We start from the raw sequence: 72,089 nt of genomic DNA, 5'->3' as shown, positions 1-72,089 counted from the left end.
TAGAGGCAAATGCAAATTAAATATAGTGCTTTTAGTAGAACCTAGAAGCAAATTTGAAGACCAGATGATTCATGAGATATTGATGAATCTCAAATTTGCTGGTTGGACTAAGGCCCTGACCTTGTTTTTTTGAGAAGGAGACTGAAAAGGTAGTTAAGTCTTTTATTGTGATAAAAAATTTTAAAACTCTGTGTGCTACTTTGTATAACCTTCAGCAAAAATAACAAAAATTAATGAAATATTTTCAAAATTTGTCATTTTAATACTCTCACAAGAAAAATGTACAGGTCTTATAGTTATTATAATATATGTTTAAGTACAGGTATTGGTAAAAGTAATCAAAACAGTGCCTTTTTGTTACTATATTTATGAAGATTTTTTTTATAAATAAATTTTTATTTTAATGGGGTGACATCAATAAATCAGGGTATATATATTCAAAGAAAACATTTCCAGGTTATCTTGTCATTTAGTTCTGTTGCATACCCATCACCCAAAGAGAGATCGTCCTCCGTCACCCTCTATCCAGTTTTCTTTGTACCCCTCCCCCTCCCCTTCCTCCCCTCCCCCCTTCCTTCCCCCACCCCCCATAACCACCACACTCCTGTCCATGTCTCTTAGTCTCGCTTTTATGTCCCACCAGTGTATGGGCTCCTGCAGTTCTTGTTTTTTTCTGATTCGCTTATTTCACTCCACGTAATGTTATCAAGGTTCCACCATTCTGCTGTAAGTGATCTGATGACATCGTTTCTTCTAGCTGAATAGTATACCATGGTGTATATGTGCCCCATCTTCTTTATCTAGTCTTCTATTTTTTTTACAGTGATTAAAAGTCTTTAAGCAAACTCTTGGCCAATACAGCAAGAATCCATAAAAGAGTAGTGTCCTTAACATGTTCACCAAGTCCAAGTTGGCCCAATCACCATGCCAAATCCCTGAAAAATGCAACCCAACCACAGTTCATAAGATTTAAATAGAGAATAAATTAACAAAACTTTTTATCTTTATACTTTTATTATTTCATTCAATACAGATTTTCAGAACAGAGGTTTTTTTAGCTATATGTTTTCCGTACTACTTACTATGCTTTTTAGATTTTTGTCAAATAGATTTGATTGCAATAGGATATCTTAGACAAATATTGAGAGGAGTTTATATAGTTTCAATTTGTGAAGATTATTGAGCAGAAACCTCATGGAAACTGGAGTTGGGAGGGCTTGTAGAGGGAGTTCTCATGCTTTACTGCTGGTCAGCAATTATTCCAAATAAGAAGACATATATTTTCTATCTCCAATAAAAAAATATTTTTCTACTCTATTACTTTCTACTCTATTACAAGAAGAAGGAATATCTCCTTGCCTGGCAATCACTCAACCAATTAAAGAGTATTACAAATAAGCCAATGAATGGCCACTAAAGTTTTTCTCCAATGGACTCTGTTTACAACAACCCCTCTGAACTCTCCCTTTCCTATAAAAAACAATGTTTCTCTCCTCTGTGCTCTGGACTTCCATAGTTTCTCATTAGACTGCATGTCCCAGATTGCAGTTCTTTGTTCCCAAATAAACCCATTTTACTGGAGAAATATCTGGGTCTCTATATTTGTTAAGGTCAACCAGTTGCACAGATTTTCTCTAGATGCTTGAATTAATCCTTATAGATAATGGGAATCAGAAATTCAGAAGTATTTTACTAGGTTCTTAGGTTTTAGGGACTGCCTACTTAAAATTAAAAGATCAGTCCTCTAAGAGATACAAGTAAAGTTCATGGAGGATGGCGATCGATAAGAGGATAGATCAATGCAAGCAATGAGTCTGAGAACAGCTTGGATAATGTTAGGAACTGAATGAAAGGAAGATGAAAAGCACCAGAAGAAATAGAACCTGTGCCAAAATTGTGATGACTTCTAATATAAAACAAGTTGAGAATTTCTAATATTTAGGCTTCTGAGGAGGAGAAGACGTTTGTCCAGGGAAGTGCAGAAGAGGACTGGCCCAGTGTCCCATGATGCATTTCAAACTTGAATTTGTCAAAGATAAGCAACAGTGTCAAAGAGAATTTAAAGTGCTGAAAGGGATGGTAGCATTGATATTACAAGAAATAGACATTACTTGAATGAACAATCAGCGTATTTATAGTAGAATCCTATCAACTAACAGGGGAGACAGACAACACAATTGATTTTTATATCCTTTCTATTTAAGAAAGCATTGTAAATGGTCCAGTAAACTAGGGCTTAGTTCCAATAGAATATTAGAACATAAATCATGTTGAATCGAGGCAGAATCCCTGTTTTGCATTTTGAAAATAAAGGAATGTCCTGATCCACTCAAGCTGCTATAACAAAATTCCATAGACTGCATAAAACAACAGAAATTTATTTTTCACAGTTCTGAAGGCTAAGTCCAAGATCAAAATGTTAGTAAATCCAGTGACTGGTGAGGTTCCACTTACTTATGTATAGATGTCACCTTTTTTCTGTGTCCTCACATGGTGGAAGGGACAAGGGAGTTCTCCTGGGCTTATTTCATGAGGACAAAGCCAAGTTACCTCCCAAAGTCTATATCTCCTAACACTATCTATCACCTTTAGGTGTTGGGATTACAACATAAAAATTCAGAAGGGACACAAACATTCAGATTACGGCAAGAAAGTTGTGGGTGGTTATACCAGAAACACAAAAGCCTAGGTCTGCAGTAGAAAGGCAAGTTCCACTTCCATTATAAATTACTTTTGTTTTTCAGTCCAGTAAGAGGAATTTCTGAGCTACATGGTAACCAAAGAACCAACTGTGCAATAGAGCATCTCATAATAGCCAGGATGCAGCTGTGATGATGTGCTGTGAAACACAGTTCACCAAAGCCAAAAGAATGTCATCTCACACAGAAACCATATTCAATAAATCAGTGAGTCTAATAGTAAAGTGATCCATCTGGAAAGCAAGTGCTGGAGACTGAAAACAAAGCAAAATCCAAATGAGTACCAGCCAAAAAGTCAATATAGTTAAAGGTGGCAGAACTGGATACTGCATGTACCTCTTTCCCAATCTTATGAGCATCCAATTTCTATTCAGTTATTATGACGGTCAGAGGTCAGGGTTATAGGACAAAGTTGTCACGTTTTGATTATTTGGGATTTTTCATTAGGCTTGCCTGTCATAAGCATCAGTGAATCAAGCTGAGAAGGGGTGAACTATGTTCTTCGGAAATTGAGAAGAAACTAATAAGGCTTGCTTTCACTCCACTTAGCACAGACTTCTTAACCCTCTGCACAAACATGCTGAAAAAATAAAGCAAAAGAAAACACTGTGGTTTGAAACTCATTTTATTGCAATTCTTTTAGTATCTTTTGTTTTATATACTTTAGAAGATTTAATCACTTAAATGAGAGAAGTATGCACAGCATTAACTTCCTATGAGTGTTGAAAATCTTAAATAAGTATTATGTAGAAAAATATCAGTTTCACACACACATTGCTCTTGGAGTTCTTTCACAGTACAGTTAAGTAACCAATCAGTTTCATCTAGGTCATAGCTGAGTGTGTTGTATTAATCAAGGAGAGGTTCAAATAAAAGTAAGATTGGATTTGGGGAATTGTTTCATTTATTTCAAGTAATTAAAGATAAATAAGAATGATGTCAGCTGGATAGTACATAGGTTTTAGAAGTAGAAAGCAGAGAACACTTGACCACAGTTTTATCAGATAGGCACTATCAAAAGGGACATACAGTGTCCTTTAGTCTATCTGGCTACATATTTATGAATAAGATACTCCTGAGGACACTTAGTATAATTGTATTTGGGGTTACACACAGATTTTAAAGGAAAATTTAAATCAAATATCTAGCTTAGTACTATAATATGGTTCATAGTAAAATATTCTCTCCAAGTTAAGGCTTGATTAGAGCCATAATTTTAAATTTCACAACTGGTAAAACTGAGTGGAGTTAATTATTTTTAAAACCTCAGGAATTGAAACTGTTATCATCATCATGCAAATTGAAGTGTTTGAAGGAACCTAAAACCTGTCTTATGAGGAATACAAGGTGAAGAGCATCGTTTTGTTAAGTTGAAGCTTAAATTTCTAAGGGAACAACTGATACTATATGTTTAATTGTACACTTTCCTAATTCAAATACTCTTAGTGAGTAAGTTTCTCACTACATATAATTATGTATGCTAAATACACTTTGGGAAATATGTTAATTTTCTGAACCATAACACACTTGTTTATCTTCTTTAGCTGTGTGTAATTCAAGCCAATGGACAGTCTCAGTTTGCATAAGATTTATCACTCAATCTATATGTTCTTCAAGAATTTATCAAATTGTGTAATTTGAATCTTGGAATTATACAGGTGCTTTGACTTTAGCTATCACATCATTGTCAAAATCCACCCTCAGAATAGTTTGCCTAAAGGAATCCAAAGATTATAAATTATTTTCTTTGAAATTTGAATGTTTTATTTTCACTTTTGGTCTTGTGGAGCAGCAGATTTTAATATAGGTCAATGGGCCTAAGAGAATTGAGGAAGTATTAACATTTGCATTCAATATTTTATGAATACATGAAACTATGTATTATCTAGAGAAAAGGTTCATAATTTTTATCATATTTTCAAAGAGCTCTGTGAACCAAAAATTGACAAAATACCTTATTTATTTGCAGTATGCAAATGACCAAATTTTAACTCAAGGACTGTCTTTGACTGAAATTTAAATAACAGTATTAAAAGTATGAAATAAAGAAATACTTCACCCTCCCTGAAGTGGCATGCTTTGGAGTCTGATCATGACTCAAACTACAAATCTTGCTTTTTGATGGAAAACTCCTATTGACATGTCATAACAAATATCTGAATAAATACATACATTAAAAAAAAGACTGCTTGCAGAGGGTTTCATTCATTTAAAATTCCCAGCAGCCCAAATTTGAGTATACTCTCCAAACATATGTTATTCTTAGTGATAAACAGGATAATCAGGTGCCCATGACAGCCTTGATTTGTGGTCCCTCAATTGAGCTGCCCTTGGCATGGAAGTTCATCTTCTCAGAATATTCCTAAACTTATAGCCACTACTTGACTTCCATGTGGCAGCTATGGAGAGCTGTCATCCAGTTGTGTTGAGATGAAGGTTACAGCCATTTCTCTTGTGCCTTTCATTGCAATCTACACCATTCTGTCAGTCAGACAGGCAGCAGCCGATGAACGAACCCTATCCTGAAGGCCACTTAATAGGTCCACCCGGGACTGCCTAAGAGGATATGATTATGCCCTTTCTTTCCAGCATACACTTATTTATTCATTCCTTTAAGCCTCAGTGTGTGGACCTGAAGCTATTTCCAAGTATCCTTTCACATCTGCATAGTAATTAGGACCAGCTGAGATGCTGCTGGTCTGCTCCTCTGATTTTAATTGGAGGTAAACAGGCATATGTCTTCCTGTGAGAACTTTGCTTTCAGGACATTCCTTGCTGTTTCAAATTGACAGGAAAGTGAGGCTGCACCTTTTGAATTTGTTTTATTCCAGAGAGTGAAGTCTTTTTTTATTTCTTTTGAGAGTTTACTTTTAGAATATTTCACTGTTTGTATTTTTCAAACCATATCTTACAAATGACCATTTAAGGCTTAACTGCTCCAATCAAAAGACATAAGGTGGCTGAATGGATAAGAAAGCAAGATCCATATTTATGCTGTTTACAAGAGACCCACCTCAGAATGAAAGATATATACAAACTGAAAGTAAAGTAAAGGAATGGAAAATCATATTTCATGGAAATGAAGGGGAAAGAAAAGCTGGGATAAGCAGTACTTATATCTGAGAAAAAGGACTTTAAAACAGAGGCTATATTAAAAGATAAAAAAACTCTACCTAATGATAAAGGGAACAAAACAAACAAACAAAACAAGAGGATATGATCCCTGCAAACATTTACACACCCAAGGAAGGAGCACCTAAATATGTAAAGCAGATCTTGATGGACATAAAGGGGGAGATCCACAGCAATACAGTCATAGTAAGGGATTCGAACACCCCACTGACATCAATAGATAGATCATCCAGACAGAAAATCAAAAAGGAAATAGTACCCTTAAGTGACACATTAGATCAGCTGGATTTAATTGATATCTTTAGAGCATTTCACCACAAAGCAGCAGAGTATACATTCTTATCAAGTACACATGGGACATTCTCTAAGATAGACTACATGTTAAGACACAAAACAAGTCTCAATAAATTTAAGAAGATTGAAATCCTATCAAGTATCTTCTCTGACCATGATGGTATGAAACTAGAAATCTGTTACAAAAAACAAACAAACAAACAAACTGAAAAACACACAAAGACATGGAGGCTAAACAACATGTTACCAAATAATGAATGTGTTAACAATGAGATCAAGGGACAAATAAAAAGATACCTTGAAACAAATGAAAATGAGAAAACAGCAAATGTATAGGACATAGCGAAAGCACTCCTAAAAGGGAAATTCATTGCTCAAGAAGTGAGAAAAAATATCAAATAAGCAATTGAACTTTACACTTAAGAGAAGTTGGGAAAGAAAAACAAACAAAGCCCAAGTGAGTACAAGGAAGGAAATAATAAAAATCAGAGAAGAAATAAATGAAATAGAGACTAAAAAACAGTACAAATATCAATGCAACCAAAAGCTGGTTCTTTGAAAAGATAAACAAGATTGACAAACCTTTAACCGGACTCATCAAGAAAGAAAAAAGAAGACCCAAATAAATAAAATCAGAAATTAAGAAGGAGAAGCAACAAAAGACTCCAAAGAAGCACAAAGCATTATAAGAAAATATTATGAACAACTATGTGCTAACAAATTGGATAATCTGGATGAAATCGATAAATTCTTAGAAACATACAATCTTTTAAAACTGAATCAGGAAGAATCAGAGCATCTGAATAGAAAGATTGAAGCAGTAGAAACAACAACAACAAAATTCCCAGCAAACAAAGGTCTTGGGCTAGATGACTTCACAGGTGAATTTTACCATACATTCAAAGAATGATTAGTACTTATTCTTCTCAAACTATTCAAAAGAATTCAAGAGAAAATTCTCATCCTTATTTTACGAGGCCAGCATTATCCTAATTCCAAAACCAGATAAAGACATTACAAAACAATAAAATTATAGGCCAGTATCTCTGATAAACATAAATGCTAAAATCCTCAATACAATATTAGCAAACTAGATCCAGCAATACGTTAAAAAGGTCATTGTTGGGCAAATGAGTTTGCAAAATTTGTATTTTTTGAGTTTGCTCACTTTTATTGTTAAAAAATGGCAGTGGGCAGTGCCAGGTATATAAGTCTGTGAAATTGCAAATTACCTTCCTGCTAGAAAGGGCTATTGTTTTGCTAATGTGTGCTGGAGCAGAGGTTTTCATGCCAGGACGTTTTAAAGAGAGAGAACAGAAGAAAAAGGAGAGGAGGCAGAACAAAGCCATGTTTACAGAGTGAGAGAGGAGAGAATGCAGAATGCTAAAGAAGAAGGTAGTTTCTGCAGAGAGAGAGAAGGTGTGCAGATGGGGTGTCATAGTTGAGGGGCCTTTGGAGTCCTACTGAGGCTTGTGGGGGCCTTTGATTCTAGGAGAAACCAGAGATGATTCTCCTGGTTGTGGAACCAGAGAATACTCAGGGCTTTGGGAGCTCTGAATGAGAGGAAAGTGTTTTCCCTGTGTGTTTGCTCATTGCTTGTGCGATATTTTAATAAAGGAATGGCCCACCATTTTTTAGCTCCACTGTTTCTTTACCATCTGCCTGAATCCAACGGGAACCTGCATGTGCATGGCCGGGATGGTGGTGGCCTCTGACCATACGGTCATATATCATGATCACATGGGAGTTTTTCTGGAGATGAAAGGTTGGTACATCTGGAAATCAAAAACCTTGATACACTACATAAACAAAATAAAGGATAAACATTAATAGATGCAGAAAAAGCATTTGATAAAATCCAGCACCCTTGCCCTGGCCGATTAGCTCAGCGGTAGAGCATCGGCCTGGTGTGCGGGGGATCCGGGTTCGATTCCTGGCCAGGGCACATAGGAGAAGTGCCCATTTGCTTCTCCACCCCAACCCCTCCTTCCTCTCTGTCTCTCTCTTCCCCTCCCGCAGCCGAGGCTCCATTGGAGCAAAGATGGCCCGGGTGCTGGGGATGGCTCCTTGGCCTCTGCCCCAGGCGCTAGAGTGGCTCTGGTTGCAGCAGAGCAACACCCCGGAGGGGCAGAGCATCGCCCCCTGGTGGGCAGAGCATCGCCCCTGGTGGGCGTGCCGGGTGGATCCCAGTCGGGTGTATGGGGGAGTCTGTCTGACTGTCTCTCCCCGTTTCCAGCTTCAGAAAAAAAAAAAAAAACAACCAGCACCCTTTCTGATAAAAACTCTCAGCAAAGTGGGAATAGAAGGAGTATACCTCAATATAAAAAAAGTACATCTATGACAAATTCACAGCCAACATCATACTCAATGGGCAAAAGTTACGAAGATTTCCTTTAAGATCAAGAACAAGATGGGGATGTCTTCTATGACTGCTCTTATTCAATATACTTCTGGAAGTCCTAGCCACAGCAATCAGACAATAAGAAGAAGTAAAAGGCATCCAAATTGGAAAGGAATAAGTAAAGCTATCATTATTTGCAGATGACATGATACTATATTTATGTAACGCTGAAGATTCCACCAAAAAACTACTAGAACTGATAAATCAATTCAGTAAAGTAGTAGGGTACAAAATAAACATCCAGAAAGTGGTTATATTTTTTATGTGGAATTGGGTACCTGAAACCTGTATAATTATGTTAACCAGTATCACCCCAATAAAATTCAATTTATAAAAATAAAAAATAAATGACCATTTAACTTTTTCTTTAAAGGAAAAATACAGAAATCTTCATGGGATTTAATAAATTTTTGTTATTTCGAAGTTATTTTGGTTTAGCATTAAAAAGCAGGAAGAGTGATAATTTCTTCTTTCTCAAAAAGAGTGTTTTACCAATAGGACTGACACTGAGTGAACTGGGAGTAAACTATACTTTTGCCTCATAAAGAAGAGAGAAAGGGGATAATGATCTCTTCAGTAAAGAGGTTGGGTCCTTGGAGATATGAGCTCTTTCTGATATGTTTATGGCTCTGTCTACATAAGATCTTGACAGCTCACTGCAGAAACATTATTAATCAATATTTTAATTAGTTTGCATATATCATCTCAAAATATAAAGTTAACTTTCCCCTTATATTTCCAGTCCATTGCTCTTTTGTCTTCAGAAACTGCTTTATAAATAATAATTAACAACACCAATCCATATGACATGTAGTCTATTTTATAAATAAGAAACATCTAATTTTGGATTCTATTTACATATGGAAAAATATGTGCATGTATTAAGGAGGCAATTCAAAATGGTCAAAAGAAATTTGAACTGGAATTTAGGATTACCTCAGTTTTTCTTAGCAAGGATTCTACCTAATATTTTGGCTGTGTGGCAATCTATGTGGTATACTCATTCTGATATATTTTGATCAGGTTTTTTTTTTCTTTTGGTGGGAGAGAGTAAAGTGTGGAGGTGAGACACATAAACACAAACATTTTCTGATCTGTGATCTATAAATGTTTATAGTACACTTTTGTATGATCAATAAAATGACAAATATGAGTTTTTCTGAAAGTGGAACAAATGTTCAAAAACATTTTCCATGTATGGTAATGAACCAAAAATGGCTAAAGAAAAGGAAAAAGTGTGGACTGTCCAATCTATAAATGTTTGTTCTTCTGTTTCTCTGATTTGCCTGTTGAGTCAGTAACAGTTACATTCTTCTCCATTTGTTAAAATTCTAATGAAGAACAAAGAAGAGAGATTAGATTTGAAATAAAGCACTGACAAAATAAAAAAAGGAAAGAGAAAATAAAAACCCCCAAATTAACAAAATATTGAGTCTTACTAGAAATAGGACACAAAGTAACTTGGAAAAGAGAGTGCACAGAAAGGAAGGGAAGCCACATGTGGTTCCCATAGGATGCTCTCCCATTTTGTACCTATCCCCTGTCCCTGAAAAAGTCAATACTTTGCCTTCAAATGTATTTGAATATTTTCTCTCTTTCTTGAGCAGTAAGTGTGCAATGAAGCAAATTATCTCCAACAGTTGCACAAATAATTTTCTGAAGTGATTAGCCACATTGAAGCTATTTTTCACCAGGTTAGATTGAAGACAATTTTTGGTAAATGGCTGAAATTCAGAAAAAATAAATAAGTAATGAGGGAAGATACTTTTAAATACTGAATCAGCATTTGGGCCTGAGAAACATTCAATGTGCATACCAGCAGCAGTGTGGAGGGCTAGGTAGTTGAAGCCCATGAAAATGAAGCGAGAAGAATGGAGGAAGTTAGATTTTGGCACCATTAATCCTCAGTCTTGAATTTGGTTTTCTTATTAATTAAATAAAAATTATGAAATTTAAGTTTGTCTGTATTTTTCAATGGCAGCAATGGAAATTCATTTTTTGGCTCAACATTGGTGGGTTAATCTAGTTACATTTTCTGTTGACATAACTTCACAGATTTTTAGTGTGCGGTGTGATTAAATGTATTATATATCAAATACAATCCTTTCTATGTAATCTCTTAATAATAATAAAATAAACCTCACATACTATTGTTCTTTATTAGCTGTGTTTTCTTCCTGTTATGTTACATCACACATTTATTTATAAGTCATTATAGAATAAAACAGTTTAAGCTAACTCACAATATAAAAATAACAAGTAATACTGACTATTATGATTTTATCATGTGTGTGTGTGTGATTATAGGAGTGTGCTTCCCTTGAGGAACTGTTGTGGGATGGTGCAGTTCATGAGGTCCTAATGCAAATCCAGGAACACCAATGCAATGATTTATGGCTTTAGATAATTCTTGGGCACACACATCAATGTGAAACATCCTGTAAATTCTATTGCATGCTGTAAAAAAAACATATGTTGTCAATTTCCTTGTGAGTTATTACCATTAAAGACATTTTTGTACCTAACTATAAATGTGAGTTTCTATAGTTGTTACACGTTCTCTTATTTATGATTTCACTGTCTGCTGACTGGGGAACTGCAGATGTAGTGGCTGATGGGGTAGCACCATTTGCCTTAAAGCTGCAAAATCAGAGGTTAAACTACTTTCCAGTGGAAATATAAGAAACTGCCAACCAACAATTTTGTCAGTGGACATTTCTGAGTAACAATTAAACCAGGTTCCCTTTTCTATTTCTCTTGTTTATATTTGCATAATTCAAATCAATAAAAATTCATCTAGACACAGAATGTTAACTTTTAACGAGTGAGAATGAGTCTTGGGAGGAAAGCTTGTCATTTCTCCACAATCATGTTAAAAATCAGTACATGATTTTTAAACACATAAGTGTTCCCTTTCCTGATTTAGCCTTTGAACTCTGGTAGAAAAGCTCTACTTGAAAGCCTTTCAAACCCTTTCGATGCCTTTTCATTAAGATAACAGAATCTTTTCTCCACTGTGTGTTGTTGGCCCCTTTATCAAAAATTATTTGACCATGTATATGTGGTTTTATTTCTGGACTTTCTATTCTGTTCCATTGGTCTGAGTGTCTATCTTACTGCCAATACCATGCTGTTTTGATTGTCATGGCTCTATAATATAGTTTGAAGTCAGGTATTGTAATGCCCCCAGCTTCATTCTTTTTCTTTAGGATTGCTTTGGCTATTCGGGGTTTTTTATAGTTCCATATAAATCTGATGATTTTTTGTTCCATTTCTTTAAAAAATGTCATTAGAGTTTTGATGGGAATTGCATTAAATTTGTATATTGCTTTGGGTAATATGGCCATCTTGATTATATTTATTCTTCCAATCTAAGAACAAGGAATATTCTTCCATCTCATTCTATCTTTTTCGATTTCCCTTAACATGGCTTTGTAGTTTTCATTATATAGGTCCTTTACATTCTTTGTTATGTTTATTCCTAGGTATTTTATTTTTTTTGTTGCAATCATGAAGGGGATAATTTTTTTGAGTTCGTTCTCAAATATTTCATTGTTGGCATATAGAAAGGCTATGGACTTTTTAATGTTAATTTTGTATCCTGTGACCTTACTGTACTGGTTTATTTTTTCTAGTAGTCTTTTTTTTTCTTTCTTTTTTTTTTTTACAGAGACAGAGAGAGAGTCAGAGAGAGGGATAGACAGGGACAGACAGACAGGAATGGAGAGATAAGAAGCATCAATCATTAGTTTTTTTGTTGCGCATTGCGACACCTTAGTTGTTCATTGATTGCTTTCTCATATGTGCCTTGACCGTGGGCCTTCAGCAGACCAAGTAGCCCCTTGCTCGAGCCAGCAACCTTGGGTCCAAGCTGGTGAGCTTTTGCTTAAACCAGATGAGTTCACGCTCAAGCTGGCGACCTCGGGGTCCTGAACCTGGGTCCTCCGCATCCCAGTCCAATGCTCTACCCACTGCGCCACCGCCTGGTCAGGCTCTAGTAGTCTTTTTGTAGATTCTTTGGGGTTTTTGATGTATAGGATCAAATCATCTGCAAAAAGTGATACCTTTACTTCTTTTCTGATATGGATGCGTTTTATTTCTTTGTCTTGTCTGATTGCTCTGGCTAGAACCTCTAGTACCACATTAAATAAGAATGGAGAGAGTGGATAACACACAATGGAGAAAAGAAAGCATCTTCAACAAATGGTGCTGGGAAAACTGGAAAGCCACATCCAATAGAATGAAACTCGACTACAGTTTTCCCCCTTGTACTAAAATTAATTCAAAATGGATCAAAGACCTAAATATAAGACCTGAAACAATAAAGTACATAGAAGAAGACATAGGTTCTAAACTCATGGACCTTGGTTTTAAAGAGCATTTTATAAATTTGACTCCAAAGGCAAGGGAAGTGAAGGCAAAAATAAATGAATGGGACTACATCAGACTAAGAAGTTTTGCTCAGCAAGACAAACTGATAACAAAATAAACAGACAGCCAACTAAATGGGAAATGATATTTTCAAACAATAGCTCAGATAAGGGCCTAATATCCAAAATATACAAAGAACTCATAAAACTCAACAACAAATGAACAAACAATCCAATACAAAATGGGAAGAGGACATGAACAGACACTTCTCCCTGGAAGAAATACAAATGGCCAACAGATATATAAAAAGATGTTTATCTTCATTAGTTATTAGAGAAATGCAAATCAAAACTGCAATGAGATACCACCTCATACCTGTTAGATTAGCTATTATTAACAAGACAGGTAATAGCAAATGTTGGAGAGGCTGTGGAGAAAAAGCACATTTCACTCATTCACTGTTGGTGGGACTGTAAAGCAGTACAACCATTATGAAAGAAAGTATGGTGGTTCCTCAAAAAACTGAAAATAGAACTACTTTATGATCCAGCAATCCCTCTACTGGTTATATACCCCCAAAACTCAGAAACATTGATACGTAAAGACACATGCAGCCCCATGTTCATTGCAGCATTGTTCACAGTGGCCAAGACATGGAAACAACCAAAAAGCCCTTCAGTAGATGACTGGATAAAGAAGATGTGGCACATATACACTATGGAATACTACTCAACCATAAGAAATGATGACATCAGATCATTTACAACAAAATAGTTGGATCTTGATAACAGTATATAGAGTAACAGTATATGGAGTAAAATAAGTAAAGCAGTAAAATAAGTAAAAAAAAACAAGAACTGCATGATTCCATACTTAGGTGGGACATAAAAACAAGACTAAGAGACATTGATAAGAGTGTGGTGGTTACGGGGTGGGGGTGGAGGGAGAGGGAAAGGGGGAGGGGGAGAGGCACAAAGAAAACTAGATAGAAGGTGACAGAGGACAATCTGACTTTGGGTGATGGATATGCAGCATAATTGATTGACAAGATAACCTGGATATGTTTTCTTTGAACATATGTACCCTGATTTATTGATGTCACCCTAGTAAAATTAATGGAAAAAAAAGATAACAGAATCTAATACAAAAAAACAGTCACATTTACAGATGCTTGGCTATTAGTGATTTTTTAAAAGATGTATCTGGTTATAGTTGCACTGAATAGTACCTTACAAAATTAAAAAAAGAAAAAGGCAAAAACCTTTCATGGCATCTAACCTGAAAATTCTCCAGAAAACTGGGTTCCGTTATTTAGTACTCACACTTACCTTGAAAAATACCTTCAGCATATTTCCCCCTTTTTAAACCTATTATTAACTTTTTGAGTTTCTGGCAATCAAATATCACTAATATGAAAATTATAACAAGCATCATGGATATTAAATTCAAGTGAGTCAAAGAAGGTCTTTTCTAGTTTTCTTTCCATTCTCTATGTAAGATCATCCTTTTCCCTGAAGAGAAGTTCAACATTGCTAGATTTATCAAGGATTTGAAAGCTTTCTTGTATTGCTACACCTTTCATAATATGCCTTACTGTGGAGATTATCATCTTTTGCTTTCTCCAATTTAACACTTAGAGCTACTCCTTCAAATATCTTGTTAATCTCTTTATTTTAAGCATGATAAAATGGTGATTAGTATAAAATTAATGATACCATCTTCCTAGTCATTTTTGTCACTTATAACAAAAACACTTCTATATTGTTTTTAAAATAACTTTTGTATTTATGACTAAAGCTTGCCATCTAGTGGGGCTACTGAAGCAAATAGTTTTAAAAGACCTATTTAGTTCCACTGGTTTGCCTGGATTTATGGGTCAATTTCAATAGCATGTTAATAAATGAATCAATGATCAAAGTTAGTCACATTGGCTACACTGATGTGCTTGTGAAGAAATAGCCTGAGTAAAGAAATTCAAAATTATAAAATACATTTGAAAGCACTGAATTTAATGTCATATGAAAACAGTGTATTTCAAATGTGGAAGTAATTTTATCCTGTCTTTTTTTATTGATTTTAATTTATTGTGTTTACATACATTCTAGTGTCTATGCACTAGAATGCATCCCCCCTCCCCCATGTTCCTTTCAACATCTCCCTTGCCCCCTCCCCCCAATGCCTTCCCCCCTTCCTTCCAATATTTGCTTTTCTGCTCTCTATAACGCTGTGTTATGTGTATATAATTTCACCAATCTCTTTCCCTTCTCTGATCCCATCCTATCATTCCCTTTCCCTCTGTCCTCTTTTCCTCTGGTCCCTTTGATCCCTTCTCTGTCTCAATTCCGTTCCTCAGTTCACATTGTTCCTTGTATTCCTCAAATGAGTGAGGTCATACGATATTTTTCTTTCTCTGCCTGGCTTATTTCACTTAACATAATAGTTTCCATGTCCATCCATGTTGTTGCAAAAGGTAAGATTTCCTTCTTTTCCATGGCCACATAGTATTCCATTGTGTATATGTACCAAAGCTTTTTAATCCACCTGTCCACTGATGGACACTTGGGCTGTTTCCAGATCTTGGATATTGTAAACAATGCTGCCATAAACATGGAGGTGCATTTCTTCTTTTGAATCAGTAATGTGGTGTTATTGGGGTATATTCCTAAGAGGTGGATGGCTGGGTCAAAAGGCAGTTCCATTTTTAATTTTTTGAGGAATCTCCATACTGTTTTCTACAGAGGCTGCACCAGTCTGCATTCCCACCAGCAGTGCAGGAGGATTCCCTTTTCTCTACATCCTTGTCAGCACTTATTATGTGTTGTTTTGTTAATGAGCACCATTCTGACTTATGTGAGGTGATATCTCATGTGGTTTTAATTTGCATTTCTCTGATAATTAGTGATGTTGAACATTTTTTCATCTGCCTATTGGCCATCTGTATGTCCTCTTTGGAGAAGTGTCTACTCATTTCTTTTGCCTATTTTTTGATTGGATTTTTTATCTTCCTGGTGTTGAGTTTTATGCGTTCTTTATAAGTTTTGGTTATTAACCCCTTATCAGATGTATTGTCGAATAGGTTCTACCATTGTGTGGTTTGTCTTTTTATTTTGTTCATATCGTTCTTAGCTGTGTAAAAGCTTTTTAGTTTCATATAGTCCCACTTGTTCATCCTATCATTTATTTCACTTGCCTGTGTAGATAAATTAGCAAGTATATTGATGCAAGAGATGTTGAAGAGCTTACTGCCTATGTTTTCTCCTAAGATGCTTATAGTTTCCCTACTTACATTTAAGCCTTTTATCCATTTTGAGTTTATTTTTGTGAATGTGTAAGTTGGTGGTCTAGTTTCATTTTTTTGTCTTTAATACTAATTTGATCAGCATTGAAGGTAATTGCCCATAAGAAGGTCCTTTCTCACTTCCTTCTTCAACAGATAGTTTTAATGAGAGTATATACAAGACACAATCTCTATGTATACACATTTACAGAGTAAAAATCAATGAATTTGAGAAGAAATAAAATGGGATTGTGGCTCCTCATGATATAACCCATAAGTAAAGCCTTTTTATATATAAATAAATGTGATTTTAAAAAATTATTATGTTATATAAACCAACGCATTCCGTCATGTCAAAGGATGACTTTCCTTCAGGCTAATTGATGAACTGTTATGTGTTCATTAAGAAATGTAAAGTTGTCTTGTTGCTAGGGCTTTAACTTCTATTCTGCCTTAGTTCATTGAAGAATGAACCTGCAGTTCTTACCTTTTGGGACTGTTTAAGAGGTGTCATTAGTGATGATGAGTCTTACTGGTACATTCTGGGGCCCAGGAACTGATTGGGGAGGCAAAATCAGGTGGATGACTAAAAGTGGAAAAGAGTAACAATGAACTGAGCACAGTAGCATTAAGAAGTAAATCAATAGACAATTCTATGGAGGCCTCAAGGAAAGGTGGCAATTGAAAAGAATGTAGAGTGGGAAACTAGCTATTCATTCAACAGCAAAAACAATGGCAAGATAGTATGTCCACATTTTATTCGTTCACACATTAGGAAGTAGAGGTGGGTTGAATAAGATGTTTAATCTTACCCTACAACGAAAATATTTAGGGTAGAATGATAAGAGTACTTTTCAGTTAAAATTTAGGCTTAAATTTTTTAGACCCATTTTAGTTTCACAGCAAAATTGAGGGATTTCTCATATAGTCCTTGCTCCCACACATGCATAACCACCTCCATTATCAACAACCTCCACCAGAGTGGTACACTTGTTACCACTGATGGATCTACAGTAACCCAGCATCATTGTGCAAAGTCCATAGTTTACAAGGTAATTCACTCTGGGTGTTGTACATTCTATGGGATTGGACAAATGTATAAGAACATGTTTTCATCCTTATGATAAAATGCAGAGTATTTTTTACTGCACCAAAAATTCTCTGTTTTCTGCCTATGCATCCTCCGACCCCATCAAACCCTGGAAACTGATGCTTTTACTTTTTCCATAGTTTTGACTTTTCCAGTATGTCCTATGATTGGAATCATATAGTTTGTTGCCATTGCAGATTGGCTTCTTTCACTTAGTAATATATAGTTAAGATTCTTTCATGCCTTTTCATGGCTAAAAATTCACTTCTTTTTGGCATTAAAGTGATATTCCATGGTCTGGATGTGCCACAGCTTGTTTATCCCTCAATTCCTGAAGCACATCTTAGTTGCTTCCATATTTTGGCAATTATGAATAAAGTTACTGTAAATATCCATATGAAGGTTTTTGTGTGGGTATAAGTTTTCAATTATTTTGGGCAAATATCCAGGAGTGTGATGGCTGAATTGTATGATAAAACTATGTTTAGTTTTGTAAGAAACTAACAAACTGCCTTCCAAAGTGGTTGTACCATTACACAGTTCCCAGCTATGAATGTTATTCCACATCTTCACCAGGATCTGGTGTTGTCAGTGTTCAGATTTTGGCTTGTTACCACTGATACCTGTTACCACTAACAGGTGTGTAGTTGTGTCTTATTGTTGTTATAATTTGCATTATTTAATAACATATGATGTGATAAATCTTTTCATATGCTTATTTTTCATCTCTATATATCTTCTTTGGTGAGGTGTCCATTAAAGTCGTTGGCCCATTTTTTTGGGGGGGGGGATTTTGTTTTCTTATTATTGTACTTTAACAATCCTTTTTATATTTTCAATAACAGTGTTTTATCATATATGTCTTTGACAAATATTTTTTCCCAGTTTATGTCTTGTATTCCAATTTTCTTGATATTGTTTTTGGCTGAGAAGATATTTTAAATTTTAATGAAGTTTAACTTATCCATTATTTCTTTCATGAATTGTGCTTTTGGTATTATATTTAAAAAGTCATTGTCATACTCAAGGTCATATCAGTTTTTTCCAATGTTGTTTTCTAGAGTTTTATACTTTGGCATTTTATTTTTAGTTCTATGACTCATTTGAGTTAATATTTGTGAAAGTTAAAAGTCTGTGCTAAGATTTATTCTTTTGCATGTCAATATCTGATTTTAACACCAACTGCTGAAGAGCTATCTTCACTCCATTGTATTATTTTTCTCAAAGATAAGTAAACTATATTTCTGTTGGTTTATTTCTTGGCTATTTTGTTCCATTCATCTATTTGTCTTGTTTTTCTTCAATAGCAAACTATGTTTATTAGTGTAGATTTATATTAAGTCTTGAAATCAAGTAGGGTCAGTCCTTCAACTTTTTCTTTTCTCCCTTAATATTCTGTTGGCTATTCTGGGTCTTGTATCTCCATATAAATTTCAGAATCATTTCATCCATATCCACAAAATAACTCACTGGGATTTTGATTAGGGTCACACTGAATCTATAGATCAAGTTGAACTGATATTTGACAGTATTGAGTAAGTAGTCCTATCCATGAACACAGGCTATCTCTCCATGTATTTAGTTTTTATTAAATTTATATTTAATTCATTTATGTTCGGTAGTGTTCCTTATATTTATGGTGATTTTTTTTTTCAGATTTATGTGTATTTCATTTTTGGGTACTAATGTAAATTATATTCTGATTTTAATTTCAAACTCTGTTTGTTCATTGGTGGTATGTTGGAAAACAATTGGGTTTTGTATGTTAACCTTATATTGTACAACCTTGCTATAATCATTTGTTAGTTTCAGGATTTTTTTACTGGTTCTTCAGATATTCCATGCAGACAATCATGTTATTAGTGAACACAGGTGGTTTTATATCTTCTTTCCCAATAGGTATACCTTTTATTTCTGGCCTTTTTGCTTTATTGCATTAGCTAAGACTTCAGTGCAATGTTAAAAAGGAGTGGTGAGAGGAGGCATCCTTACCTTGTCCGTGACCTCAGTCTTTCACCACTAATTATGATCTTAGCTATAACTTTCTTGTAGATATTCCTTATCAAGCTGAGGAAGATACTCCTCTAATTCTAGTTTACTGACAGTTATTTTCCCCCTGTAAATGGGTGTTGGATCTCATCAAATGCTTTTCCTGCATCTATTAATTTTATCATGTGGATTTTCTTTTTCAGCCTATTGATTTGATGGATTACATTAATTAATTTTCAAATGTTGAACCAGATTTGCATACCTGAGATAAATCCTACTTTGCTGTGATGCATAATTCTCATTATATTGTATATATTGTTGAATTAAATTTGATGATATTTTATTGAAGATTTTATATCTGTGTATATGAAAAATATTGTCCTGTACTACTGTTTTATTGTAATGTCTTTTTTCTAGTTTTGATAATAGGTTAGTGCTGGCCTCACAGAATACTTTAAGAAGTCTTTCCAATGCTTCTATCCTCTGAAAGAGATTGTAGAGAACTGGTATGTCTTCCTTAAATGTTTGGTGAAAACTACCAGGTAATATAAGAGAGCCTGGTGCTTTCTGTTTTGAGAAGTTAATAATTATTTAAGTTTCTTTAACAAGTATAGTCCTACTCAGACAGTCTATTTTTCCTTATGTGAATTTTGACAAATTGTATCTTTCAAAGAACTGGTTTTAGGCCTGACCTGTGGTGGTGCAGTGGATAAAGCATTGACCTGGAAATGCTGAGGTCGCCGGTTCAAAACCCTGGGCTTGCCTGGTCAAGGCACATATGGGAGTTGATGCTTCCAGCTCCTCCCCCCTTCTCTCTCTCTGTCTCTCCCTCTCCTCTCTAAAACGAATAAATAAAAAAAATAAAACTGAGTTACCTTAAAAAAAAGAACTGGTTTTATTTAGATTACCAAATTTATGGACATAGAGTTGTCACAGTTTTTCTTTGTTTTTTTTTAATGTCCATAGTATCTATAATTATAGTTCCTCCTTCATTTCTGATATTAATAATTTGTTTACTCTCTTTTTTCTTATTAAACTGCCTAGAGTTTTATTAACTTTATTAATCTTCTCAAAGAACCAGCTTTTGGTTTTATTAACTTTTCTGTTAAATTTATTGATTTTAGATCAAAGAGAGAGAGATATATAGAGAGGTGGCAGGGGAGTGGGAAGCATCAACTGATAGTAGTTGCTTCTTTTATGTGCTTTGACTGGGCAAGCTAGGGTTTCAAATGATGACCTCAGCAATCCAGCTCAACTCTTTATCCACTGTGCCACCACAGGGCAGGCTGGGTACTTCCAATTTTAAAGGCAGTGGCTTTCCCTATGCCCTCCTCTGCTTTAAGGAACCAGGAATAACTATTAATTTTTCAGACATTAATTGTTGTTAGGATGAAGTGTTGATTTCCAAGCTTCTCACATGTGGAACCAGAAACCAGGTCAGAGCACTCTTAACAAATATTGTCTCTTTTATAAAAGATAATAGCATCTCACTTTATTTTCCCAAATTTCATATATTTTCTTCTAAACTGAAAGCATTTTCCATGATGATGCATATACATATGTACACATACATGCTTATTGCTTTTGAGTAATAATGTCAGATACTGATCACTTGCTCACGTTTTGATAAAAATGTTTCTCTTGAGTTTCCTTGATTTTTCCAAAGAAGCTCCACGACCGAAGGGAAATATTAACTCTGGTACTACTGTTGATATTGAATTATTGAATGTGATTTTTCAGGGAAGCAATTTTTTAAAGGTTAAAAGTGGAAAATTCATGAAATGTTTAGATATTTCTGATTGATTGCTAAGTATATCATTTTGAAGTGTGCTTTTCCTAGAATATGGGCTATAATATATGATAATGGATATATGATAATTATTCAGAGTGAGAGCATATGATTAAGAAGTTCTTTAAGGGTGCTTATAGACTGATCATTCTTTTGGGGTATGGATAGATAGATAAAAATGTGTCATAAAATGAGACATTACTATAGTACTTTACACAGAATTCTCTCCTTTCTTTCTCTCTTTTACACACACACATATGTACACACTCACATACTCTAAATACCTTTTAGTTATAAAACAAGTAGCTGATCTTATAAAAAGTGGCAAGATTGGTCAGTTATTTTTGATTATTTTTTCTCTTTGTAGACTATTTGGTAGCTAATAATTGCTTCTCTAAATTTTTCATTAAATTTTGATTAAAACCCAAAACATTTTTATGAAAAACTCAGTCATTCAATGAATTTAAAACCAATTCTAGTTAAAGTACACCTAGTGTTGGTATTAGTCCTCTGACTAATCAAACTGGGTTCTCATCACAACACTTGCTCTGAATGAACTTATGGTTTCTCTCTTATGCAAAGTGCCTAGGCTTTGGTCCTTCAAGATATGGAGGGAGGCAGATAACTGTTAGGATCAAAAAGGTGATGTTCTCAGTCATTAGCTTTGTGATATCAGGCCAGTCACATAACCTCTCTGAGATGTCAAATCAGCTGTCAAGATGCAGTCAGGTAAGAATGTGGAAGTGGTTTGTAAATACAGTGCTATAGAAATATCAAGTATCAGTATTTCTCAGTTACACTGAGACATGAGATTAGTCTCTAGAGTCATAAGGTTTTGAAATCGTATTACAAAATTGAACACTTTTTCAATTTTTGTTTATTACTGTTAACTCATTTGTTATACTGAGGACCGGCACTCTTTAGTTCTCAGCAGCCTCATTTATTCAGTACATGAATTGAGGTTTCTGTATTCTGGCAGAAAGCCCTCATACATAATGAAAAGGTGGAGATCTTACTTACATGCAAAAATTCCACCATCATTGCCATCATTCTCTCTTGCTTTGCAGATTCAGAAAACATCCACTGAAACTCAGCTAGGATTAGATAGCCAGCATTTAATGTCATTTTTCTTTATGCTTTGTTAAATAATGCTGAGGTTAGGTTCAAAGAAACAGAGGTAGGTTTTAAGAGAGGAAATTGTCAATTCATTTCTAAGTTGCTTTTAAGACTAAAGTGATTATAGAAAATGGGAGGAGAACTAAGACTTTGTATTATGCAGAATGCCAGCATTAAAATATTAATACAGACACACTGTACATGCAAACCCTTTATAATTATGTGTTAAATCATTCAATCTTTATAGAAGTAGAGAAATGCTATAAAGTCTATTTTCTAGGTAATTACCTGTATGGCTGGTAAAGTCCAATGCAGTGTCAAGGACAGAAATGCAAAATTTTTACTTCTGTTGATATTTTTAAAATGTATTTCTTAACCTTTTTCCATTTAGTTGAAAAATAATTCTCAATGTTTCATAGAAAAGGTCAGAAACAAAACTGGTGTCAGTGATTAAATGACATAATGTAATGGTTCTGACAAGGGCAGTAAAATTTTTTCTTGGGAAATATGTTGCACATGTGTGAATCACACATATGCACACATGAAGAATACCAAAAAACAAACATTTGTCCACCTACCACATAAATTTAGAAACAGTATCTTTAAAAATTTTTTTTCATTAGTTGATTTTTAAAGAAACAGAGAGAGGAAGGGAAAGAGACAGAGAGAGACAAGGGAGCATTAATTTCTTGTTCCACTACATTTTGTGTTTATGGTCGCTTCCTATGTGCGCCCTGACTGGGGATGGAACCTGAAACCTTGGTGTTTCAAGACAGACACTCTAACCAACTGAGCTAACCAATCAGGGCAAAGAAAGTGTCTTTTTTTGTTTGTTAGTTTGTTTAATTTTTATTAAGTGAAAGACAGGCTAGGGGCATAGAGACAGATTCCCACATGTGCCCAGAAAAGGATCCACCCAGCAAGCCCACTAGGTGGCGATGCTCTGCCCACCTGCTCCCTTGCTCTGAATGAAGATATTTTAGCTCTGAATTGAGGCCATGGAGCCATCCTCAGCACACGGGGCCAAATTGCTCGAACCACTCAAGCCATGGTTGTGGAAGGGGAAGAGAGAGAGAGAGAGAGACAGAGACAGAGACAGAGACAGAGAGAGAGAGATGGGTAAAGAAGGGGTGGAGAAGCAGATTGCCGCTTCTCCTGTGTGCCCTGACCAGGAATTGAACTGGGACTTCCACACGCTGGGCTGACACTCTACTGCTGAGCCAACTGGCTAGACCCAATATCTTAATAGTCACTTAGAAGCAATGCTTTCATGTGCCCCATTCACATTATACTCGCTTTTCCTAGTTAACCACTCCTTCTTTTTTCCTTATTAATCTTTATCTTGATTTTTTTAGTTTAACCAATGATGTATTATCTCTAAATAAAGTTTATTTTTGTCTATTTTTAAACTTTAAATAAGTCGAGGCATACTGTATGAATGTATGTATTCTGTGACTTGCTTTTTTTTCTCAATTTTTTCTTTTGTTTTAGTATGTGGTATATTGCTACCCAGGTTTTTTCCAGTTGTTTTTTCATTGTGGTAATGAATATATAACATAAAATCTATCATTACAACGACTTTTTTTTAGTGTAAAGCTAGGGGGCATTAAGTACACTTACATTCTTGTGCAACTATTAGCAACTGAAATTCTGTGCTTAGTAAACAATAATTCTTATCCTTTCTTCTTCCTGTTCCTGGTACTGACTAGTCTACTTTCTGTCTCTATAAATAACTATTCTTGGCACCTCATATAAGGGGAATGATACAACATTTGTCTTTCTGTGTCTGAGATGATTTATTTAACATAAAGTTTTAAAAATTTATCCAGGTTGTATCATAATTTTGTTCCTTTTTAAGGCTGAGTAATATGCCATTCTATATATAAGTCACATCTTATGTATTCATTTACCCATCAGTGGATATTTAGATGATCTCCACTTTCTAGTGATTATGAATAGTGCTGCTGTGAACATTAGTGTACAAGTATCTGTTCAAGTCCCTGCTTTCAGTTTTTTTAGGTCAATACTTAGAACTGAAATTGCTGGATCATATGCTAATTCTGTTTACTTCTTTGAGGCCCTATCATTCTGTTTTCCACAGGAATTTTACCTTTTTAGATTCTGGAGCTTTCTTTGTGGGAAGATTTTTAACTATGAATTTCATGTATGTAATAGATAAGGAGCTATTCAAGTAATTAATTTCTTCTTGAGAAATTTTGGCAGTTTATATCTTTCAAGGAATTTGTCTATTTCAACTAATTGGTCCAATTCATAGCCTGAAATTATTAACAATATTTCTTTGTTATTCTTTAAATATCTGTTGAATACTGTATGGTACCTCTCTCATTCCTGATAGTGGCTTTTTGTGTCTTCTCTCCTACTTCCTTGATCAGTCTGCCTAACAGTTGATTAATTTTCATATTCTCAAAGAATTAGAACTTGGTTTCATTGAATTGCTCTAATTTGTTCTGTTTTCTATTTCATTGATCTTTGCTGTATTTTTTTGTTATTTTCATTTGTCTTTAATTCCAATTTCATCATGTTTCTCAAGTTTTTAATGTGTAAGTTGACTTAATTGTTTTGAATTCATTCTTCTTATTTTTATTAAGAAATTAAATTTTATGGGATGACATTGTTCAGTAAGATTACATAGGTTTCAGGTGAACATCTCAATAGCATTTGAACTATAAATTGTGTTGTGTGCCCATCACTTGAAGTCAGATCATTTTGTATCACCGTATATTTGCCCCTCTTTACATCTGTTGCCCCACCCCCTGCCCTGTATCCTCTTCTCCCTGGTAACCTCTTTACTTTTATCTACATCCATGATTCTCAGTTTTATATTCCACCTATGTGTGAAATCATATAGTTCTTACTTTTTCCTGATTGACTTCTTTCATTTAGTATAATGCTCTCGAGGTCCATCCATGTTGTCATAAGTGTCACTATGTCATCATTTCTTCTGGCTGAGTAGTATTCATTGTATACATGTACCACATCTTCTTTATCCAATCCTCTATTGAGGGACACTTTGGTTGTTTCCATGTCTTGGCCACTGTGAGCAATGCTGCAATGAACATGAGGGTGCATGTGTTCTTACATACCAGTGTTTTTGTCTTTTGGAAGTAGATACCCAGTAAAGGGATTGCTGGTTCATATGGTAGTTATATTCTTGACGTTTTGAGGAACCATCATGCTTTCTTTCATAATGGCTGTACTAGTTTACATTCTGACTAGCCATGAATGAGGGTTTTTTATCCTCAGCTTCCCCAACACTTGTTATTACCTGTCTTTTTGATAACAGCTAATCTAACAGGTGTGAGGTGGTATCTCATTGTAGTTCTGATTTTCATTTCTCAAATAGGTAGTAAAGATGAACATCTTTTAATATATCTGTTGGCTATTTGCATATCTTCTTGGAGAAGTGTCTATTCAGGTTCTCTCTCCATTTTTTATTTGGATTGTTTGCTTGTTTGTTGCTGAGCTTTGTGAATTCTTTATATATTTTGGATTTTAACCCCTTATCAGAACTGTTGTTTGCAAATACCATCTCCCGTTTAGTTGGCTGCTTATTTGTTTTGCTATCAGTTTCTTTTGCTGTGCAGAAGTTTTTTAGTTTGATATAATCCCATTCATTATTTTTGCCTTTACTTCCCTTGCCTTTGGGGTCAAATTCATAAAATATTCTCTACTACCAAGGTCTATAAGTTTAGTATCTATGTTTTCATTTATGTGTTTTATTTTTCTGATCTTATATTTAGGTCTTGGACCCATTTTGAATTAATTTTTGTACAGGGGGACAAACTGTAGTTAAGTTTCATTCTTTTGCATGTGGCTTTCCACTTTTCCTAGCACCATTTCCTGAAGAGGCTTTCTTTTCTCCATTGTGTGTTTTTGGCTCTTTTGTCAAAGATTATTTGTCCATATATATGGGGTCTTATATCTGGACTCTGAATTTTATTCCACTGACCTGTGTGTCTGTCTTTCTGCCAATACTGTGCTATGGTGATTATTATAGCTAGTATGACTTGAAGTCAGGTAGTGTGATACCTCTGCCTCCATCCATTTTTCTAAGGATAGCTTTGGCTATTCAGGGTCTTTTATGATTCCATATATATCTCATGATTTTATGTTCTATGTTTATTTTAAATGGCATTGGGATTTTAATGGAGATTGCATTAAATCTTTATATTGTTTTGGGTAATAGGCCATTTAAACTATGTTGATTCTTCCACTCCATGAATATGGAATAGTTTCTCATTTCATTGTGTCTTTTTAAATTTCTTTTAATAATGTTTTGTATTTTTTAGTATATAGGTCCTGCATATATTTTGTCAAGTTTATGCCAAGGAGGTTTTTTTTTTTGTTTTTTTTTGGGTTTTTTTTGCTATTATAAAAATAATTGTTGTTGTTTTTTTCAATTCATTTTTCTGAAGTTTCATTGTTGTCTTATAGGAAAGCAGTAAACTTTGGTATCTTGCCATTTACTATATTTGTTTATTGCTTCTTATAGTTTTCCAGTGGAGTTTTTGGGGTTTTTTATATACAGGATTATGTCACTTGCAAAAAGTGATACCTTCACCTCTTTCCCAATATGATGCCTTTTCTTTCTTTCTCTTGCCTGATGGCTCTGACTAGGACTTCCAGCACTATACCGAGTAGGAGTGTAGAGAGTGGGCATCCTTATTTTGTTACTGATTTTAGAGGAAAAGACTTCAATTTTTCATCATTTAGGATATTGGCAGATTGTTTGTCATATATGGCTTTTATTATGTTAAGGTATTTTCCTTCTATATCCATTTTATTGAGTGTTTTAAACATAAATGGGTGCTGTATCTAATCGAATGCTTTTTCTGCCTCTATTGGTAGGATGATATGATTTTTGTTCTTTATTTTGTTGATGTGGTGTACTACATTGATTTATTTGCATATGTGAAATCATCCTTGTGTTCCTGGAATGAATCCTACCTGATCATGATGTGTTATTTTTGTGATGTATTGTTGTTTCTATTTGCTAGTATTTTGTTTAGGATATTTGCATCTGTCTGCATTAGAGGTATTCGTCTTTAATTTCATTTTTGTGTTGGCATTGCCAGATTTTGGTATCAGGGGTATGTTGGCCTCATAAAATGTATTAGGGAGTATTGCTGCTTTTTCTACTTGAAGGACATTGAGAAGGATTTCTTTTGAATGTTTGGTAGAGTTCACTATTGTAGACATCTGGTCCTGGCATTTTGTTTTTGAGCAAGTTTGAAAGTTGTTTCTATTTCCTCCATACTTGTAGGTCTATTTAGGTTTTTCACTTCTTCATGACTCAGTCTAGGAAGAATGCATAGTTCTAGAAATGTATTCCTTTCCTCTAGGTTGTTGAATTTGGTGGCGTATAATCTTTCATAATATTCTACTGTGATCCTTTATATGTCTGATGTCTGTGGTAGTTTCCCATTTTTTATTTCAAATTTTGTTTATATGAATCATTTTTCTTTTTTTCTGAGTGAGTCTAGCCAGTGGTTTGTCAATTCTATTGATCGTTTCAAAGAACCACTTTTTGTTGTATTAATATTTTCTATAGATTTTTTTGTTCTCTATTTCATTTAGTCCTGCTCTAATTATTACTATTTTCTTTTTCATGCTGACTTTGAGTTACCTTTTCTTTGTTTTTCTAGTTCTTTAAGGTGCAATGTTGGGATTTTTACTTGGGATCTATCTTGTTTATTAATATGAACTTTCCTCTTATTACTGTTTTTGCTGCATCATATAAATTTTGATGTTATTCTGTCATTCTCACTTGTCTGTATATACCTTTTTTTTTTTTTTTTTTGTATTTTTCTGAAGTTGGAAATGGGGAGGCAGTCAGACAGACTCCCGCATGCGCCTGACCGGAATCCACCCAGCATGTCCACCAGGCGGCAATGCTCTGCCCATCTGGGGCATTGCTCTGTTGCAACCAGAGCCATTCTAGTGCCTGAGGCAGAGGCCATAGAGCTATCCTCAGCGCCTGGGCCAACTTTGCTCCAATGGAGCCTTGGCTGTGAGAGGAGAAGAGAGAGACAGAGAGGAAGGAGAGGGGGAGGGGTGGAGAAGCAGATGGGTGCTTCTCCTGTGTGCCCTGGCCGGGAATCAAACCCAGGACTCCTGCACGCCAGGCTGACGCTCTACCACTGAGCCAACTGGCCAGGGCTTGTATATACCTTTTGATCTCTGCTTTTATTTCTTCTTTGACCCAGTCAATTTTTAGAAGTGTGTTAATTTTCACATTTTTGTGGGATTTTCTACTTCTATTCTGCAGCTGAATTCTAATTTTAAAGATTTATGGCCAGAGAATATGCTTGGTATAATTTCAGTCTTCTTGAATTTGTTGAAATTAGTTTTGTTGTCCAACATATGGTCTATCCTTAGAATGTTCCATGCACACTGGAAAAAAATGTATAATCTGATTTTCTGAGATGAAATGTTTAGTAAATGTCTATTATGTTCATTTTGTATATTACAGTCATCCCTCACCATATTGCAGTTCAATTTTCATGGTCTCAATGTATTGCAGATTTTTAAATTGTATATATCTAATTTTGTATCATGGATTTTTTGCTATATTTCAGGATTTTGCAGTGTATAAATATTTTTATATATTTATTATTTTAATTATTTTGCAGTTAAATAAGCATTTTCTAGCTTAAAAATGAAAACAAAAAAATTATAAAATATTAATTAAAACATTTAAAGAATATTAAATCAAAATAAAATACTGTAATGTTCTTCTTGGTTGTGAAGTACATTCATCTCACATCATCACCTTCATAGTCATCAGTACTGCACAGCTAATTCATCATCATCTTCATAAATCAAGTTGTAGTATATTCTCTGGTGAGTACCCATCCCATATAGAATTTTATATGTTCTTAAAATTACATAGGTTTAAGAGTATAAAAAGTGTTTAAGAGCATAGGAAGGGTTTATAAGAGTGTGGGGAGGGTTTATAAAGCCTTAAGTGTATATATATATATATATATATATATATATATATAGTCACTACTTTGTGGATTTTTACCTACTGTGGCGGGTTCTGGAACCAACCCCCCCCCCCATGATAGACAAGGGACCACTGTATGTCATTTAAGGCTGATACTTTATTGATTTTCTGTTTAGATGATCTATCTAAACTATCAATGGTGAGATCTCCAAATATGGTTGTGTTTTTGTTTATTTCTCTTTTTTGTTCTGTTAGTAGATTTCTTATATATTTTGGTGCTCCCTGATTTGGTGCATATATTATATATTAAGAAATCTGATGTCTTCTTTTTTTTTTTTTTAATAATTTTATTTATTTATTTATTCATTTTAGAAAGGAGAGAGAGAGGGAGAGAAGAGAGAGACAGAGAGAGAGAAGGGGAAGGAGCAGGAAGCATCAACTCCCATATGTGCCTTGACCAGGCAAGCCCAGGGTTTTGAACCGGCAACCTCAGCATTTCCAGGTCTACGCTTTATCCACTGCGCCACCACAGGTCAGGCATCTGATGTCTTCTTAACATAGTGTCCCTTTTTCATTATGAAATGTTCACATTTGTCCCTTGTTACCTTTGTTGTCTTGAAGTCAGTGTTGTCACATATAAGTATGTATATTAAGTATGGCTACTTCTGCTTTTCTTTGGATATTATTTGCTTGAAGAATCATTTTCCAACCTTTCATTTTGAGTATACTTTTGTTTCAGAAGCTTAGATGTGTCTCCTCAAGTCAGCATATGGATGGGTTTTGCTTTTTGATCCAATCTGCTATTCTATGCCTCTTTACTGGTCAGTTCAGTTAATTTACATTTAGGGTAATTATTGACACATGAGGATTTTCTATAGCTATTTTATGTTTTGTTTTCTGGTAGCTCTGTGTTTTGTTTGGTTCTTTTCCTTTGTGTTTCTGTCATGTTTGGGGTTTTTTTTTGTTTATTTGTATTTGTTTATTTGTTTTATTCAGTGAGAGGAAGGGAGGCAGAGACAGACTCCTGCATGTGCCCTTGTCAGAAACTGAGCTGTCCTCAGCTCCTGAGGTGGAGGCCATGCAGCCATCCTCAGTGCCCAAGCCAACTGACTCCAATCAAACTATGGATGCAGGAGAGAGAGAGAGAGAGAGAAAGAGAGAGAGAGAGAAGCAAAAGGATGAAGGGTGGAGAGACAGATTGGCACCTCTCGGGAATCAAACCTGGGTTATTCAGATGCCAGGCCAGGGTCCTGTCAGTTTTTGTTGTTCGGTGGTATGCCATGTTGCTTTCTTCTTTTTCTATTTTTATTGAGCTAAGTCTTTCAGTTATGTTTTTTTGTGGGTGGTAGCCATTAGGTTATTGGGAAAACATTTTTCATATATACAAGAGTTCTTTGTCTTATGAGTGCTTCTGCATCTCATCCTTCTTTGCTACTTTAGACCTTTATCCTTTCTCATTTTATGCTTTTGTTGTCCCAGGGTTTATTTTTTTTTATATTATAACCTTGTTGGAGCTTTTGCTTATTTTGTTTTGTTTCTTTTGTATCAAGTAGAATAATTCCCTTGAGCATCTCCTGCAATAGGGATTTTCTGGTGAAAAGTTCCTTCAGCTTCTGTATGTGTGCAAAAGCTTTTACTTTTCCTTCATATTTGAAGGATAAATGTGAAGGATATAGAATTCTTGGTATTTCTTCTCTTTCTGTACTTTGATGTTTGGATCCACTTTGTTCTGGCTTGTAGAGTTTCAGCTGAGAGGTCTGATGATAACCTTTTGGGTCTTCCATTATATGCTATGCTCTTGTTTTCCCTAGCTGCCTTGAGGATTCTTTCTTTGTCATTGATTTTTGATAGTTTTATTACAATGTGCCTTGGAGATGTTTTATTAGGATGGAAGTAACTAGACATTGTGTTTGCTTCTTGGATTTGAGGATCTAACTCTTTCCATAGGCTTGGAAGTTATCATTAATTATTTGTTTGAATAGGTTTTCCATTTCCTTCTCTCTGTCTTCTTCTTCTGAAATACCCATTATTCTTATATTGTTTTTTTCTGATGGAATCAGACAATTCTCATAGAGCTCTCTCATTTTTTAAAATTCTTGAGTCTCTCTCTTCTTTCCTTTGTATCATCTCCATTTTACAGTCTTTGATGTCACATTTTTTTTTTACTTGGCCTGTTATGTTAGCTAAACTTGCTAGCTCATTTTTCAATTTATGTATTGAGTTTTTATTTTTGTTTTTAAAGTTTCAGTCTCTTTGTTGAGGTGCTCATTTTGTTTTCTGATCTCTTTAAGCTAATTATTAGAGTTTTCTCACATCTCATTGAGTATTTTCAAGACTTCAATTTTGAATTCTCTGTCATTTAACTCAAAGATTTCCAAATTGTTAAGATTGCTTTCTGGAGAATTTTCTCTTTCTGAACTGCATCTCTTTCTTGGGTAGTCATGGTATTTTTTCTGCTTTGAGGGCATTTGAAAGTGGTTTTGTTAAAAAATCAAGCATAAAACAATAAAAATAAAAATTAAAAAATAAATTAAAAAGATAAAATTAAATATAAAATAAAAAAAATAAAAAAATAATAGAGGCCTGACCTATGGTAGCACAATGAATAAAGTGTTGACCTGGAATGCTGAGGTTACCAGTTCAAAACCCTGGGCTTGCCTGGTCAATACACACATGAGAGTTGATGCTTCGTGCTCCTACCCCCTTCTCTCTTTCTCTCTAAAATGAATAAAGTCTTTTAAAAATTAAAAAAAAGAAAGATAAAAAATAAAAATAAATAAAATGAAAGAGAAAGTTCACAAAATAAGCAAAGAACAAAACTATAAAATACTAATTGAAATCAAACAAAACAACAAAGAAAAACTAGAATAAAATTAGAAGAAAAATCCCCCCTAAACTGCCAAGCAAAAAGAGATATTTCTATTTTTTCTAGTAGGTGGCGCTGGACTCAAGTTATAACTTTTGAAATTTCCAGGCTGATTTCTCCTGAGAAGCTGATATTGAGATAATAGGAGAAGCATTCTGTGAGGGCTTTACAGCTTTAGCAAATGTTATATCAGGCCTCTGAGTGCTCCTCCCTGCATCTCAACAGGCCAGGGGACCAGACATGGAACACTTCTCATCTTCAGATGATAGAACGGCTCTAAAGAACTAGCTGTGGGGTACATCTTTGCCACTCTGATACCCACGAAGTGAGGGAGGCAAGATTTGGGATGCTGAGGGGCCACATTTTGGTTTTCTCCATCTCTGTGTCCAAGTACAAGCTTTTTGCAGACTGTGGAAACACTTGCTGTGACCCACTCATCCTCCTGCTTCTTTGGTTCAGCATCTCCCTGAATTCCCACTAATTTCTCTGCTCCTCCTGGAAGAAGGAGACCCAATTACTCCAAGTTTCTCTCCTCTCCAGAGCTTACTGTGAGTGCATCTTATCTTCTACTCCCATCTTTAACCTTCTCACCTTTAGTCCTTTCGGTGAGTGGATCTTTCAGGCATGCCTACAAGCACAGCTGGGGTTCCTTTGTTGAGTTATAGCTGTTCAATTTGTTGAAATTTCAAGAGGAAAGATCAAGGATATCTATCACACTATCATTACTCTGACATCATCCCTCTTCTTTAGTGTAGGCATTCAATACTATAAACTTTCCCATATATATTGGTAGAGTGGCATCTCACAAATTCTGATATTTGTGTTTTCATTTTCAGGCAGTTCAAAATAATATATAAATTTTCTTTTTACATTCTCTTTGATTCATTGATTATTTTGAAATGCATTATTCAGTTCTAAATTCTGGAGGTTTCCAGAAATCTTTGTTATTAATTTCTCATATATTTCCTTTGTAATCAGAGAAGATATTTTATATGAGTTAATCTTCTCCCAGTTTATTGTGACTTGTTTTATGACCCAGAATGTGGTCTATCTTGGTTCCATATCTGCTTGAAAAGACTGTTTGTTCTACTGTTATTAAATGGAGAGTTCTATAATTGTCAATGAAGTCAAGTTAGTTTAGAGTGGTGTGCAAGATTTCTATATCTTTTCTGACTTTCTGTTTACTTTTTGACAGAGTATGTGTTATGATTCCATTTATCTCATTTGTTAGTTTGCTATTTATAACTTTTTATTTTGATATTTTGGTGTTTCTTTAGGGCTCAGTATAAGTCATTATTTGGCACAATCTTACTTCAAGTGATATTATTACACTTCACTTATTTTATAAGCATCTTAAAATAGAATACCTCCATTTCTCTCCTCATGACCTTTGCACTAATTGCAATCAAGTATTTTACTTATGGCCTGACCTCTGGTGATACAGTGGATAAAGTGTTGACCTGGAACACTGGGGTTCCTGGTACAAAAGCCTGGGCTTGCCTGGTCAAGGAACAAAGGGAAATTGATACTTCCTGCTCCTCTCCCCTTCTCTCTCTCTTTCTGTCTCTCCCCTCTGTAAAATTAATAAATAATAAAAGGTATTTTACTTATGAATTATGTATTATAAACCAACAATTCATTATTAATGTATTTTTAAACATTAAATTATCAACTTTTACCACATTTCTTGAGATATAATTGACATATAACATTGTGTAAATTTGTGTGCATGTTGATTTGATACATTTACATATTGCTAAATTGTTAACACCATAGCTTTAGATAACTCCTCCATCACATAATTACCATTTCTTTTTTTGAGGTAAGAACATTTAAGATCTACTCTCTTAACAGTTTTCAAACTATTATTAGCTATATATACCATGCTGTACCTTAGGTCTCCAGAACTTTTAATTTTATAACTCAAAGTTTGTACACTTTAACCAATATCTTCTGATTTCTCCCACACCCGAGCTTCTAGTGACCAACACTCTACTCTCTTTCTCTGACTTAGGCTTATTTAAATGCTACATATAGGAAATATTATATGGTATTTGTCTTTCTCTGAGTTATTTCGCTTAGCCTAATGCCCTGAAGATTCATCCAAGTTGTCACAAATGACAAGATTTCCATTTTTCTCACTCTGCTTTTCCTGTCCTGGTGAGAGAAACTCTCCCTAGCTGGGAACTTCGTTTTTGGTGCTGAATAAAGCTGGCAGCATGGGAAATGGTATGAAATAGGCAAAATTTTGTTTCTTCTTTTCTTGTGTGATTTTGCTCAGATATTTATTCCACTGTGTTGCTAAAATATCCTAAGTGGACTCTGGAGGTCTCTCAAAGCTCCTTTTGTTCCAGGATATAATCATTGATCATAGTGGGGAGAAGGGGAAGCTGGGTTCTCCTACTTAGCCTTTTTTTCCCTGGGCCTAGATGGCAATCTCATTATCTATTAAATAAAATTGGAAGTTTCCCCGTCTCTCCCCTGGTAAATTAAAGGTTTTGCTTTCTATGAGAGAAGGATTCAAGAAATGGGTCATTTATTTTTCTCCTGTGTACCACTAGTTGTTGGAATTTTTCTCTGGCTTTGTTCTTTGACCCTGTTCTTTCCTATCAACGCCTGGTGTAGGCCTTCAGAAAAGTAGTTTTCAAATGACGATGGACTGAGGTTTCATATCATTTTAACTCTCATACTAAACAATTCTCAGTCTTTAAACTATTTTTTCCCTCTTACCCACTTTTATGGACACGATTCCTTCTTCCTGTGCTCTGCCAAAAATGAAAGCATTCATATGTCCCATCTGTCTTCAGACACTTCAATTTTTAGAATTAGTTCACCTGGTTGCCTTGCAAACTTGGGTTTCTGAAGGGCTTAAAATGTGTAATATTAAAGATTATCCAGTTATTCTAACTGAAAATGCATCTTAGATTTCTTTTTGAATGCTAAAAGTATAATACTTTTAAAATAAAATATTGGTGAAAGTCTTTGAAATATTAGGTAGGCAAAAATATAAAAGAGACAAGAGAAAATAGTAGATAAAATAGACTTTATTGTGGTAAAAAATGTTTTATCTTTAAAATAATACAATAATAAAATGAAAGGTACGTGATAGAATGATGCCAATTTAGATATAGAGATTTATATATAGTGATAGATCTATATTTATATTTAGCTATCAATATTTATATATTACCAAAGACTTACATCAAGAATACATAAAGAACTCTTAAAACTAACAATGAAATATAAAAAGTAGGACCATTTTCACTTACAATACAAAAATTTGCAATTTAAAATCACTTCCATCTTAATAATTAGGAGCTCTGAATCCTTTTATTTGAGAATGCTATTAAAAAACAATACAATATACAGAAATGCATTGTAGAACTGGGCACCTGAAACCTGTAGAACTGTGTTAGCTAGCGTCACCCTAATAAATTCAATTAGAATGAAAGAAAATACATTGGAATTAAGTGTGTTTCTATTCTACAGAAGTATAGTAAGTTAAAAAAAAAGATTTCTTGGGATTTTCTATTCAAATGCTCATGCTGCCTGCTAAAAGAGATAAATTCTTCCTTTTGGAAGATATTTCTCTTATTACACTGTCTAGAATATACAGAAAAATTGTGAAAAGAAATGTTGAGAGTGGACATGCTTGGTATGTTTCTGCTCTTAGGGGAAAATATTAATTATTTCATTGTTAATTATAATACTTCCAGAGAGATTTTCAAAGATGTGTTTTAACAGGTTTTAAAAGTTCTGTTCTGTTCCTAACTTGAAGATTTTTTTCCCTATCAATGTGTATTGAATTTTGTCAAAAGTTTTCTGCAATTATTGAGATAACTGTATGTTTTTACTGTGATATTTTGGTAATATAATGAATTATGTTGATTGACTTCTAATTTATTCAGTGATTTTTTTCTTTGACCCATAGATTATTTGTGAGTGATTTAATTAACCTCTACATGAAAATGAATATCTTAATTTTCTTTGTGATATTTAATTCTAATTTTATTCCATGTGGTCAGAGAACCTACTTTGTAAGATGCCAATACTTTTACATTTATTGTGGCTATATAATGGTCTGTTCTGGAATATGTTCCATGTGTACTTACAAATATAATTTCAGTTGCAGTTGGGTAGAAAGTTTTATAAATGTCTTCTAAGTTTATTTGGTTTATAAGTTTAGTTCAAGTAGTTTGGTTGTTGATCTGCTAGATATTGTATTCATTAGTAAATATTAATTATTGGAGTATACAGCTGTTATTGTTGAATTGTCTATTACCCTGCCAGTTCTAACAGATTTGTTTCATGTATTTTGGGGTTCTATTTTTAGGTGATTATATATTTACTCTTGCTCTATCTTCAAAATACACTGACCCCTTTATCATTATAAATTGTCTATACCTATAGTATTTTTTTCCTTTAAAATTCTATTTTTGAATATATTATTATATATCCTGGCTTTTCTTTTTTAAAAAGATTTTAGTTTCTTCAATAATTACACAATTATCTTTGCCAGTATTCTATTTTTTTTAAATTATAGAATTAGAATGTTTCTGTGCAATCACTTGATTTCAACCTGAAGAAGTTTTGCTTTCCTTTTTTTTTTTAAATTTTAATAGGGTGACATTAATCAATCAGGGTACATAGGTTCAAAGAAAATATCTCCAGGTTATTTTGGAGATATTGGGTTATGTTGCATACCCACTACCCAAAGTCATATAGTCTTCCATCACCTTCTATCTGGTTTTCTTTGTGCCCCTCCTCTTCCCCACCCCCTCCCTTCCCCTCCCCACCCCCAGTAACCACACTCTTGTCCATGTTCCTGAGTCTCCTTTTTATGTCCCACCTATGTATGGAATCCTATAGTTCTTAGTTTTTTCTGATTTACTTATTTCACTCAGTATAATGTTAACAAGGTCCATCCATGTTGTTGTAAATGATTCGATGTCATCATTTCTTATGGCTGAGTAGTATTCCATAGTATATATGTACCACATCTTCTTCATCCAATCATCTGTTGAAGGACTTTTTGGTTGTTTCCATGTCTTGGCCACTGTAAACAATGCTGGAAAACCTGCTAGCAATAAATTCACTCAATCTTCTTTGATTATTTATGTTTTTAAATCTGCAATGTCTTTTTTTTTTTTTGCCTTCATTTTGAAAATATAGTTTTGCTGATTAAAATAACTTGGTAAAGAGTTTAATATTTTAAAAACACTTTGAATATGTTATCTTATTGCATTTGAAGCTCCAATGTTTCTGTGAGAAGTCAGCTATTAATTTCCTTGGGATTCCTATCTATGAGATTAGTCATTTTTCTCCTCCTTTTTCAAAATTTTCTGATTTGGGGGCAGGCAGGGGCTTTCATCATGCTTAATCTAATGTGTCTTGGTGTGAATATCTGCACTTATTCTAGTTGAAGTTTATAAAGTAATTAAAATATATAAATTAATGATTTTCATCAAATATGGAAAGTTTGCAGCCATTATCTTTAAATATTTTCTGGCTCTTTTCTCTCTCTCTCTCCTCCCCTTCTGGAATTCTCATTATGTGTATGCTAATGCACTTAATGGTATCTCACATTCCTATTATATTTCTTTGTTTTCCTACTTATTTTCTCTCTGTTCTTTAAATTTATATTTTCTATTGACCTGTCTTTAAGTTCTCTGATTTTTTTCTTATATCATTTGAAACTCCATGATGTGTCCCTCTGGTGAATATTGTGTTTTTCAACTGCAGAATTTTTTATTTGATCTTTTAAAATATTGTATATAATTTGCATCTCTTTATTAATATTCTTTTTTCAATGAAACAATGACTCTTATTTATGCATGTTTTTCTTTGGTTCTATTAACATATATACAATGGCTGCTTTTAAGTCTCTGTCTGCTAAATTTGACATCTAAATATGCTCACAGGCAGTATATGTTACTTGCTTTTTTCCCTGTCTATGGTTTATTTTTTCTTGTTTCTTTGCATGTCTCATAATTTGTTGTTTTACCCTGGACATTTGGATAATGTATTGTAGGAAGTTTGAATAGCATTGCTCCCAGCCTACCCCCGCAATGTGGCTTCTCATTTCTGGGGTTTTTTTGCTTGCTTATTTAGTGTCTTAGGTGAATTATTTTATTTAAGTTTATTCCCCCTATAGTGTGAATCCTTGAAATTGCTCCTAGGGGATGCAGCGTTGGGCATGGACACATTTGCCCTCTGATGACAGTGAAATTAGCAAGCCTTTTATATTTTACTTTTGCCTTTTCATGCTATCTCTGCTAAGTTGCGTGTTTCTGTTGCTATCAAACCCAGTTGTGGATAATTGCCATTTATTGTTAAATTAGTTGTTTTTGACAATATCTTGGATTTTAAATTGCTACATAGTCTTATCCAATTAAATTCCAGCCCTTTACAGAGGTAGATTTTCAATTCACTCATAGAGATTTCTTCTGACTCCAGGAGGGCCCTTAGCCATCTATTTCCCTGACGATTTCTGGCAGAATAGGGTACATATGTTTATCATGTTGCTCTAATGGAACTGCCAGTATCCTTTTAGTTCCTTACCACAAAACTTCATTGTTTTTTCGAGAGCCCTCGGGCATGACTGCCTCACACTGTGTTCCAATAAAGTCATTTTCTGTGGGGAAAGCTTCAGAAGTTTCTGTTCTTATGACTGTCTCTTCCACTGGGCAAAATTACTGACCTACTGCTCCAGAGCGCTGGGTACATGCCGTTCTTCCTTTATGATCAGGATGCAAGGTGGATATGGCAACCGCTGGTCCTCTCAGCTGTCTTTACTGGTATACAACCTCCATATTATAACTTAGCTTTTTTGAGGTCAATCAGGGTCCCACTATTCTTGGTGTACAGAAACTGAGTTAGATACTTCACACTATGAATTCGGGCTTCCTGGAGGAAGAGAGGCATTTTAACTCTCAGCTTCACTCACCTGAAATTTAGCCTCCATAACATATCTCTGAGGGATGAAAAATGCTGGTAGCTATCCCCATCTGATCATTGACTGAGAGTAAAGCTAGAGTAAATTTTTTGTTCTTGGCCACACACCCCCAGGGTGGAAATTTTGTCATACTGAACTAGAAAAATGGGACAAAGTGGGTTTTGCCTCAAGTGCCAGATTTCTTTCCCTTACCAAGATTTAATAGATTAAAATATGTTTTAATTTGATGTGTGCACTTATGTGTATTTGCACAGATTTATTTTATCTTTTCATTTTAACAAGTTATGGTTGTTTCTCTGGGGTATGTGTTCACAAAGCTTCTCATTTAGCTATTCCAGAGATGGAATGACATTGATTCCTGTCTTGTTTTCCTTAATTTATCTCTAATAATTAATTCTACTGTGAGTCTGATACTTTGTTCTGAGACTTGAGAAAAGTTTATCATCAATATCTTACTTAAGTAACATTCTTCAGATTCTACTAATTTGGTATTTTTGCCTCTATATCCCAAGCAAATTAGTCACCTAGCTGTAAGTTATTAGTGCCAATTTAGAAGTGACATTGGTTTACTTTGGATGAACAATGAGACTATATTGTACATTCTTTCCATGACTCTTCTACATCTCTGCTCAAACACACAAAAATTAGTCAGTAGCTTAGTGAAGCTTTTCAGAAGATAAATATCTTTATCAATATACTAGAACAGAGTTGGGAATCTTTCTGGCTGAGAGAGCCATGAAAGCTATGTATTTTAAAATGTAATTCCGTGAGAGCCATACAATACGTTTAACACTAAATACAAGTAAATGTGTGCATTTTATGTAAGACCAACACTTTTAAAGTACAGTGAGTCTCTGAATTTTTTTAAATAATGTTGTTATGCTGTGGCTAACTAATGATGAATAAAGTACTTCTTATAGGCCAATATCCCTGATGAATATAAATGCTAAAATTCTCAACAAAATATTAGCAAACCGGATCCAACAATATATAGAAAAAATCATACACCATGATCAAGTGGGATTTATTCTGGGGAGGCAAGGCTGGAACAATATTTGCAAATCTATCAATGTGATTCATCACATAAATGAAAGGAAGGAGAAAAACCACATAATAATTTCAATAGATGCAGAAAAAGCATTTGATAAAATCCAGCACCCATTTATGATCAAAACTCTCAGCAAAGTGGGAAGGAATACAGGGAACATACCTCAACATGATAAAAGCCATCTATGACAAACCCACAGCCAATATCATACTCAATGGGAAAAAATTAAAAGCAATCCCCTTAAGATCAGGAACAAGGCAGGGGTGCCCCCTTTCACCACTCTTATTCAACATAGTCCTGGAAGTCTTAGCCACAGCAATCAGACAAGAAGAAGAAATAAAAGGAATTCAAGTTGGAAAAAAAGAAATAAAGCTATCATTATTTGCAGATGATATGATATTGTATATAGAAAATCCTAAAGTCTCAGTCAAAAAACTACTGGACCTGATAAATGAATTCAGCAAGGTGGCAGAATATAAAATTAATACTCAGAAATCAGAGGCATTTTTATACACCAACAATGAACAATCAGAAAGAGAAATTAAGGAAACAATCCTTTTCACTATTACAACCAAAAAAATTAAGTACCTAGGAGTACATTTAACCAAGGAGACTAAAGACTTGTACTCGGAAAATTATAAAACATTGATAAAAGAAATCAAGGAAGATACAAACAAGTGGAAGCATATACCATGCTCATGGTTAGGAAGAATAACATCATTAAAATGTCTATATTACCCAAAGCAATCTATAAATTCAATGCAATACCAATTAAAATACCAATGACATACTTTAAAGGTATAGATCACATATTCCAAAAATTTATATGGAACCAAAAGAGAACATGAATAGCCTCAAAAATCTTAAAAAAGAAGAATAAAGGGGGAGGTATCACACTTCCTGATATCAAGCTATACTACAAGGCCATTGTACTCAAAACAGCCTGGTACTGGCACAAGAACAGGCATATAGATCAATGGAACAGAACAGAGAACATAGAAATAAACCCACAACTCTATGGGCAACTGATATTTGACAAAGGAGGTAAGGGCATACAATGGAGTAAAGACAGCCTCTTCAACAACAAATGGTGTTGGGAAAATTGGACAGCTACCTGCCAAAAAATGAAACTAGGCCACCAACTTACACCATTCACAAAAATAAACTCAAAATGGATAAAAGACTTAAATGTAAGGCGTGAAACTATAAGCATCTTAGGAGAAAACATAGGCAGTAAGCTCTCCGACATCTCTCGCAGCGATATATTTGCTGATTTATCTCCATGGGCAAGAGAAATAAAAGACAGGATAAACAAATGGGACTATATCAAAGTAAAAAGCTTTTGCATGGCCAAAGACAATAAGAACAGAATAAAAAGACAAACTACACAATGGGAGAACATATTTGACAGTATGTCTGATAAAGGGTTAATAACCAAAATTTATAAAGAACTTGTAATTCTCAACACCAGAAAGACAAACAATCCAATCAAAAAATGGGCAAAAGAAGTGAATAGACACTTCTCCAAAGAGGATATACAGATGGCCAATAGGCATATGAAAAAATGCTCAACATCATTAATCATTAGAGAAATGCAAATTAAAACCAGAATGAGATATCACCTCACACCGGTTAGAATGGCGCTAATCAACAAAACAACACAGAATAAGTGCTGGCAAGAATGTGGAGAAAAGGGAACCCTCCTGCACTGCTGGTGGGAATGCAGACTTGTGCAGCCTCTGTGGAAAACAGTATGGAGATTCCTGAAAAAATTAAAAATCGAACTGCCTTTTGACCCAGCCATCCCACTCTTAGGAATATACCCCAAGGACACCATAGAACGGTTCCAGGAGAAATGCACCTCCATGTTTAAAGCAGCATTGTTCACAATAGCGAAGATCTGGAAACAGCCCAAGTGTCCATCAGAGGGCAAGTTGATTAAAAAGTTTTAGTAGATATATACTATGGAATACTACTCAACCATAAGAAATGATGACATCGGATCATTTACAATAACATGGATGGACCTTGATAACATTACACAGAGTGAAATAAGTAAATCAGGAAAAAACTAAGAACTATACGATTCCATACATATAAGGGACATAAAAATGAGACTCAGAGACATGGACAAGAATGTGATGGTAACAGGGAGTGGGGTGGAGGGGTGGGGAAGGGGCAAGGAAGGAGAGGGAGGGAGTGGGGGGAGGGTAGGGGCACAAAGAAAACCAGATAGAAGATGACGGAGTACAATTTGACTTTGAGTGAGGGGTATGCAGCATAATCAAAGGTCAAAACAATCTGGAGATGTTTTCTCGGAACATATGTACCCTGATTTATCAATGTCACTGCATTAAAATGAATAAAAATAAGATTAAAAAAAAGAGAGAAAAAAAGTACTTCTTACCATTAATGCGACTTCTGGTGCTGCATGGTTTTGCTGATGGTTTTTGTAGTCTGGTTGATACGTGGTGAGGTTAAGCTTCATGCAGACATTGAGACTTCAATCCATTAAATGTGATCGTAGGTTGGTCTTAACATTCTTTAGATGTGAGAAAGACTGCTCATATGCATACGTAGAGCCAAACATTGTCAGTACAGCAATACTCACATGCTGCAGTGTGTGGTATGTGATGGGAAGCACATTCCAAGTTTTGAGAATCAGCTGGTCTGCGGGTTGAAGTTTTTTTATTCCTCCCTACATGTGTTTGCTCGCCAACTCTGCTTGCTGTCTGGCAAGTTTTTCCAAATCTTCATTCAGTGACTTGAACTTATTCACCCATATGTCTGAGGCCTTCAGGTCAGCAGCTTGTAGCTCAAAATCTCTGACAGAGACACCGGGGTTGTAACTCAGGTCGGCGCTGTCCACTGCACACTAGTGTGGTTGGGTGATGAACTTAAAAAGATGAGTGTGCTCACGAAATTCTCCAAAGTGTGCTTTGAATGACTGCAGGAGATTAGATGTGAAGCCTGCTAGCTGCTGGAGATCAAGATGTTGAGCAGGGTCACTTGCTGTGCATGCATCTTTAAACTCTCCCAGTTTTTCAAAGTGTAGTAAATGACCTGTTTCAATGTTGGCGATGAAGAGTTCCAGCTTGTTTTCAAATGCAAACACTGCTTGTTGAAGAGATAAGACTGTATTTCCAATGCCTTGCATTTTCACATTGAGCTGGTTCAGATGTTCAGTGATGTCCACGAGATAGTAGAACTTAAGGAGCCCCTCAGTGTTACCTAACTCAGGATGCTTGACATTTTTCAATTCAAGAAAAGTCCGAATTTTGCTCAGAGAAGCCATGAAACAGCTGAGCACCTTCCCTCTTGACAACCAGGGCACATTGCTGTGCAGAAGCAGACCAGGATAATTATTCCCAACTTCATCCAGCAGTGTTTTAAACTGGCGATTATTTAAAGCTTGGGCAACAATAAAGTTGACCACTTGAATGACCAGTGACATCACCTCACAAGCTGCTCACCACACATCTGAGCACAAAGCACCTACTGATGTAGGATGCAGTGAAAACTTAGGATGGTTCTCTTTTCATGTTCACAAAGAAGCACTATGAATCATCTGTTTTTCCTCATCATGCACGGAGCACCATAAGTACACACCGGAATAAGTTTATCCATTGGTAGATTTTTTTTCTTTAGCGAACTCAGTGAAAGACTTAAATAAATCCTCCCCTCTTGTTGTCTCTTTCATAGGCAAAACAGCAAGGCTTTCCTCACATAGTGTGTCACCAACAGCATACCTTGCAATCATGCTGAACTGGGATAAATGGCTTATGTCTGTTGACTCATCCAAAGCGAAAGAAAAGAATGGTGTTGCATTTATGTCCTTCGCTTGTGTTGCCTCAATTTGGTTTGCCATCATGATGGTACCATCATGAATAGTTCTTGCCAACAGAGGCATGTCTTATTTGTTTGATTATCTTGTCTTTATCCAAAAAGTCATCAAAAAGTTCATTGGCAACATCAAGCATGAATGTTTTGGCATACTCCCCATCTGTGAATGGCTTTCCGTTTCTCACAATTGCTAAAGCACCAGCAAAGCTAGCCAAATTCCAGTCACCTTGTTAGGTCCAAACACGGAGTTGGGGCTGACTAGCTTGCACTCTGCTCTTGACATGCTTTCTTCCTGCCGTCCCCCACTGGATATTTCGATGCAAATGTAGTATGGCGCCTGTTGAAGTGCCGCTTTATATTTGACCGTTTCATCGATGCTATTTTATCATTGCATATTAGACACACTGCAGAACCTGCTCTCTCCACAAAGGTGAATTCCTCTGTCCATTCCTACTGAAAAGTACGATACTCCTCATCTTTTTTTCTTTTAGCCATCTTCTTGGTTAAAAGAGTTTCTGCAAATAGCTAGCTGACTACTTAATTAAAAGGAGGGAAGTTTACTTCCTGTCTTCACAATAACCCATGTATGTTATGCATTATCCAATAATTTGGTGTTGTCCAGGAGGACAGCTGTGATTGGCTCCAGCCTCCTGCAACCATGAACATGAGTGGAAGGAAATGAATGGATTGTAATACATGAGAATGTTTTATATTTTTAACGTTATTATTTTTTTATTAAAGATTTGTCTGTGAGCCTGGTGTAGCCATCAAAATAGCCACATCTGGCTCACAATCCATAGGTTCCTGACCCCTGCACTGGAAGTTTCTTCACTCTTCCCTACCCAGTTGTTTCTTTGATTATGAGCTTCTAGCATGTATTTTTGATAACAGAAAGACAGTGTTAGAAGCTGATTTCTGGAATATTAGTTTTCAAACATTCACTTTTCAAACAAATTTCAAATGGTATTAATAAACAGAGATTTTAGTTGCTTTGCTTAATATACAAGTGTATACATACACATGCAAGAAACAATGAAAGGATTGTTTAAGATAATGTCTCTTTGATTACTCACAAATGTATATACATATAAGCATGAACATGTACAGAGTGGGGCAAAAGTAGGTTTATAATTGTTCATATGAAAAATAATACAATCATTAATAAATAATAATACAACAATTAACTCTGTTCTATGTACTCACAGCAGTAAACCTGCTTTTGCTTTACCTTATACAAAATCTCATAATATGAATGACAATATCTATATGTAAAGAAATGTGTTGTTGCAATAGAAGGTTTTTTGTATTTTACCTTTTATTTCTTTGGAATTGTTCAGACCTTTCTAGGTCAGTTTCCTCATTCATAAATTCGGGTAAACTTTTCTCCTCAAAAGATTTAGTTTCTTGTGAATATTAAATAATATGTAAAATATAAAAACAGCAATAAGGCATTGTGTTTTGACACTGTAATATGAATATCTAATCTCTCATTAGAATACTAGTATTATTCAAATATTGAAAGACAAAGTAGTTTAATCCATACATAATTTTTAAAAATTTTCCACTTTTCATTAAAATAAAAATTTATTACACAGTGAAATATAAATTTTACAGATAATTTTTAAGAAAAAATGTGGTTATAAAAGAAAGATAAGTTTTGAATATTTAGACTTAATGGCTCATCCACACTTGCACACAGTGTTTTTGAACTTCTGTGCACTCTCTTTTCTTGTTAGTAAATATTTGAGACACAGGTCTTGAAAATTGGTTTCTGAAAGTATGATTGAGAATGATTTGTGTGCCAATGTAAGGCCAGGGGTCACTGCCATCAAAGCTGCTTGGCCAAGGCAGGTTTGCATGAGATTCCTACAGACAGTCAGGAATCAACAGAGCTGAAAACTGGCAGTCCATTTTCCTTTATTCTAGCTTGCATTTGGCCAGTAACTAAAAACACATACTGAGCTCCAAAACCCACTCATTCAGTGCTCACAAAACTACTGACTCATCCAAGTTTTCCTAGAATAAATGGCTTCCACCTCACCTCTGTTCCCCATCTCCTTCTCCTTCACGAACTGGCTTCTCCTTCCCCAATTCCGCCATTTTTGCTGCCTCATTCATGTGGCCTCCCTGCCTTGCCTCCATTGGTTCTTCCTAGAAAGTAATCACTTTCCCCCAGAACAACAGTGATCTCTCTCCCCAAATGGTCTCCTAGCCCCACCTTTTAAAACCTTTTGGAATGAAAGCCCTCCCCCAAAAACACATTAGCATAACCATGCCCCTTCCCAAGCAAGAAGGCAATTAATATTATCACCTAGGCTATGCCCATCCACATGGGCAGTGCCATCTTTAACAAAGTGAACATGATATGTCTTATCTGCCCAACAGCTAATCACAGAATTTTTTTCTTTGGCTACTTTGAAAATTCTCTCTCTGTCTTTGACTTTAAACAATTTATTGTTATGTGTCTTGGAGAGTATGTTTGGATTAAAGTTGTGTGATGACTTATTAGATTCATAAACTTGGATATCCAAATTTATTCCTAAGTTTGAAAGGTTCTCAGTTATTTCTTAAAGAAAACTTTCTACTCCTTTCTCCATCTCTTCTCATTCTAAACCTCCAATCATGCACATTTCTTCTTTTAATGGCATCTTATAAGTTCCGTAGGATTTTTCATTCTTTTTTTTTATATTTTTCTTTTTACTCCTCTAATTGGATAATTTCTATTAATTTGTATACATCTCAGTGATTGTTCTTTTCTGATTTGTCAAGTCTGCTGTTGAATGAAACTTTAATTACTCAGTTCAGTTATTGTATTCTTCAGCTCCAATGATCTGTTTGGTTTGTTTTTATGTTTTTCGTTTCTTTTTTTGACTCATTTTGTCCTTATACTATTTTCCTGGCATTTTTAAATTATCTAATTTTTAAAAAACTTTTTTTAACATCTTAAAAACAACTTTTTTTGAACTCTGGTTGAGGGTGAGGAGATAGAGCAAAGAAGTATTCAGGCAGCTGTTGTCTTGTACTCGTATAACTGCAGAGGCCTAAGCTGGCTGCTGTTGTGGTTCAGGACTCTGGTGGGAGGGGGAGCTGAAGGGATTCAGATATTTAGTGATATGGTGGTGGTATGACAGAGATTTACTTAAGTACTTGGAGCCCAAAAAATTAAGAAAAAAAGAAAATACATACTCTCTAGATGTATGCAAAATGGCTCTGTGTTTTGGCATTCTCTTGATTTTTAGCCAGACTGTTTACAATTATGCCTTAGCCTCACTTACCTCATTGATCCTAAATATCTACCAGATAAGAAAGCTATGGGTTTGTTTAGTGTTTTGTGGGAACATGCCCTTTCCTGAGAATGCATAAATCTTTTTTTTTTCTTTCATTTTTCTGAAGCTGGAAACAGGGAGAGACAGTCAGACAGACTTCCGCATGCGCCCGACCGGGATCCACCCGGCACGCCCACCATGGGGCGACGCTCTGCCCACCAGGGGGCGATGCTCTGCCCATCCTGGGCGTCGCCATGTTGCGACCAGAGCCATTCTATCACCTGGGGCAGAGGCCACAGAGCCATCCCCAGCGCCCGGGCCATCTTTGCTCCAATGGAGCCTCGGCTGCGGGAGGGGAAGAGAGAGACAGAGAGGAAAGCACGGCGGAGGGGTGGAGAAGCAAATGGGCGCTTCTCCTGTGTGCCCTGGCCGGGAATCGAACCCGGGTCCTCCGCACGCTAGGCCGACGCATGCATAAATCTTGCTAGATTCTGTTGTATGTTTGAGAGCTTTTTGATGTTCTTATTCTGTAAAGCATTTCATTGACCATTAATTCACTCAGGCATTCAGTGTGACTTTTTTTTTTTTGCCTTAACTATATATTTTTTTGCTCCAGGTAACAGTGGCTTTTTATATTTTCCATTCACTATTTTAGAGAAATGTCTCCCACACAACTGCTTCTTCTCTATATTAATTCTGGATTCAACAAAACAAAAGTATGCCCCTAGTGTCAGTATTTTAAGAAACCATTATAAAGTTCATGACAGATAAGCACACTTCCTTGGGAGCAAAATCTGCTATGTTTCCTCTGGAAGCTGGTACCCACAGTAAGCATGCGGGCTGTTGTCTCCAAAACCATTACCAAACTAGAAAGGACTTTTAAATAAGTTTAAATTAAACCCCATAAATATATCCTACCATATGTCAGTGGACTTTCTCCTGATTAATTGTTAATTTAGTTGCTGTGACTTTTGAAAATCTTTCCAGAGCACTAAAAAGATTAATTCTGACACTTATTTTTTTTCTTTAATATTTTATTTTCTTCAAATTTTTACTATGTTTTCATCAAAGATTATTTTTATAAATGTTGTTGAGTATGATTACAGAAATTTTTATCCCAAAGTTAGCATTCTGGTTTTTTTGTTTTTTTTAAAATAAATTTTTATTAATGTTAATGGGATGACATTAATAAATCAGGGTACATATATTCAAAGAAAACATGTCTAGGTTATCTTGTCATTAAATTATGTTGCATACCCCTCACCCAGAGTCAGATTGTCCTCCATCACCCTCTATCTAGTTTTCTTTGTGCCCCTCCCCCTCCCCCTAACCCTCTCCCTCCTTCCCTCCCGCGTCCTCCCTCCCCCCACCCCTGGTAACCACCACACTCTTGTCCATGTCTCTTAGTCTCGTTTTTATGTTCCACCAATGTATGGAATCATGTTTTTCTTGTTTTTTTTTCTGATTTACTTATTTCACTCCGTATAATGTTATCAAGATCCCACCATTTTGCTGTAAATGATCTGATGTCATCATTTCTTATGGCTGAGTAGTATTCCATAGTGTATATGTGCCACATCTTCTTTATCCAGTCTTCTATTGAAGGGCTTTTTGGTTGTTTCCATGTCTTGACCACTGTGAACAGTGCTGCAATGAACATGGGGCTACAGGTGTCTTCACGTATCAATGTTTCTGAGGTTTTGGGGTATATACCCAGTAGAGGGATTGCTGGGTCATAAGGTAGTTCTATTTGCAGTTTTTTGAGGAACCACCATACTTTCCTCCATAATGGTTGTACTACTTTACAGTCCCACCAACAGTGGATGAGAGTTCCCTTTTCTCCGCAGCCTCTTCAACATTTGCTATTACCCGTCTTGTTGATAATAACTAATCTAACAGGGGTGAGGTGGTATCTCATTGCAGTTTTGATTTGCATTTCTCTAATAACTAATGAAGATGAGCATCTTTTCATATATCTGTTGGCCATTTGTATTTCTTCCTGGGAGAAGTGTCTGTTCATGTCCTCTTCCCATTTTTTTATTGGATTGTTTGTTTATTGTTGAGTTTTATGAGTTCTTTGTAAATTTTGGATATTAGGCCCTTATCTGAGCTGTTGTTTGAAAATAGCATTTCCCATTTAGTTGGCTGTCTGTTTATTTTGATGTCAGTTTCTCTTGCTGAGCAAAAGCTTTTTATTCTGATGTAGTCCCATTTATTTATCTTTGCCTTCACTTCTCTTGCCATTGGAGTCAAGTTCATAAAATGTTCTTTAAAACCCAGGTCCATGAGTTTAGAACCTATGTCTTCTTCTATGTACTTTATTGTTTCAGGTCTTATATTTAAGTCTTTGGTCCATTTTGAGTTAATTTTAGTACAGGGGGACAAACTGTAGTCCAGTTTCATTCTTTTGCATGTGGCTTTCCAGTTTTCCCAACACCATTTGTTGAAGAGGCTTTCTTTTCTCCATTGTGTGTTGTTGGCCCCTTTATCAAAGATTATTTGACCATATATATGTGGTTTTATTTCTGGGCTTTCTATTCTGTTCCATTGGTCTGAGTGCTATTTTTCTGCCAATACCATGCTGTTTTGATTATCGTGGCCCTATAATATAGTTTAAAGTCAGGTACTGTAATGCCCCCAGCTTCATTCTTTTTCCTTAGGATTGCTTTGGCTATTTGAGGTTTTTTATAGTTCCATATAAATCTGATGATTTTTTGTTCCGTTTCTTTAAAAAATAATTCTGACACTTATTGACAGGTGTTTCAGTGTTTTCCCTGACACCACTCTTAAAATTTTTTAACTATATTTTTATCTTACAAATTGCATTACTCGCCTGACCAGGTGGTGATGCAGTGGATATAGTATTAACCTGAGATGCTGAGGACCCAGGTTCGAAACCCCGAAATCACTGACTTTAGTGTAGGGTCACCGGCTTGAACACGGGGTTACCGGCTTGAGCATGGGATCATAGACATGACCTTATGGTCGCTGGCTTGAGCCCAAAGGTTGCTGGGTTGAAGCGCAAGGTCGCTGGTTTGAGCAAGGAGTCACTGGCTCAGCTGGAACTCTCTAGTCAAGACACATATGAGAAAGCAACCAATGAACAACTACAGTACCCCAACTACGAGTTGATGATTCTCATCTCTCCTTTCCTGTCTATCTCTCCCTGTCTGTCCCTCTCTCTGTCTGTCTCCATCTCTCAAAAAACAAGACAAACAAACAAAAAAACAACTTGCATTACTCAATGAATAGAACAAAAATTTTTCTAATTATTTTATTATAATTAAACATATGCTATATAGATGTATCATGAATATCCAACCTTGACTTTACTTTAGCCATTAAATTCATTTTTGAAGAGTTGCATATAAATGTTTAACCTACATATCAACTTTATTTCCTTGGTCTTTGTTGTAATTTCAGAAATGTATAACTTTGAAAAAAATTGCTTAACACAAGCTATATAAAAATTATACTCCAATATTTTCATTCACCTCAGGGAACATTTTGACTTCAAGCATGCTGGCTATTTGCATTTAATTCTACAATATAATCCCTGGAAAAAGTCAAATGGAGAGTTAATCTGTGTGTGCTTTCCATCTGATTAAGAAACATATATACATTTAAATGTGCTATAAATCCTCTCATTTTATGGAGAGTCCTTACTATGCCACTGGTTAGGCAGATGAATTTTATGTCAAACTTTAGGGTAAGTTAGTTGAACATTGTTTTACCACAATTATTTTTTGAATACTTATTCTGATGGCTTTTTTAATGTTTCAACTTGGTTCAGCTACATTTTCCAGTTATTCAATCAAATTCATGTAGGTAATTTCTGTGAAGGTATTTTACAGATGTAATTAAAGCCCTAATCAGTTTATTTTAACCAAGGAAGATTACCCTGCATATGATGGGTAACCTGAGTCAATCATTTAAAGGGCCTTTACAACAAGGCTGAGAATCCCTCACACTCCTCTGCCAGAGATAAAATTTTGGCTGTGGAAAAGCAGCTTTGGACTGTGCTGTGTCCATGGGTTCTAGCTTGCCAAGATCTTCTTTTCCTCATAGTTAGCTTTATGGGCTATGGCTAGCTAGAACTCATAGGCACAGCCCATATAATGCTTAAAGGAATTCCTTGTACTACATCTCTTGATAGAGAGACATAGATATAGATGTAAATATAGATATAGATAGATATAGATACCTTGTTCTTCTCTTGTTCAATCCTGAGAAATGCAAATTTCAGTATTGGAAGTGTGGTGCTGTTCTTACAAATATCTAAAAATGTGTAAATGGCCTCGGAATTGGACACTGAGAAAAAATTTAAGGAATTTTAAGGAGCATAATATAAAAAAAACACATTTGATTGCCTTGAAAATACCATAAATAGAAATATGGACCCTGAGGACACTAACAGTGAAGGCTCGGTAGAAAGTGAAAGGGGCCTAATCAGGTGGTGGCACAGTGGATAGAGTGTTGGACTGGGATGTGGAGGACCCAGGTTCGAGACTCCAAGGTCTCTGGCTTAAGTGTGGTCTCATCTGGTTTGAGCAAGGCTCACTAGCTTGACCCAAGGTCGCTGGCTTGAGCAAGGGATCTATTGGTCTGCTGTAGCCCCCTGGTCAAAGCACATATGAGAGAGCAATCGATGAACAACTAAGGTGCCACAATGAAGACCTGATGCTTCTCATCTCTCTCCCTTCCTGTCTGTCTGTTCCTATCTGTCTGTCTCTCTCTCTGTCTGTCTCTCTATGTCACAAAAAAAGTGAGGGACCCTGCCTGGTGGCTCATTAGGTGGAACGTCGGCCAGCATGTGGACATCCCAGGTTTGTTTCCAGTAAGGGAACACAGGAAAAGTGACCATCTGCTTTTCCCCTTCCCCCACTCCCCCTTTCCTTTTCCCCTCCTGCAGCCAGGGGCTTGACTGGTCTGAGTGTGGCCCTGGACACTGAAGATACTTCCATTGAAGCACATCAGTCTCAAGCACTAAAAATAATTCAGTACTCAAGCATTAGCCTCAGATGGGATTCCCAGGTGGATCCTGTTCGAGGCACATGCAGGAGTCACCCTCACTACCTCCCCTCCACTCACCTAAAAAAAAAGAAGAAGGAGGAGGAGGAGAAGGAGAGGGAGAAGAAGAAGAAGAAGAAGAAGAAGAAGAAGAAGAAGAAGAAGAAGAAGAAGGAGGAGGAGGAGGAGGAGGAGGAGGAGGAGGAGGAGGAGGAGGAGGAGGAGGGAAGGGGAAGGGGAAGGGGAAGGGGAAGGGGAAGGGGAAGGGGAAGGAGAAGCGGAAGGGGAAGGAGAAGAAAGTGAGAGGACTATAATTGGAAACTTGAAAAAGAGAGTTCTCATTTTGCATTGGCAAATGACTTAATGAGATTTTTTACTTGCAGTTGTGTGGAAAACAGTATTTGTAACGGATGGGTTGATTGGTTTGGTCATTTAGCTAACATTTCCAAGCAAACTGTTAAAGGTGTAGCCCAGTTTATTCTTTTTTATATAAATGTATTTTCTTTTTTTTTTTTTTTTTTGCTCTTTATTTTTACTGATTTTAGAGAGAGGAAGGGAGAGAGCGAGAGAGAAACAAGAACATCAATCTGTTCCTGTATGTGCCCCAACCGAGAACCTAACTGGCAACTTCTGTGTTTCAGGATGATATTTTAACCCACCAAGGTGTCTGGCCATGGATAGCCTGGTTTATTCTTGCTGCTTATAGTAAAATGAAAATGAAAAAGGACAAATTGAGGCAAGAATTGTTAAGCAAAAAGGAACCAGGACATGCCATTTTTGGAAATTCTTTCCTGTGCAAAAGATGCAAAAAATTCACTGTCAGGAAAGTGTGCCATAGAAAAAATGCTGGAGGTGACTATAAACCTTTGATGAAATTTTGTAAATATTAAAATATCAGTGTATTTAGTCATATAAAAGGCTTTTTGAAGAGATTAATGGTATGCCTCGCAGATCTCAATTTAACCAAAGAGCTATAGAAAGCTGAAAGGTTTCACTCAATGATCTCAGTGGAAACCAAATATAGAAATGGGTTGTTTTAGAAAGATCTAGGAAAAAGTCTTTGGTTTAATGGAGTGAATTTCTGTGACATACTAGGAAGACCCACCAAACTCCTGAAAATTTTATATCACAGAAACACTGTCAGCTTGGACTGAGAGGTATAGAGGTACTAAACAATAAGAAAAGGCTGTTGGATTTTTTAAATTTACTGGAAGGAAACAAGCTGATAAGACTCCACATCTGTAAACACATGATTTCTTTCCTGATAAATAAAGTGAGGATCTAGACATGTCGAAAATCATTTCAAGTCCTGAAAACTTAAAAGAGTACACACAGCTGAATTTCAAAATGGTTTCGGACCAGTAACTCCATTTTTACCTTCTATTTCTTCTTGTTTAGGCCTTTAATCAGAATATATATAATTGTTATCTTATATGTGTCCCACCTTATTTTAAGAGCAGATGACTTGTTTCTTTAATTCACAAGTTCAAAAATGGAGAGTAATTATGCCCCAGAATAAATCAAGAGTTAATTTAAGATGATAAGATTTAGAAGAGATCATGGACTTTGAGTTTATACTATAATGAGATCAGACATTTGAGGACCTTAGGTTTTAGTGACTGTATTTTGAATTTGGGAAATATGTGAACATTTAGGGGCAAGAGAGAAGACAGTGACAGGCAGAATAATCTTCCAAAGATGTCCATGCTCTAAACTGTGTACCCTCTGAATGTGCTCAGGTCCATCATAAAAGGAACTTTATGGATGTTCTTTAAGATTTTAGACCTTGTTCCTGGCTGGAAGCTCAGTGGATAGAGCATTGGCCTGGCATATGGACATCCCAAGTTCAATTCCCTGTCAGAGCACACAGGAGAAGTGACCAACTGCATCCTCCCTCTCAGTGCGCCCTTCTCTCTTGTTTCTCCTCCTTCAGCCAGTGGCTCAATTGGTTTGAGTGTAGCTCTAGGACCTGAGGATAGTTCAGTTGGTCCAAGACTGTCAGCCTCAGGTGCTAAAAATAGTTTGGTACTCTAGCATCAGCCCCAGATGAGGTTTGCCAGGAAGATCTTGGTCAGGGTGCATATAGGAGTCCGCCTCATTATCTCCCCTCCTCTCACCTTAAAAAAAAAAGATTTTAGAGTACAAAACATGGGGATTATCTTGGATTATCCAGGTAAATCAAATCTAATGACATAATAAGCTATTAAACACAGAAATTTCTCTGGCTACAGTGAGATAGATATGGCAGAAAGACTCCAAGAGTAAGAGGGACTTGATGACTTGTTGCTGGAGAGGGTCACATTGAAGACATGAGAACGAACATGAGCAGCCTCGAGCAGCAAAGACTGGTTTACAGTTGTCAACCAGCATGTAAACAGGGATACAAGTTCTTTAACAACAGGAACTGAATTCAGCCAGTAGCCTGAATAATCTTGAGCACTCATCCTTTCTCACATCCTTCAGCAAAGAACACAGACTTAACAGTACCTAATATTTCAGCATTGCTGAAGACCCATGTGCACCCACCCCGGTTTCTGATATTCAGAAACTTGATAATAATAAATTTGTTTTTATTTAAGCTGTTATTATTTTGGTAATTTGTTATGGCAATAACAGAAAAATAATAAACTTGTGTAGATCACCACTTCCCAAAGTGCAGTCTGTGGAGCCTTGGATGTCACTTAAATTCTTTCAGAGGTCTGCAAGGTCAAAATTATTTCCATAATCATTTTAAAATACTATTTTATTTTAATGGGTTGACATTTGTATGGCAAAAGCAATATTGAGTGTAAATGCTGGCACAATAGTCAGTGGCATCAAAGTAGATATGTACTTATGGGGGGAAATTTCAAAATACATAACAACAAATAGTTTCAATTAAGAATTTTCTTGATTAGGCAGTAAAAATTACTTGTTTTTATAAAATCTCAACTATATCCCTGACCAGACAGCTCGGTAGGTAAGAGCATCTTCCTGAAGTGCAGAGGTTGTGGGTTCAATCCTTGATCAGGTCACATAAAGGAACAACAGCTCAATGTTCCTCTCTCTCTCTCTCTCTCTCTCTCTCTTCCTCTCTCACTGAAATCAATTAAAATTAAAAATTAAAAAAAATCTAAAACCTCACCACAAAATACATGTCTTTTAAATATTCTGTGTGAAAAAATGTGAAGTTTGAATAAAATCTCAATTTTTAAATAATGAAATTAATTGTATTAAAGAAAATTATGTAATTGGTGTTGTTGGAGTTATAAGTTTAATTAGTGATTTTCTCAAGGATTGCTATTTTTAGTTAAAAAACAACTGTCAGGAAAACTATGCTTATTCAGATATGAATGTTTGTTAAAAATGACCATTTTAATATTTGGTTAAAAATAACCAAAATAAGCCTGTGGTTTCAAGGAGAGCAACTTAAATTATTCATTGCCAATGATAAAATTTGAGAAGTCAAGTGAAAGATACAGTTTTAGAAAATATACCAGCAACTGTGTGCCTGAAAGTTTCTCAATCTCTAAAGACTTTTCTTATGAGATTGGTGATGATGCCTTAAAGTGTGATTATTTGACATTAGATAATGACCTGTTAATATTTGGGTGTTCCTCATAACTCATTGAGCTACTATTTTTTAAATGACCAGTGCATGGTAAGTGAAAAATAATGAATAAAAAAGATTCATTCATATTGCAAAAATGAATTAATGGATTATAATGTAACTATGTGATCTGATCCCATATTGTAAACATCCTTCAAGAAACTACCACTTGGCGATTTTTGATGTAATATCAAAGATAAATATTTATAATTACATTCTTGACAAGGTGGTGACACAGTGCATAAAGTATCTACCTGAGACTCTGAGGACCCAGGTTTGAAACCCTGGGGTGGCCAGCTTGAGGGGTTCATCTGGCTTGAGCACAGGGTCACTGGCATGCTGTAGCCCGCCCCACTCCCACCGTCAAGGCAGTATGGGAAGGAATCAATGAACAACTAAAGTGCCGCACCTACGAGTTGATGCTTCTTATCTTTCTTTTCCTGTCTGTCTGTCTTTCTCTCTCTCTCTTGCTAAATATGTATATATATATATATTTATTTATCATTACCTGAAAAGTGTCATTAAAATGCCCTATCTTTTTCCAAATAAAAATCTCAGCGAAGTCCTATTTTCTCTATGTACTTCCACCAAAGCATCTGATACAACAGAATGAAGTGCAGAAACAAATACAAGAATATAGCTAAAATATATTAAGCCAGACATAGAATTTTGCAAAATATAGTACATTGTCACTCTTCTATTTTCTTGTACAATATAAATATTTGTTATTAAATGTTTTTATATATTGAGTAATAATTCCATTATTATGCTATATAAATATATATATTTTAAATTCTGAGTTTTTGTTTCTAGTACAGTAGTACCTTGAGATACTAATTTAATTCGTTCTGTAACCGAGCTCATAAGTTAGTCAACTCGTACATCAAACTGCCGATACTAGACCCATGCGCCAATGTGCCAACTAGCGGCAGCTTCCCAAATCACGACTCATATCTTGGAATTTCGCTCGGATCTCGAACAAAAATACAGACTGAGTTGCAGCTTGTATTTTAAAAAATTTGTATGTTGGTCTGTTCGTATCTCAAAGTACCACTGTATATATAAATAAGTATTTGCTGTGTAAACAAAAGCACTTTGAGGTCCTTGGTAATTTTAAGATCATAAAAGGTTCCTTAGACTAAATATTTTGAGAACCATTGGTGTAGGCTATAAATTGGGTGTTCAGGTTTCAAACTTAACTGGAATTTAGCTAAATATACTAGTCAAGTAAATATTAGTGAATACTTGCATGAACATCTGTATGTGCTAAAGGATCCTACAAGGGGTTTTTGCATCTCTGTTAGGCACTGTGCAGGCAGCCTTTATAAATGGACAAGTGGATTAAAAAGCAGTGGTACATATACACAATGAAATACTGTGTGGCTGTGAAAAAGAAGGAAATCTTACCTTTTGTGACAGCATGAATGGACCTGAAGACTATTATGCTACATAAAATAACCCAGGCAGAGAAAGAAAAATATCATATGTTCTCACTTACATGTGGAATCTAATGAACAAAGTGAACTGAGGAATGGAATAGAGGCAGAGGCAGGGTCACAGGGAGCAGAGGGACAGCAGTCAGAGGAAAGGGGGAAAAGGGGATGTGATCAGAGAAGGTAAAGGGATTCTTGAAACTATATATACATAACACAGAGCTATAGGTAACAGGACAGCAAATCCTAGAGGAAAGGGGGTGGGGGGCAAAGTGGGTATAAAAAGGGATATAGGGGTGGGGGGTAATTAAATATATATAAGTGAAAATGTAATTAGTAAATTCTTCCATAAATAAAACTTTTTTAAAAATTGCTTTACCCCGGCCCTGGCCGGTTGGCTCAGCGGTAGAGCGTCGGCCTGGCGTGTGGGGGACCCGGGTTTGATTCCTGGCCAGGGCACATAGGAGAAGCGCCCATTTGCTTCTCCAACCCCCCCTTCCTCTCTGTCTCTCTCTTCCCCTCCCGCAGCCAAGGCTCCATTGGAGCAGGGATGGCCCGGGCACTGGGGATGGCTCCTTGGCCTCTGCCCCAGGCGCTGGAGTGGCTCTGGTTGCGGCAGAGCGACGCCCCAGAGGGGCAGAGCATTGCCCCATAGTGGGAAGAGCATCGCCCCTGGTGGGCGTGCCGGGTGGATCCCAGTCGGGCGCATGCGGGAGTCTGTCTGACTGTCTCTCCCCATTTCCAGCTTCAGAAAAATACCAAAAAAAAAAATTGCTTTACCCAGAGTCTTGCCTTAAGTAATTAATTTATTTGTGAAATATTCTAATTCTGCTCAAATCAATTATATTAAGAGGCAGGGAAAAAATTTGAACTTCATTCACTTGGTGGTCTTTGTCTTTTTAGACTGTAATTTGAAACTTATGTTTCAGAATGTTGATTTCAGCATGCCCTACCTGAGAACCCTGTGCATGAGATAACAGTGAGATTTTTAAAAAATGTTTATGTATTGATTTTAGCGAGAAAGGAAGAGAGAAAGAGAGAGAATGATAAGAACATCGATGTGCTCTTATATGTACCCTGACCAGGGACCAAACTGGCAACCTCAGTGCTTTGGGATGATGCTCAAACCAACTGAGCTATCTGGCAAGAGCAGCAGTGAGATTCTTATAAGAAATATGAACCTTAGCCCTGGTTGCTTTGCTCAGTGGTAGAGCATTGGCCCAGCAGGTGGACGTCTTGGGTTTAATTCTGGTCAGGGCACACAGAGAAGTGCTTATCTGCTTCTCCACCCTTCCCCCTCTCCTTCCTCTCTATCTCTCTTCTCCTCCTACAGCCAAGGCTCCATTGGAGCAAAGTTGGCCCCTGGTGCTGAGGATGGCTCCATGACCTCTGCCTCAGGCACTAGAATGGCTCTGGTTGCAATGGAGCATCGCCTCCTAGTGGGCTTGCCAGGTGGATCCCAGTTGGGCGTATGTGGGGAGTCTCTCTCTCTTCCTCTCTGCTTCTCACTTCAGAAAAATATTTTTTAAAAAAGAAATATGAACTTTGAGGAAGTTTGTTGTTTTTGAAAACTCCAGATCATTAACTTAAAATAGAGAAATTAAAGGCCCTGGCCAGTTGACTCAGAGGTAGAGCGTCGGCCTGGCGTGCGGGGGACCCCGGTTCGATTCCCGGCCAGGGCACATAGGAGAAGTGCCCATTTGCTTCTCCATCCCCCCTCCTTCCTCTCTGTCTCTCTCTTCCCCTCCCGCAGCCAAGTCTCCATTGGAGCAAAGATGGCCCAGGCGCTGGGGATGACTCCTTGGCCTCTGCCCCAGGCGCTAGAGTGGCTCTGGTCATGGCAGAGCGACGCCCCGGAGGGGCAGAGCATCGCCCCCTGGTGGGAAGAGCATCGCCCCTGGTGGGCGTGCCGGGTGGATCCCGGTCGGGCGCATGCGGGAGTCTGTCTGACTATCTCTCCCCATTTCCAGCTTCAGAAAAAATACAAAAAAGAAAAAGAAATAGAGAAATTAAGTGTTGAAATCATGAAATACCATTTCTTTTCTTTAATTCCTTTCCCTGACATTTGTGTTTGGTCTTTTATCTGAGTCTGAAATGATGTGGGCAACTTCTTAGTTCTTAGTTTTGTCATTTGCATTTGTTTTTTGGTGTATTTATTTTCTTTACTGTCTTTAAGTTCAAAAGTTTAAGCTGCTTTGAACTTGGTGATATGTTTACCAATGTATACCAACTTACAGCACTTTCCAGAGAAGAAAATGTTTAATTATTCTTTGGTAACTGTAAAAGTATGACTGATTTACATGCAGAATTAAATTAGTTTATTAACCATTTTGGTGTAAAAAGTGATAAACCTGAAAATGAATGTCAAAGCAAATAATCTTTTTTTATTGCTATCTTGTTTCTCGTTATGCTACAGTATAATATTGCCTTATCATAAATTATGAATTATTGGTTTCTTAGAGAATTGAGTGATTCAATATGTATATCTTTTTCTGTCTTCCTTACTTGTTTCTGAACTTCTTGCTCAATGCATTATTTGGTCTATATTTATAGGAATTAAAGGCCAACATTGAAACTTGCTCCTATGTTGAATTTAGGCTAATATTAGTGTAAATACTATTTGTTTCTAAATGTGCAAGGGCATACTATACAAACCATGTTTATAATGAAGTAAAACTTAACTTCCTTTTAAATAGTTACCCTTTTATTTCACTTATTCATTGTATCTAATTCATATTCAGTCATGAAATTAAGTAACACTGCATTGTGAAGTTAAGAAAACTGCTTTACTTTCTTAAGGACTATGGCACCCACTGTAGTTCTTAAGAAGGTGATTTCTTTGTTGTTGACTTAGGTTTCTAAAATGATTTTGAATGTTCTTATTGTTTTCTGAGTACAGAAAGTAGAATTTTCTATTAGCTCAAATGTACACTATACACATAAGTAGTAACATGTATGTGTATACGTGTGTTATACATAGAAGTGTTTAATTTCAAAATCTTAGTGCAATTTTCATTACAATGTGAGTTTACCTGGAGATAGCAGTTGAGTTTAATTTGTATTAGAAATATCAACATTTGAAAAGTGACCAGTGCATTTTTTATTGTGGTTATCTCTTGTTTAGCTTCATAATGAAGTAGTTTTATATATTGTTTTCTTTGGAATTCAGCTACAGGTTTTTGATAATCCATTACAAAGTGTACTGCTATATTACCCCAACCAGTTATGAATTATTTAGGGATTGTTAGGAAAATATGTTTTGATGTGAAATTATATTTACTATGCTTACTGTTTTATAGATTCACATTAGGAAAATATTCCTACCAGTTCAAGTTGTATAGCAGAATTGAAGTTAGAAGAAAAATTTGCATAGTCTAATATACCTGGAGGCAGAATTGAGATTTTTGTTTTAATTAAAACAGTGACTGATGTACAATAGAGTTTTTATGCTACATGATTTGACTGGTAGGCTTAATTAGGTAGAAAATTATATGTTTCACTTACACAGAGACTGGCTTTGCTTAATGTTTTCTAAAAAGTTTGCTTACTTCTCTTGAACAGGAGGCTTTTGAAAGAAGTGTAGCGTTCCCCTCTTATTTTGTGTGTGGTTCCCGTAAGAAGGCAGTGTTATATCCTATCATGGAAGAAGCTTAGACTTTTGAATCCAGCAGATTTAGTTTGAATCCTATCTCTTTTTTCACACATTCATTCATTTAATGAGAGTTTGTTGTTGTTGTTTTTTCTATTAAGTCGGGCATTGTCCTATATAATCTGGAGATAAGGGAGAGGTAAAGAAACATTTCTCTTGCCCTCTTAAGATTTATAATTTACTGAGGTAGACAGTCAAGAAAGCAAACAATTAAAAATTTAAGGTTTCAGCCTGACCAGGCAGTGGCACAGTGGATAAAGCATTGGACCGGGACACAGAGGACCCAGGTTCAAAACCCCAAGGACACCAGCTTGAGTGTGGGTTCATCTGGTTTGACCATGGCTCATCAGCTTGAGCCCAAGATCGCTGGCTTGAGCAAGGGTTCACTCAGTCTGCTTTAGCCCCCTGGTCAAGGCACATATGAGATAGCAATCAATGAACAACTAAGGTGCTGAAACAAAGACTTGATGCTTCTCATCTTTCTCCCTTCCTGTCTGTTTGTCTGTCTCTCTCTCTCTCTCTCTCTCTCTCTGTCAAAAAAATTCGGGGTTTCAGATTGTGTCCTTCAAAAATAGATCCCAAGGTATTAATATACATGCCAGATTTTTTTTTGGGGGGGGAAGAGAAATGTTCTCTGGATCAATACCTATGAGGAAGAAAAGATGGTAAGATTGGGCAGAGAACTGATAAAATGTTGTGAAAGGTCTCAGAAGGTCCCTCTGGGCACTCTGGAGCTGAAATGGCCTTCAAATTTGTATCAGTTTGAGACAATGATTCTGGATCTTTATATACCTGCATTGACTAGTCATCAGATGTGGCCCACTTTAGTGAAGGGGTTATCGCCTTAAGGTAAGAGATTTTTCTTTGTTGAAGATACTGGACAAGGGACTCATCCATCAATATTAGAGTAATCAATAATCAATATTCTGAAGCAGCTGGGGGAATGAGTGTTTCAAATCCAAAGGAGAGCTAGGCAATTCAATACAGCACCCATGACACATTGTGATACATGCTTTAATAGGGGCCGTGTGAGTGTACTCTAAGAAAATACAGAAGTATTTAATCTAGATTGATGAAGCCCAGGGACATTTTCCCAAGTGATGAACTTTAAACTGAAACCTACAGAATGAAGAGCTTGGAGAACAGATGTCAGAAGCTCTTCATTTATTGCTAACTTCAATTGGAAATGATCAAGGCAAAAGAGAGCACTGAATATTGAAAAAACTAAAAAATAAAAATAAGGTTGGATTTAGAGTTAGGAAAACTGTAAGAGGTAAGGGCAAAGATGTAAATGGGTGAGCTAATATCTTCTACACTTTGTTAAGAATTTATTCCTAAGAACTATGTGACCTTAAGCAAATGACTTCACTTCATTGTGCCTTACTTTCCTGGCATATATAATATGAAGAAAATATGACCCATTTCCATGGGTTATGCTGAAGATTGAGTGAGGTAACATAATGATCCTAGCATGATACCTGGCAAGTGGTAGGTACCAGTGGTGGGATTCAAATAATTTAATAGCTGGTTCTCTTTCCTAATGACCATTTTAAGTTATTAAAAATGATATACCAAAAGGTAGTTTATTATTTCATGCATTTAGTACTTAAATAAGAATAGTAAAAGGGGTACACAAAACTAGATAATGTGATAAAGACTTTTAAAATATTAATAAAAATATTAAATAATACCTGACAGAAAACAATTAAACTATTATTTAAGATATTTCCATATTGCCTCTTGATTGGCATTCTCATTTGCAATTTTTTTCACCTATGAATGGAATGAACATTACTATAGATGCTTAGAATACACTGTTGTGCAGATGAACGTTAAAAAAAGGCTGGTTCAGGGGTAGAGCATCAGCCTGGCATGTAGATGTTCCAGGTTTGATTCCCTGTCAAGACACAGGAGAAATATCCATCTGCTTCGCCACCCTGCCCCTCCTGCAGCTATGGCTCAAGTGGAGCAAGTTGGCTCCAGGCGCTGAGGATGGCTCCATGGCCTCTGCCTCAGGCACTAAGAAGAGCTTAGTTGCTGAGCAATGGAACAGCACCCCAGATGGGCAGAGAATTGCCCCTAGTGGGCTTGCCACGTGGATCCCAGTCAGGATGCATGCAGGAGTCTGTCTCTCAGCTCCCTCTCCTCTCACTGAATAGTAAAAAAAAGAGTAAGAAATGTAAATGTGTGATTTCCAGATTGAGTGACTGCCCGGGCTCTCACCTTAGAGAGAAATCTGATTACAAGTGTCATTTTAACAACTTGTTCACCAAACTCAAAAAAAAATTATGTATCAGTTCTGCTAAAACAGTGTGAACTGGCTGAATCCCACCACTGGTAGGTACTCTCCCTTTCATATAGGAATACAGAAGGCAGCCTTTAGCCTTAAGCAAAGAAATAAGAGCTTAAGTAGTTGTAATTTGAGTATATATCAGAGGTCTTATACCAAATATTCTCTCTCCCATTAATCATAGAAATTTAGTATTCTTTAATATTGTGCATAAAAATTTACCTTTCTAAAGATAGTAAGAAGATTGCAGTATAATTAGGTAGCTTGATTCATGTTTGGGGAAATAGGGGGCAGAATTCTGAATATAGAGGAAAACATGGCAGAAGAAGGGATGATAACATCATTTCAGACACATTCAGCAAGATTTACAATTTAACATTCTGTCAGTCTCAGAAATGAATAATTTTGACGTTTTATATATTTATATAATTAAGAAAGCATATATATATTTTTTTACTTACCAGTTTCACAGGAGTGAAAACAGTCATCTTACTCAAGGAATGGTATAAGGAGATGAGACTACTGTTTTTGGGCTGGTGGGTATAAACTTGGAAAACCTTTCTAGAGAGCTGTTTGGAAGTATATATAAGGATCCAAACAAAAGACATTTATAACCTTTAGCCAATAAATCATATGGAAATTCACACTCGGGGAATAATCAGTGATCAACACTATGGTTTTTTGTACAAGAATATATATATTTTTTGAGTTGCTCTTTTTTTTAAATTTTATTTTTTTTAATGGAGCGACATCAATAAATCAGGATACATATATTCAAAGATCAACAACTCCAGGTTATCTTCTCTTTCAATTATGTTGCATACCCATCACCCAAAGTCAGATTGTCCTCTGTCACCTTCTATCTAGTTTTCTTTGTGCCCCTCCCCCTCCCACTTTCCCTCTCCCTTTCCCCCCTCCCCCTGTAACCACCACACTCTTATCAATGTCTCTTAGTTTCACTTTTATGTCCCACCTACTTATGGAATAATGCAGTTCTTGTTTTTTTCTGATTTACTTATTTCACTTTGTATAATGTTATCAAGATCCCACCATTTTGCTGTAAATGATCTGATGTCATCATTTCTTATGGCTGAGTAGTATTCCATAGTGTATATGTGCCACATCTTTATCCAGTCATCTATTGACGGGCTTTTTTGTTGTTTCCAGGTCCTGGGCCACTGTGAACAATGCTGCAATGAACATGGGGCTGCATGTGTCTTTACTTGTCAATGTTTCTGAGTTTTTGGGGTATATACCCAGTAGAGGGATTGCTAGGTCATAAGGTAGTTCTATTTTCAGTTTTTTGAGGAACCACCATACTTTCCTCCATAATGGTTGTACTACTTTACATTCCCACCAACAGTGTATGAGGGTTCCTTTTTCTCCACAGCCTCCCCAACATTTGCTATTACTTGTCTTGTTAATAATAGCTAATGTAACAGGTGTGAGGTGGTATCTCATTGCAGTTTTGATTTGCATTTCTCTAATAACTAAAGAAGATGAGCATCTTTTCATATATCTGTTGGCCATTTGTACTTCCTCCTGGGAGAAGTGTCTGTTCATTCCCATTTTTTTATTGCATTGTTTGTTTGTTTGTTGTTGAGTTTTATGAGTTCTTTGTATATTTTGGATATTAGGCCCTTATCTGAGCTGTTGTTTGAAAATATCATTTCCCATTTAGTTGACTGTTTGTTATCAGTTTCTCTTGCTGAGAAAAACTTCTTAGTCTGATGTAGGCCCATTCATTAATTTTTGCCTTCACTTCTCTTGCCATTGGAGTCAAATTCATAAAATGCTCTTTAAAACCCAGGTCCATGAGTTTAGTACCTATGTCTTCTTCTATGCACTTAATTGTTTCAGGTCTTATGTTTAGATCTTTGATCCATTCTGAGTTAATTTTAGTACAGGGGGACAAACTGTAGTCCAGTTTCATTCTTTTGCATGTGGCTTTCCAGTTTTCCCAGCACCATTTATTGAAGAGGCTTTCTTTTCTCCATTGTGTGTTGTTGGCCCCTTTATCAAAAATTATTTGACTATATATATGTGGTTTTATTTCTGGGTTTTCTATTCTGTTCCATTGGTCTGAGTGTCTATTTTTCTGCCAATACCATGCTGTTTTGATTGTTGTGGCCCTAAAATATAGTTTGAAGTCAGGTATTGTAATGCCCCCAGCTTCATTCTTTTTCTTTAGGATTGCTTTGGCTATTCGGGGTTTTTTATAGTTCTATATAAATCTGATGATTTTTTTGCTCTATTTCTTTAAAAAATTTCATTGGAATTTTGATGGGAATTGCATTAAATTTGTATATTGCTTTGGGTAATATAGCCATCTTGATTATATTTATTCTTCCTAACCAAGAACAAGGAATATTCTTCCATCTCATTATATCTTTTTCGATTTCTCTTAACAATGGTTTATAGTTTTCATTATATAAGTCCTTTACATTCTTTGTTATGTTTATTCCTAAGTATTTTATTTTTTGTTGCAATTGTGAAGGATATTATTCTTTTGAGTTCATTCTCAGTTGTTTCATTGTTGGCATATAGAAAGGCTATTGACTTCTGTATGTTAATTTTGTATCCTGCGACCTTACTGTATCGGCTTATTATTTCTAGAAGTCTTTTTGTGGATTCTTTGGGGTTTTCGATGTATAGGATCATATCATCTGCAAAAAGTGATACCTTTACTTATTCTTTTCCGATATGGGTGCCTTTTATTTCTTTGTCTTGTCTGATTGCTCTGGCTAAAACCTCTAGTACCACATTAAATAAGAGTGGAGAGAGTGGACAACCCTGTCTTGTTCCTGATTTAAGGGGGAAAGCCTTCAGTTTAGTTCATGTAATATGATGTTAGCTGATGGTTTATCATATATGGCCTTTATCATGTTGAGATATTTTCCTTCTATACCCATTTTGTTGAGAGTCTTAAACATAAAATTGTGTTGTATTTTATCGAAAGTCTTTTCTGCGTCTATTGATAAGATCATGTGGTTTTTGTTCTTTGTTGTGTTGATATGGTGTATTACGTTAACCGTTTTACGTATGTTGAACCATCCTTGAGATTCTAGGATGAATCCCACTTGATCATGATGTATTATTTTTTTAATATGTTGTTGTATTCGGTTTGCCAGTATTTTGTTTAGTATTTTAGCATCTGTATTCATTAAAGATATTGGTCTGTAGTTTTCTATTTTTGTGCCATCCTTGCCTGGTTTTGGTATGAGGGTTATGTTGGCCTCATAAAATGTGTTTGGGCCTGACCTGTGGTGGCGCAGTGGATAAAGCGTCCACCTGGAAATCCTGAGGTCGCCAGTTCGAAACCCTGGGCTTGCCTGGTCAAGGCACATATGGAAGTTGATGCTTCCAGCTGCTCACCACTGTCTCTCTCTTCTCTCTCTCTCTCTCTCTCTATCACTCTCTCCACTCTAAAATGAATAAGTAAAATAAAAAAATGTGTTTGGAAGTGTTGCTTCTTCTTCAATTTTTTGGAAGACTTTCAGTAGAATAGGAACCAAGTCTTCTTTGAATGTTTGATAAAATTCGCTGGTATAGCCGTCAGGGCCTGGTCTTTTATTTTTGGGGAGGTTTTTAATGTTTTTTTCTATTTCTTCTCTACTAATAGGTCTGTTTACGCTTTCTGCTTCTTCTTGACTCAGTCTAGGAAGTTTGTATTGTTTTAGGAATTTATCCATTTCTTCTAGATTGTTGATTTTAGTGGCATAAAGTTTTTCATAGTATTCTACAATAATTTGTATATCCACGGTGTCCGTGGTGATTTCTCTCCTCTTTCATTTTGGATTTTGTTTATATGAGTTCTTTCTCTTTTTTCCTTGGTAAGTCTTGCCAAGGGTTTGACAATTTTGTTGATCTTTTCAAAGAACCAGCTCTTTGTTCTATTAATTTTTTCTATAGTTTTACTGTTATCTATTTCATTTATTTCTGCTCTGATTTTTATTATCTCCTTTCTTCTGCTGGTTTTGGGTTGTCTTTGTTCTTCTTTTTCTAGTTCCTTAAGATGTGAAGTTAAGTGGTTCACTTGGGCTCTCTCTTGTTTGTTCATATATGCCTGAAGTGATATGAACTTCCCTCTTATCACTGCTTTTGCTGCATCCCATAGATTCTGATATGTCGTATTGTCATTTTCATTAGTCTGTATATATCTTTTGATCTCTGCACTTATTTCTTCTTTGAGCCATTCATTTTTTAAAAGTATGTTGTTTAGTTTCTACATTTTTGTGGGATTTTTTCCTCCTTTTTGCAGTTGAATTCTAGTTTCAAGGCTTTATGATCAGAAAATATGCTTGGTACAACTTTGATTTTTCTGAATTTGTTGATGTTGTTTTTGTGGCCCAACATATGGTCAATTCTTGAGAATGATCCATGTACACTGGAGAAAAATGTATACTCAGTCACTTTGGGATGAAATGTCCTGTAGATGTCTATCATATCCAGGTGCTCTAGTGTTTTGTTTAAGGCCCCTATATCTTTGTTGATTCTCTGTTTGGATGACCGATCTAGAGCCGTCAGTGGTGTATTGAGGTTTCCAAGTACGATTGTATTTTTGTCAGTTTTTGTTTTAAGGTCAATAAGTAGCTGTCTTATATATTTTGGTGCTCCTTGGTTTGGTGCATATATATTAAGAATTGTTATGTCTTCTTGATTCAGTGTCCCCTTAGCCATTATGAAATGGCCATTTTTGTCTCTGAGTACTTTTGTTGTCTTGTAGTCAGCATTATCAGATATGAGTATTGCTATGCCTGCTTTTTTTGGATGTTATTTGCTTGGAGTATTGTTTTCTAGCCTTTCACTTTGAATTTGTTTTTATCCTTGTTACTTAGATGAGTTTCCTGTAGGCAGCATACAGTTGGATTTTCTTTTTTTTTTGTATTTTTCTGAAGCTGGAAACGGGGAGAGACAGACAGACAGACTCCCACATGCGCCCAACTGGGATCCACCCAGCACGCTCACCAGGGGCAACGCTCTGCCCACCAAGGGGCGATGATCTGCCCCTCCGGGGAGTCGCTTTGCTGTGACCAGAGCCACTCTAGCGCCTGGGGCAGAGGCCAAGGAGCCATCCCCAGCGCCCAGGCCATCTTTGCTCCAATGGAGCCTTGGCTGTGGAAGGGGAAGAGATAGACAGAGAGGAAGGAGGGGGTGGGGGTGGAGAAGCAAATGGGCCCTTCTCTTATGTGCCCTGGCCGGGAATCAAACCTGAGTCCCCCGCACTCTAGGCCGGCGCTCTACCGCTGAGCCAACCCGCCAGGGCCAGTTGGATTTTCTTTTTTAATCCATTCTGCTACTCTGTGTCTTTTCATTGGTGAGTTTCATCCATTTACATTTAGTGTAATTATTGACACTTGTGAGTTCCCTATTGCCATTTTATATCTTGCTTTCTGTTAGTTTTGTGTCTTGTTTGATCCTTCTCTTTCGTTTTTCTATCTTTTGTTTTTATTTGGTTGTATTCCATACATCTTTCCTCTGTTGCTATCTTTTTTATCTCACGTGCTTCTGTGGTGGTTTTTTCAATGGTGGTTACCTTTAAGTAATGAAAAGGGTTCCTACCCTGTTCATTGTAGTGCACTATTTTGTGAGTACTTTTGCACTCCATCGTCCTTTGCTACTGTTAATCTCCATCCTCTCCCCCCTTTCTTTATGTTGTTGTCACAGTTTAAATTTGGTTTTATTGTGTTCTTCTTGGAGCTTTTACTTGTGGCTTTATTTTTTTTTTATTCTTTGTATCTGATTGGAGAACCCCCTTTAGTAATTCCTCGAGTGGGGGTTTCCTAATGATAAATTCCCTCATCTTTTCTGTATCTGTGAATGTTTTTATTTCTTTTTCATATTTGAAGGATAGCTTTGATGGGTATAGTATTCGTGGCTGAAAGTTCCTCTCTTTCAGGACTTTAAATATTGTGGTCCACTCTCTTCTAGCTTGTAGAGTTTCTGCTGAGAAATCTGATGATAATCTAATGGGCCTTCCTTTATATGTTGTATTCTTCTTTTCCCTGGCTGCCTTGAGAATTTTTTCTTTGCCATTGGTTTGTGCCAATTTCATTATGATGTGCCTTGAAGTAGGTTTGTTGGGGTTAAGAAAACTTGTAGTTCTGTTTGCTTCATGAATTTGAGACTTTAGTTCTTTCCACAGGCTTGGGAAGTTCTCATCTATTATTTGTTTGAGTATGTTCTCCATTCCATTTTCTCTCTCTTCTCCCTCTGATATACCTATTATTCTTATGTTATTCTTTCTGATGGAGTCAGATAATTCTTGTAGGGCTATCTTATTTTTTTTTTAATTTTTGAGTCTCTTTCTTCTTCTCTCTGTTGTGCCTCAAGTTGCTGGTCTTCTATTTCACTAATCCTCTCTTCTATCTGGCCTGTTCTATTAGCTAAGCTTGTTACTTCGTTTTTCAGCTCGTGAATTGACTTTTTCATCTCTGTTTGATTTGTTTTTATAGTTTCAATTTCCTTGGACATATATTCTTTGTGTTCATTGAGTTGTTTTCTGAGCTCCCTAAATTGCCTTTCTGTGTTTTCTTGTATATCTCGGAGGATTTTTAGGATTTCTATCTTGAATTCTCTGTCATTTAGCTCCAAGGTTTCCAATATATTAAATTTTTTCTCCATAGATTTTTCCTCATCTAGCTGTGTTACCTCTCTTTCTTTTGTATCCATGATATTCAATTTTCTCTTCCTTAATGGCATCTGAGGGTGGTTTTGTTGATAGTATTAATGAGATTTAATAAAGAATAAAAAGTTAAAAAAAGTAAAAAATCAAAAAAAGTTGTGTTTTTTTAAAATTAATAATGAAATAAAGAAAAATAAAATGAAATAAAATTTTAAAAAAAGGAAATTATTACCCCTCTCCTTTCTTCTTCTCCTCTCCTCTCCCCTCTTTCTTGAGAAAATCTTGTGGTGAACTGTGAATTATATTGTATTTAATAGAACAAACAATGCCTGTAATGGAGGGCCTGAATTGGGGAAAAGTAATAAAGGGGCAAGAAAAAAAATAAAATAAAAATATTTTTAAAAAGGGGGGATATGGGCCCACAAAAAGCAAATAATGAAAAAAATTGGATCAAGAATAAAATGATTTGCATTTAGGTGTTGGTTGACTAAGAGTTGTGATGAGAGGAGTAAGAGGGAAACAGGAAAATGGGGGGACAAATTAAAAAATTACTATTGTATTTAGTGGAACAAGAGCTTGATAAAATGGAGAGCCAGGGATGGGAGCACTGCTAGTGAGTTAAAAAGGTGAAGTAAAAAAACCCCAAAATGCCACAAACATAAGTTGGAGTCCCAGATAAGATAATTTGTTCGTTATTGAGGTTTGAATGAGAGGAGACGTAAAGGAGAAAGGAAGAAACTAATATAGAGGAAGAAAAGAAAGAGAGAGAGAGAAAAAAGAGGGAACCATTAAAAGAAGAAAAAAGAAAAAAGAGGAGAGAGAGAGAGAGAGTTAAGGGTTTTGGAGTGCAACCCTCATAGAGAGAAAGGAAGAGGAAAGAAAAGATAATGGGAGATGTAACACTTATGGGTAGTGTAGTTCAAGGAGAGGAGAGAGTAAGACCGGTAGAGAGTTAAACAACCAAATTGGAGGAGGAAAAAAAAAATCAATGATGAAGATAAGAGAAACAAATGTACAAATATAATAAAATGGGATAGGGTATAATGTCTGTGGATTATTCTTGATTTTGAGAGGTTATCTTTTTGCTTTTTCTTTTCTCTCCCTCTTCCTGGTCGGTGACTCTGTATCCCGGGTTCTGCCCCTTTGGCATGCTCAGGTAGAGGTTTGCAGTTGAGAAGTCTCTATGGCGATGTCATGTATTGTGCTTCAGTCTCGTTGGCAGTCAAGGCTCATTAGCATTTATAGGCTCCAACAGTGAGAGAGTCCATGTTCCTGGAGCCTCTCTCCTAGTCTTTCCTTCCTCGATTAGTAGCCTGATAATCCAGCTATGGGGTTTCTGCTGCCTCTGCCTGGATAGTAAGAGGCTCAAAGAGCTGGCAACTCCCCACTCTATTCCCACTCAGCGCAGTGCTCTGGGTAAGGTTCAGTCAGTCAGAGCTGCTAGCATAATCAGGCGGGGCTTCCGCCCACTCAAAGACCTCTGGCTCTGCCACTCTGTCCAGTAACATGGGCGGGCACCCACTCCCGGGGTGCTTGGAGTAAACTCTCGCTCACTATCTGCGCGCGCAGACCAGGATGTCAGGCCTAAAGTCTCGCCCTCTGAGTGAAACCCCCCGCCCGCACTGAAAAGTTCCAGCGTTGGAATTGGCTCTCGCTCCATCCCCGTGTGCGGCTTTTTGAAGGCGCTGGGGCGGCCTGAGATTCCGCTTTCGGCCCACACAAAGGCCCCTGACTCTGCCCCTCTGTGGGATAACATGGGCAGGCCCTGCCGAGGCACTCGGAGGAATCTCTTGCTCACTATCTGCACGCACAGACCAGGATATCAGACTAGCAGCCTCACCCTCTGAGTGAAACCCCCTCCCGCATGGAAAAGTTCCAGCGTTGGAATTAGTTCTCACTCCCTCCCCATGCGCAGCTTTCCCAGTGCGCTGGGGCATTCCGGAGATTCCACTTTCGGCCCACACAGAGGCCTCTGACTCTGCCTCTCTGTGGGGTAACACGGGAGCACACTCCCGGGGCTTTGGAAGGAATCTCTCGCCCAGTATCTGCGTGCAGCAACCAGGAGATCGGGTAAAATGGCTGCCCCACTTGTCTTTCTTTGTCTGGGTTTGGCGCGAGTGTTAGCTGTATTGCCCGGTTTGTCACAGGAACAGTTTTTCCTCGGCTTGGATCTCTGTGCCACAGCCTGGTTCAGCCGTTTGTGCCGCGGTCTGGATCTATTCACCCCCTTTGCCCGCCTTAGTTTCTATATTCTCAGTTTCCAGTGAAAGCCACCCTGTTTAGGTTAGTGAGGAAGGCGGAGCATTTCTTACTTCCTATTTCCTTCGGGGTTTGGTTATATATTTAGCCAATTTTTCACTCGATCATACCTTTGGGTGTATTGTGAA

The sequence above is a fragment of the Saccopteryx bilineata genome, chromosome X (genome assembly GCF_036850765.1).
Source record: "Saccopteryx bilineata isolate mSacBil1 chromosome X, mSacBil1_pri_phased_curated, whole genome shotgun sequence".
Classification (NCBI taxonomy): Eukaryota; Metazoa; Chordata; class Mammalia; order Chiroptera; family Emballonuridae; genus Saccopteryx; species Saccopteryx bilineata.
Note: the sequence above shows the minus strand (reverse complement) of the source record.